Source organism: Chaetodon trifascialis, chromosome 1, assembly GCF_039877785.1.
Source record: "Chaetodon trifascialis isolate fChaTrf1 chromosome 1, fChaTrf1.hap1, whole genome shotgun sequence".
Classification (NCBI taxonomy): Eukaryota; Metazoa; Chordata; class Actinopteri; order Chaetodontiformes; family Chaetodontidae; genus Chaetodon; species Chaetodon trifascialis.
The window spans coordinates 23013131-23085219 of NC_092056.1; the positions used below are offsets into that span (position 1 = coordinate 23013131).

At 40.3% G+C, this 72089-nt stretch overlaps 3 protein-coding genes across 6 annotated transcripts in view; all 3 read right to left on the bottom strand.

Moving 5' to 3' along the window:
* Positions 1 to 22875: 22875 nt before the first annotated feature.
* slc6a2 (solute carrier family 6 member 2) lies at positions 22876 to 48379 on the bottom strand. Of its 4 annotated transcripts, none has more exons than XM_070967566.1 (15): positions 48330 to 48379; positions 47429 to 47898; positions 45586 to 45717; positions 41283 to 41520; positions 33892 to 34030; positions 33142 to 33276; positions 32382 to 32485; positions 30568 to 30692; positions 30250 to 30362; positions 28825 to 28953; positions 27996 to 28095; positions 27315 to 27415; positions 26086 to 26253; positions 24873 to 24944; positions 22876 to 24621 (listed from the first exon to the last, which is right to left on the bottom strand). In XM_070967566.1, the coding sequence occupies exons 2-15, from the start codon at positions 47718 to 47720 to the stop codon at positions 24598 to 24600; spliced, it is 1872 nt and encodes a 623-aa protein (XP_070823667.1). In that variant the 5' UTR covers positions 47721 to 47898; positions 48330 to 48379; the 3' UTR covers positions 22876 to 24597. The 4 variants fall into 4 exon arrangements, with proteins under 4 accessions (XP_070823667.1, XP_070823659.1, XP_070823685.1 ...); XM_070967558.1 differs by having other exon boundaries at positions 48286 to 48373; XM_070967584.1 differs by having other exon boundaries at positions 48299 to 48359.
* Positions 48380 to 53419: 5040 nt separating this feature from the next.
* On the bottom strand, positions 53420 to 62636 carry lpcat2 (lysophosphatidylcholine acyltransferase 2). Its single transcript, XM_070967710.1, has 14 exons — positions 62013 to 62636; positions 61298 to 61440; positions 59757 to 59974; positions 59235 to 59347; positions 58872 to 58932; positions 58377 to 58435; positions 57997 to 58031; positions 57745 to 57799; positions 57284 to 57366; positions 56660 to 56785; positions 56426 to 56579; positions 55710 to 55808; positions 54804 to 54945; positions 53420 to 54703 (listed from the first exon to the last, which is right to left on the bottom strand). Exons 1-14 carry the CDS (start codon positions 62121 to 62123, stop codon positions 54525 to 54527), a joined length of 1578 nt encoding a protein of 525 aa, XP_070823811.1. The 5' UTR covers positions 62124 to 62636; the 3' UTR covers positions 53420 to 54524.
* A 1164-nt stretch (positions 62637 to 63800) lies between these two features.
* Positions 63801 to 72089, bottom strand: part of mmp2 (matrix metallopeptidase 2) — a 14941-nt gene continuing 6652 nt past the window's right edge. The window contains exons 9-13 of the mRNA XM_070966799.1: positions 71773 to 71899; positions 67654 to 67790; positions 66861 to 67020; positions 66396 to 66505; positions 63801 to 64561 (exon numbers count right to left, since the gene is read on the bottom strand). Coding sequence (XP_070822900.1) covers positions 64458 to 64561; positions 66396 to 66505; positions 66861 to 67020; positions 67654 to 67790; positions 71773 to 71899 — 638 coding nt within the window. The 3' untranslated portion in view covers positions 63801 to 64457. The remainder of the gene's footprint in view (positions 64562 to 66395; positions 66506 to 66860; positions 67021 to 67653; positions 67791 to 71772; positions 71900 to 72089) is intronic.

Genomic DNA, 72089 nt, shown 5'->3' on the forward strand with positions numbered 1-72089 from the left:
TTTCGGACACTCTTAAAATTTTACACAATCTCAAATATTATTATGAAATATTTGTGGAAAAATCTTTTTTGTGTTTTTGTATTTCAAAAGGTGTGGCTGAATTAGACAGAAACGAACAAATAAAAATGAAATTTTTTTTGTTTATTGTTTACAAGAAAAACTAACAAAACTAAATTCTTGACAGTTTCAATATGTCAGTTCTCAACATTGTCGGTATCAAAGTCAACAAATAACAGAGAATGTGTTCAAAACAGAACGAAAAAATAAATAAACCATCACATTGTCAAATTAATATTTAGTAGTCTTGCCATTAGCAGTCGAGCTCTAATCCTGGCTGGCATGTTCCCCACGAGCCTTTCACACTGTTCAGGGGTAATCTTGTCCCATTCTTCTTGAATTACTGCTTTTAATTCTTCTTAATTCATTGGTTTACGCTTTGAAACAGACCTTTTGATAATCCACCACAGATTTTCAATGGGGCTCATGTCCGGGGATTGAGCTGGCCACTCTAAGACCTGGACACTGTGCTCCTGCAGCCAAGTTCAACTGGCCCTGGATGTGTGACAAGGGGCATTATCTTGTTGAAACATCCAGTTTTGACCTTGACAGAACAGTGCAAGTGCAGAAGGGAGCATGTGGGTTTCGAGAATGGCACAATACTTGGCAGAGTTTAATGTGCCATCACAGACAGTGAGATGACCAACACCAGTAGCACTCATGCATCCCCAAACCATGATACTGCCTCCACCATGCTTGACAGTAGGTACTGTACATGCTGGAGATAATGCTTTGCCTGGCCTTCTGTGTATCCTCACATTAGCAGGAGGAAGATAAAGCTGGAAACTGGACACATCTGACCACAGAATCTTCTTCCAGTTCCTGACTGTCCACTTCTTGTGTGCTTGGGCCCAACGATCAGGGGCTTCTTGACAGCCTTGTAGGATCTTGGTTTACCTTCCAAGCTGTTGGTTTATCTGTATTTGGAGTGTATCCAACTGCTGAAGGACTGCATCTGCACTTCCTGGCTATCTGGCGGCAGCTTTACGCTTCCTCGCTGAGAATCTGTATCTTCAGGCGTGTTTCCTGCGTTAGGTTCCTTGTTTTAGAAATTTTTGCTGGCTTTATATAGACATGAAGCACGGCAACAAAAATTGTGTCTTTTAAAAAAAAACACGACCTTCATTAGTGGATCACTGGTACCAAAATGACCTAATACTCAAAATTTCTTTTGTATTTTGATGGAACCAATCAATTTTTAGTTTTTAATGGCTTTGTTTGTATGGATTTGTTTAGTATTTTGGCTGTGACTACTAAAAGAAATTGCACTTGAAGACCTAAGAGTGATTCTCAATGCAATATTTCACAAATGCATGGGGTGTCCGAAAACTTTTTTCCACCACTGTACTTGCTCCCCCCTACTCCCTCCTGGAATATCATAACATCTCTTACCATGCTTATGCAGATGACACACAACTGGATGTGCTAGCCTAGACTGTAGACAGGTATTTTGCAAACACTGTAAACACACACATTATACACACACACACACACACACACACACACACACACACACACTGATATATGATAAAGAAGCAGATAGTAGCAGTAAAGTCAACTATTTTAATAATTTGAAGGGACAATATATAATTAGGTTAGAAATATTTACATATATAAACAAAATACTGACTAATGAACACATATTTCTATATAAAACATAACAATAGATAGAAGTTATATATCAGAGAAAATGAAAATATATATAAATCATATATATAGTATCAATATCATTCATGTATACATACATATATAATGGATACGTTATATGTCAGATATAGTTATATATCAGAGAAAATGAATATATAAATCATATATAGAGTATTGTCCATATCATTCACAGTCTAGGCTACATCAGAATATTCTATTACTGTTAATCCCACATGAATATTAAAATACGCCAAACCATTTGTCCTGTATCATAGCTACATGTATGATGTTTGCAGCAAAAAAAAAAAAAAACAGTCCAAGATGACGGCCCCATGGCTCATCAGCGCCAATAGGCAGTAGCGGTCGATGCAGTGTCTATGTCTATGGTCTGGTCCTACAGGAACGGTCCATCCCTCAGGTCGAGTCCCCCTAGTGGCCTGGCGCACTTCCGTTTCGTGGAGTGAATTTGCAGCGTTTGTCTCTTGCAGTTGTTTTGGGGTTGTGTGTGTTTTGATATTTGCAGCATTTTTCTTTCGCATTTGTTTTGTGTGTTTGTAAGTTTTTGCTTCTGCTTTGTTTCTGTGATTGCAGCATTTTTCTCTTGCAGCGTTTTTCTGTTGCATTTGTTTTATGTGTGTGTTTTTGGCTTTGCATCATTCCTGTGTTTGCAGCCTTTTGCCATTTGTGGCCTGTTTGCCCTTGTTGGCCACCATAGGTCCAAAACAAGAAAGATTAAAAGTCAGCACTCACCTGACTAAAATCTACAAATGAAGCCAGAAATCCTGGTGTAGTTGTGGACTCGGACCTAAATTTCAACAGCTAAATAAAGACAAAATCAACCTACTATCACCTTCAAAATTATGAGAATTAAAGCGTTTCTGTCTAAATAAGTTGAATAAAATTTTGTTCCAAAAAAATCAGTCAGAGCAGCAGCTTGAATGTAATGCTGCTGCCAGAATCCCCTCTCACACCACAAAAGTGGAGCACACTTAACTGTTCCTTAAATCACTGCACTGGCTTCCAGTGTGTCAAAGGATAGATTTTAAAATGCTATTACTTGTCTATAAAGCACCAAATGGTCTCAGGCTTAAATGTGTCTGTGATTTACTTGTATGTTATCCAGCAAGCATCCAGAGCTCTCAGGTCATCCGGGACAGGTTTATGCTGTGTTCCCAGAATCAAAACCAAGTAAGGAGGAGAAGCTTTTAGTTTCTATGCTCCCTACCAGTGAAAGAAACTTCCTGAGTAAAGCTGTCAGCTTATTTAAATCAGGGCTCAAACATTATTTTTATTTACTGTGGCTTCCAAATAAATAAGACACATAACTTCTTCTTTATATGTGCTTGCTTTTGTTTTGCCTTTTAATCTTTCACTTCATTTGCTTGCTTTTGCTTTTTATTTTTGTCGGCTTTTAAATGTAATTTTAATGTTTTCTTAATGTCTTATATTTATGTATTTCTAAAGCACTTTTAATTGCCTTGTGTCTGAATGGTGCTTGCCTTGCCTTGTAAATTTGATGGGTAAGGGCCTTTATGTTAGGATGTGTCTTTTCCCAGTGTTTCTTCCCTTCCTTTTTCCCGTAGTGTTATTTGTCTGTTAGTCTGTCTCCCCTGTCTGTCTGAGAATGGGCGGTCCTTTCCCCATGCACCGTGGTGACCTAATTACCTGCACACCTGAGGCGTGTTGGAGCTGATTGCTGGCTGCATTTAAGGGAGGCTCTCTGGTCTTGTGGTTGCCTGTTCGTCCTGATCTCAACCGTGTGTACGTTCTGTTTCAGTGAGTAACCTCTAAGTAAAGCCCTTTTGTCAGTTCTGCCCTGGTGTTTTGTCTTGGAACTTATCCAGTGGATTTTTATGTTGCCCTTTTTGGACTTATGCTTTGTTCTGCTCTTTTCTTTCAGTGTGCTCAGTCCCGCTCAGTGTCCCTATCAGCCTCAGTTCCAGCGTGGTGTTTTTGGTTATTCCCACTCAGTTTGAGTGTGCCTTTTGTTCCTCCTTTTGTAAGTAAATCTAGTTTGTGTTTTGTGACATCATTTCAGTTTTTGCTCCGCACCTTGAGTCCTGAAATACTATTTTACCGAGGACAAATCCTCACACTTTAACCTGATTGTTGTGATGGAGTAGATGTTTTTCACAGCATTTTCCAGTAATGTGCAGTTATATTTCTATGTCCTCAAAACTGAAATACAGATGACTGCACTCATGTGATAGGAAAGGACAGTTTTAGAAGCAACTTCTCACATGTTTTGTATCATATACAGTGTTACCTGGAGGTTAGAGAGATACAAGACTGGTTTCTTTTTCCATTTTTTTTCTCATTTATTTATTTTACGAAGTACACATGCCAGCAGCTAATCGCTAATTAATGTGTAAGTGCATGTAACTTAATGTTTTACCATAGAAAATGTGTTTGCTCTGATAACATACCTGGATAAACAATGAAGCACATGTTGGTGAAAAGACTGCAACACTGCAAAACTTTATTTTAAATAGTGTATTGACACAGACAGACTGATTCTGTGGACTTTGTGTTTCTCAGCTGCCAACCACATTCATGTGACAAAGATAGACCAGCCATCAGACTTTTCAGCAGTGGCGTTTACTTCCAGAGGGCAAAGTCAGACAGGCTTCTCGTGTTATTAATGATGCTGTCGTCCTAATTTTAAAAATGCTTGGTCATATAGCTTTTATTGTATTTGAATCCTGCTGTCACGAATCATTTCCACAATAACATTTCCCCTCTCAGTTTTCAGATCTTCAAAGACTGAAACTGCTTTCTCCATTCAGGCCTGCATTGGAGATATACAAAAGATAAAGAGATAAAGTAGTGAAGATTTATTTTTGAAGGATTTTTTTTTTGGCTGGCAGAAGTACCATCTGGTTCTGAGGTAGCTGCTGGTGGCAAAAATGGCAACCCTGGCTGTTGTGGAGGAAAAGGCAGAGAAGATGGTATGAGAGATGGCAGAGTGGGCCCTGCTGTGGTTGCTAATTTGATGGTAATGTCAATGCTTGCTCCCATTCCATTCCTGGAATCTATTAAACAGTTAGCTGTACCTGTGGTGTTTGTGGTGTGCCTGCATCTGCTGAGTAACCATCCTCATTATGTGAGCTTTACTTGTTGGTAATGCTTTCTTATTAGGGATGGGGCACAATTTTCTTTTCTTTTTTTTTTTTTTTTTTTTAATAGGCATTAAATTACAAAAAATCTCATTTATGAGATTATTGTCTTGTCTTAAAAAATAATTTCCCCTGTTTTTAACCTGTGTGGGCATGACACAGTTCATTTGGTGTTGTGGGAAGTAAATCCCTCCTGTGAGGGTGATGAGTAACTGCAGGTTATTGCAGCCACCTTCAAGTACATACAACAAGAAGTGAGTTATATTAGTCAGTGTGCAAAAATCCAGATGAGCTCAGGTTGCAGCCTGACACTGTGAGAAAGTCGCGTTAGCTTGCTAGCTAGACACAGGCTGAAGTGAAGCATCGTAATTAACAAAACATGCAAATCTCTCGGGAGGTTGATGTCGCCCACGTTGTTACACACAACTCAAAACCATTCTAGCAGATGGTGTCCTTGGACAGTATAATCTGAAACAGAGCCAATTCCATCAGACTTTCATCCAACAACAAAAACACAATAGTCTATACAATAATGCTGCAAGACATGGGGCCCGGCCCTAACGCTGGGTCTGTCTGAACCTGTGACTGATTACAGGATCACTCGACCACATCGCCATCCCAGCACTATTTGTGTCGCAGAGCCCAGTCAAAGAATACCTACTTACTGAGCAGTGGAATACAGCTCACTTAGGGATTCAATGTCCACTGTGTAAACACGATACAAACAAAGGCTGCTAGAACTACTTCCCAGATCACTCAAAACCAAATCAGAAGACTGGTGGCTTAATGTTTTCATTCATAAATCGGAAGAGGACTGGGGACCAGATGTGCAGGCTGAATAAGTTATTTGGCGACGCTTTAAACTCCAGTGGTTTCCTGGTTTTGTAACGTTTGTTCATTCTGGCAAACTGACCACAGCAATAGCAGATAACCAAGGTTTTGGATCTTTGCCACAACAAAATGGACATTATTGTCTTTCCAAACACATGCAGTGCCAGTCAAGAGTTTGAAAACACCTTCAAAGTAATTGCTTTTCTTTTTTGTCTACATTTTGGTTCAGTGCTGAAGACATCAAATCTATGAGCTAACGCCTGTGATTCTTCTTCGCAGTAGCCGCATTTTGCCTTGAAGAAAGCTTAGCACACTGTTGGTATTCTTTCAACCGGCTTCAAGAGGTCGTCGCCTGAAATGCATTTTCAATTGCCTTGTTAAAAGTTCATTAGTGGAGAGACCATCACTCCATATTCCAGGATGACCAACCCAACTAAATAAAAAGAGAAAAGAGCTCTTTTTCTTATCACAGAGATATGGTGACAAAGCAGGATAACTCACTGCGGTGTGGAACACACAGCATGTTTAATTGCACATACAAAGGACATATGATATCATATAAAATATATTCCAAAAGTACAGTCATATTGACTTATTAGCTTTTTTTGTGAGACATTCTTTATTTTGTTGTCTACAAGGGAGTTTATCATTCCACTCTTATTCCACGGTTTCTTCTTTCTGCAGCAAAATTTGTAGTCAACATGATAAATTGCATGCTTTATTAAAGTAGTGCCATTCAAAATCTGCGACAACTGCCTTTCTTCTTCAGTGCATCACACAAAAACTCAGTTTAGTATCTCACACACACACACACACACACACACACACACACACACACACACACACACACAGATACCATCCTCTCGGGAAATCTACTGCTGATGGACATGATAACATCAGGACCATTCTCCTTCTTTGACAGATTGCAGACTAGGAACCAGCTCAAACTGGATTACAAACGAGAGTAAAAGAGATACAGGGAGAGGGGGAAGTTAAAACCAGAGAAAATGAGAGCATGCAAGAGAGAGGAAGAAAACTGAGAGGGAACCAAGGACCAGACATGCAAAGAGGTAGAGACGTCCACCCAGGGCTGGGTGAAAACAAACATTCCCCCCTCACTCATCACAGGACGGGTTTGTTTTCCCCATCCTGCTCTGCTTTGTAGATAGCCATTGCATGTCATAACCTCTGCACTTTTCAACATTGCATAATGTTAAACAAAAACCTTGGCCAATGCCATGTAGCTATAAACACGAAGCTTCAGTTGTAGGTTGTAGGTTCCACGTTTTTCTCTTTGAACTTATAGCAACTAACTGGCTTTGACCTCTGTTTTTGTTTGCCTCCAAAGTTTAGCAGTGATGTTGATTAGAGGTTTGAATTCAGTGAAAATGTTGGAGCTGACCATTATTACTTTGTTACGATCCTGCAGACCTGTCTGTGTGCCTTGCCTCAGAAACCTGTTTCATCGGAGCTCCCTTTGTTTCTTTCCATTCACTTTTTGAGTGCGCTTTTCGCTGTTCGTTTCCACTCTTTATGAGTGTGTTTTTTGTTGCACATTCCTTGTTTAAAATGAATAATTCTTGTTTGATAATTCCCTCTCTGGTCTGCCTAACATACTTGGTTAATCATCAACTAGGTAGCATATGCAGTAGTAATTAGGTTTATTTGTGTAAACCTCAATTAAGCATAGATTCAAATTTGCACTGCTTATTCTTGACTAGAACAAATCAGCGTACTGTAAAAGAAAACTTCAACTAGATGGAATCCCCTCCTTCGGGCTTCTAACTGTGAATATAGTACTTTACTTTTCCAAACACTCCCCATGGCGATGCATGAAAAGTGCAACATAAATTTAAGCAGCAGACATGCAGTAATGTGGCATTTATACGGCATCCATCATGCTTTGTTCTGGTTCTGGTTCATAGTTGAACTTATTGGCAAATTACATAACAGTTTACCACTAGCTTAGAAGTGGCATCGCCTATCATTACCAAAGAGGTCCCCCCAACATTTTGTTTACAGTAATACGTATTAAACAAATTTTCACCACTAGAAGGTAAAATTGCTTAAAAACAAATACAACCATGATACATCAATAACTTATCAAGTTACAGTTATGGCCATTGCCATGGTGTGGAAAATCTCCAAAAATTGTCTGTAAGGTGCCTGTGTAGTTTTCTTGTAAACAAACAAAAGTTATGTTTCCATACTGAATGTATGCTTGACAAAGTAATGTGATGAATACATTTCCTTCCTCATAAAACACATGTAGAGCCGTTTTCTCTCATGGTTTTGAACCTTGGCTCATTACTGCCACCTGTAGATCAATGGAATAACATGAAAGTGTTGGCAGCATCACCCATAAGCATACAAGTGTGCAAGTGCATGAGAACAAAGGGAGCCACTCAGAAAATCTCTAGTCGAGTCCAAAAACCAAAACTGGCAATTATTTCATCTTGATGACCGAGAGAGACAAACTCAATAAACTGCTAAACTCTCTTCATATAGTGCGGCACGGTGGCGCAAGCAGGTAGTGCACGTGCCTCAAGGCAGGGCCTCTCTGTGTGAAGCTTGCATGTTCTTCCCATGCATGTGTGGGTTCTCTCCGGGCACTCCGGCTTCTTCCCACAGACCAAAAACATGCTCATTAGGATGACTGGTGACTCTAAAATTGTCCTTAGGTATGAGTGTGAGCATGAATGGTTGTATGTCTGTGTATGTTGCCCTGTGATCGGCTGGCGACATACACAATTTTCCTTTAAATGTTTTTTATTTTATTTTTATTTTTTCTATTCTCTTCTAATTTCTTCCCTTCTTTCCCTCATTCTTTGAAATGTATGATTTTAATGTATTTTTATGCTTCTGTAAAGCACTATGAATTGCCTAGCGTATGAATTGTGCTATACAAATAAATTTGCCTTGCCTTGCCTTGCCTTATCGATGGAAAAATGTCTTGCTTTGCCTGAGTGCTGAAATGTGCCATTAATATAGTTATATTGCTAGAAATTGTGTAGTGCAGCAAGAGCAGTCCCCAACCACAAGATGCATCCAGGCACAGTATTGCTGTGCAGGTCACCCACATTTTGGCATCGCTCAGAATCCAAGAGACAATCACTGTAGTAATGGACCTACAGTAAAATGGATGCCAGGGGGTTGTCAGTCCTTGGGAGAGACCTCATTTAGAATAGCTAGAGGGTGGGGGCCTTTCCTGGGCCTCTCAGTGCTGGCTTGGTGTATCTGGTACCTTCATCCTGACGGCGGCAGGAAGAAAGGTCTGTTGGGGATGGTTCTCCTAGCCTTCTTATTGCAGCCTCCCATCCACAGAGCTTCTTCAGTACTTAACTGACTGCTGCAGTCCCGGTATTTACTCTCTCCCGGTATTTGGGTCATCTTTTGAATAGTCATCAGTTTAGAAAAATGTAATACTTGGTGCGACGCTTGTCTTGAAAACAATATTTTCCCTTGTTTGTAGCGTGTGTGGGTATAGTTCATCGGATATTGTGGGAAGTTCCTGATTACCAACACCACTATGTCTCACTACCATTGTTCATCAGCAGAGTCCGGTCCAGTCTGCTCTGGTCCACTAGTTACTAGCTAGGAACCCAGCTAAAGAAACCTGTTCTCTCTCAACTCTGGTAAGACAGCACACAGTCAGCCCATTGATACCATCTGGTCCTGCTGCTTTCTTGATGTTCACACGCTTGAAAGCCCTCCTGACGTTATGCTCAGAAAGGGTCATAGGTGTGAGAAGTGCACCCACCCATCCATTAACTCTTTCATATATCTGACTGTGGCGCCTATATGCAGAAATGATGAAGAACAGCAAAAGACACACAATATGAAGAGCAGAAAAGAGGTAAAACAAGACAACCCCCCCCCCCCCCACACACACACAAAACTGAGGCACACAAGTCAAATAACTTAAATAAGCACTGTCCAGAGGAGATAAAATTCAGTGCTTGTGCTGTGCTGCAAAAATAACATCGTGCACACAACATCGTTTTCAAAAATGTTGTTGTTTACATGAACCTGGATAAATACGGAGTCGAGAGCATCATAACTATGCCAAACCAATGGGCGCGAGTGTAAACATGAGTCGCTCACATGACGTTAAGTATTTTAAGTCGCATGTTGTGACGTTTCGGAACCTAAAACGCATTTACACGGCAAAACATAACCGGCGTTTTCAGAAAGGAGTTTTTAAAAATGATCGTTTTCCGTGAAAAAAAACTCTCTTTGCATGTGAACAAGAGGCCAAACCGCATGAAAACATATGCATTTTCCCTAAGTGTAAACGTAGCCTAACATTCTGTCCCATTCATAGAGGGTGGATGCTCCTTTTAGACCCAATCATGTTACTCACCTGTTGCCAGTTAATCTCATTCATTGTGAGATGTCCCACCAGGTGTTTTCTTTTAGCTTTTCACAACTTTTCTGGTCTTTTGTGACCACTTTCACAACAATTTTGAATGAATCCCATCTAATCAGGGTGTATCACTTTGACCATGTGGAGACTCAGTCTTGTAGCTAAAGACTTGGCAAAGATCTTCTGATCAGTGCTCAATAGTGACACTGCTCTGTATGAACCTACCGAGTCCCTCCCTTTCTTAAGAATAAGTATTATTGGCTAGTGTAGGCAGTTTATATGTGTGTGAGAACTGTTTCATACCCTCAGTTGGTGCATGGCCTTGAATGCCAAAATGTATTGTTGATATCCTGAAGTGAGGTAACAGGAGTGCCAACAGATTTAACGATGTGAATGGTTCTATCATTTTCCTTTTTCTGCAACTGCCTTGCTAAGACTTTGTGTGATTTCTAACCCGATAGGTCTGTTCAGTAAATAAGAAATATCTTAAGATTTTTTCCAGAAAGTAATTGATTGAGTTCATATTTGAGAACAGAAATTGTATTATGTATCTCAATGGATGTGATCGTAATCATTCTAACCTCCTGCGTTCCTTTTGTGCAGATTGGACAAAAGATGACGCATCAATATGAGCTGAAAGTCTCCTATAACAAGATCGGTGATACATCATCTTTATCATTCATCTCAAAAACAACATCCGAGGCTCTTAGTACTCACAGAAATTCTTCTTTATAAGCAGTTAGGGACCAAACCTCAAGGATCTATATGCTTCTGGCGCCTCAAACAGCCTCAGTGAAACAGAAACAGGACAATGCTCAGAAATGATAACATCACATCATCATTTAGTGTTATGAACTCCTGGTACAAATTTACTGTCCACTATACTGAAACAAGTACTCTTTACCTGCTGCGTTTAAGATTCTCCACACATCTAATAAGTTTTTACATTTAATATACTAATTCAGTGCTATTCTGTAATTGCAGCCTTGTGTAAAAATAGAATATTTCTGAAAATCGTTCTAAGCTACTCCCCAAGGCTTTGTAGAAAACCTGGAATGGTACACTTATCCATTTTACCATGTGCTTCGTGTCCCTTGTAGAAAGTCACATCCTCTCGCAGCTTTCTCAGACAAGACTTTGCCCTCTTTTACTGACTTGTTAATTCCGTGAGCAAAAAGTTAAGCTTCCTCCCACTCCTACATCTCCTTCTATATTACCTGCCACTGTAGCTGTAGAAACAGATCACTATCATGCCATGTCTCCTGATGCCTTGTCCTTAATCATTAAGAAATATACTCTAGGCAGCGCTTCTCCCCACCTTCCCCTTTTCTAAGGCAAGGCAAGGCAAATTTATTTGTATAGCATAATTCATACACTAGGCAGGTAAAGTGCTTTACAGAAGCATAAAAATACATTAAAATCATACATTTCAAAGAAAGAAAGAAAGAAAGAAAGAAAGAAAGAAAGAAAGAAAGAAAGAAAGAAAGAGATTAGAAGAGAATATAAAAAAAAAAAAAAATACAGTTAAAGGAAAATAAAAAACAGAAGCCAGTAAAAGACAATAATTTAGCATTTAGAATGATTAAAATGATTGAGCAAATATATTTACTTTAAGTAAAAGCTGTAGCAAATAATAATGTTTTCAACCCTGATTTAAATGAGCTGACAGTTGGTGCAGACCTCAGATGTGCAGGGAGAATGTTCCACAGGTGAGAAGCATAATAACTGAAAGCTGCTTCACTTTGTTTGGTTCTGATTCTGGGAACACACAGTAGACCTGTCCCTGATGACCTGAGAGGTCTGGATACTTCATATGGAGTTAATAAATCTAGAATATATTTTGGTCCAAGAACATTTAATGCTTTGTAGAGCAACAGTAAGATTTTAAAGTCTATTATTTGACTCACAGCCAATGTAGTGATCTGAGGACTGGTGTGATATGGTCCATTTTTCTGGTGTTTGTAAGGACTCGTGCAGCAGCATTTTGAATCAGCTGTAGTTGCCTAATTGATTTTTTGTTTAGGCCAGTAAAGACTCCATTGCAATTGTCCAACCTACTAAAAATGAATGCATGAACAAGTTTTTCCATGTCTTCTTTTTACAGACATCCATTAATTCTGGTTATATTTTTCAGGTGGTAGTAGGCTGATTTGGTAATCAGCTTTAAATGGTTGTTAAAATTTAGGTCAGAATCATTAATTACACCAAGATTTCTGGCTTTATCTGTTGTTGTCAGTGACATGGAGTTAAGGTGAGCACTGATCTTTGACCTTTCATTTTTGGGGCCAAAAACAATCACTTCTGTCTTATCTGCATTAAACTGAAGAAAATTCTGGCACATCCACTCAGTGATTTCATGAATACACTCAGTGAAAGTAAGGGACTGTAGTCATGTGATGACACAGAAATATAAAGTTGTGTATCACCTGCATAAGTATGATAAGAAATATTATGATGCACCATAATCTGAGCAAGGGGCAACATGTAGATATTGAAAAGAAGTGGTCTGAGAATGGACCCTTGTGGCACCCCACACATCATCTTTTTTCCTTCAGACACATGCTCACCAATTGACACAAAGTAGTCTCTATCTTGTAAATAGGATTTGAACCAGTGTAGTACAGTGCCAATAAGTCCCACCCACTTTTCCAGCCTGTCAAGAAGTATGTCATGATCAACCGTATCAAAGGCAGCACTGAGATCTAATAATGCTAAGACTGAGGTTTTGGAAGCATCTTTATTTAGATGTATGTCATTTGAATCTTGGATAAGTATTCTCAGTCTCAGTGCTGTGGTGTAGACGAAATCCAGACTGAAATGCATTCAAAAGACTGTTTTGCATCATGAAAGCATGCGTTTGTTGAAAAACAACCCTTTCAATAATTTTTCCTAGAAAAGGAAGATTTGATATTGGCCTGTAGTTACTTATTACTGAAGCATCCAGATTAGTCTTTTTTAGGAGAGGTTTTATTACTGCAGTTTTCGAGGCCTGGGGAAACTGACCAGACTGAAGAGAATTATTTATTATCTGCAACACATCTTGAGCTATGCAATTAAAAACATTTTTAAAAAAGTTTGTTGGCAGAGTATCAAGGCAGCATGTTGTGGATTTTAACTGTGATACAGTTTCTGTCAGCCTTGTATGATCTAGAAGGTTAAAATGTGCTAGATTAACTGGAGAACAAGAAGGCACAGATGGACTTATCATTTTGCCTGAGCTGGAGCTGCACACTGTTTGTCTTATCCTTGAAATTTTATCTCTAAAAAAGGCTGCAAAATCATTGCATGACTTGTTGGATAGCAGTTCAGGAGGGACTGATGCTGTGGGATTTGTCAGTCTATCCACAACAGAAAACAAAGTGCGGGCATTATTACAGTTTCTGTTGATAATCTCTGAGAAGAATGCTTGCCTTGCCTTCTTCAGTTCATGGTTATAGGTGTGGAGACTGTTTTTGTAAATCTCATAATGAACCTGGAGTTTGGTTTTTCGTCACCTGCGCTCTGCCTGTCTGCAGACTCTTTTCTGGACTTTAACTAGTGTGGTGTTTCTCCAAGGTGCATTTTCCTTCCTGACAAAACTTTGGTCTTAATTGGGGCGATGGAGTCAATAATAGTCATAACTTTGGAACTGAAACTATTTACAAGATCATCAGTTGAAGCTGAGGGCAGTGTTGGTGATGGTGTAAAAGACTGAGTGAAGACTGCACAGGTGTTATCATTAATATAATGCTTTTTGATTATCTCTGTTCCACTTTTGTTAAGAATAGCAGGTGTGGCCATTTTAAATGACACACAGTAATGATCAGAAAGAGCAACATCCGTCACCACAACCTCAGAGATATTAAGCGCTTTGGAAATAACCAAATCTAATATATGCCCTTTGTTATGTGTTGAATGTGTTACGTGCTGAGATAGGCCAAAATGATCCAGGATGTTTAAAAGTTCTTTAGTACATCCATCTTTGAGATTATCAACATGAATGTTGAAGTCACCCACTAACACAACACAGTCAAAATCAATACAAACAACAGACAGTAGATTGGCAAACTCATCAGAAAACTTTGCATTGTATTTTGGGGGCTTGTAGATGGTTACAAAGACTGATCAACAGGGAAACTTTGATTGAATGGCAACATATTCAAAAGATTCAAACTGACCATAAGAGACTCTATTGAATTGAATGCTATCATAAAACAAAATGGCGACTCCGCCTCCTCTCTTATGCACTCTTACTTCACTTATGAAACTGAAATTCGGAGGGGCTGACTCATTGAGAACTGTTGTGCTGTTATCTTGTCCTAACCAAGTTTCAGTTAAAAACATAAAATCAAGCTTGTACTTGATGATAAACTCATTGATTAAGAATGATTTGCCTGCCAAAGACATAACATTTAAAAGAGCTAAGTTACATGTGCTAAAAAGTCCAACATCCCCATGTTTTAGAACTTACTGTGGCTGACATGGAATACATCTTAAATTCGGTGATGTGATGCTTCTGAAGAGATGGACCAATCTTCTCCTCCTTCCTATTGAGACATGAATCAATGAACAATGGACCCTGGCTTTTCCTTGGAAAAGTCAGGCATAGCATTTGCCGTAAAAGCTGGACCCAGAACACATCAGTTACCAACACAGGTGGCTGTGCTGGGCTGTTACAAAGTGACTGGAGTAGGTTCAGATCAAGCCGTGGAGGTGGTTCACGTCGGCGCTGTGGTGGTGGAGGGGGACAGGGTGGTTGTAGGGGGTGGGATGGAATTTGGGGGGACAGGATCCCAGATGGGCGAGGAGTAATCCCTGATACCAGTGCTGACAAGTTTGTTCATTTGGTCAGTAAACTCCAGCAGGGGGGAGGAGGGTGATGGGATACCCAGTGAAGATGATGAGCTACATGGAGTTCGGGCAGTTGGAGATGGTGACCTAGGTGGAGTTTTAGCGGTTGGAGTCGGTGAATCCTCACGAGCAGTGGCCTCTGGAGTCATCCCCTTTTTTGCTCTGGCATCTTGTCTCTTGTCCTTGGGAGTGGGACCAGTGTGACGCAGGAAGAAAGATGGGTTGGAGGCAAAAAGTTTTACTCCTGACTTGTTGACTTGTTTAGGGAAAGTCCGTCTCCTTTGAAAAAATGTCTGCGGTCCCAGAAAAAGTTGAAATTGTCAATAAAATGCACTGAGTGGACATCACATGCAGTTGAAAGCCATCTGTTTACTGTTAACAATCTGCTGAATCTCTCTCCTCCTCCTCTGACTGGTGGTAAAGGCCCACTGAAGAAGACTTCAGCATTCAGACAGCTCACTGCATTTAGCAGTTTACCTAAATCTTGTTTGAGCTCTTCAGATTGTCGTTTCACAATATCATTTGCCCCTGTGTGCAGTACAAGGTATTTCAGAGTTGAAATTTCTGCAACAATACTGAGGATTTTGTCGGTCATGTTGGAGACTGTATCACCAGGAAAGCACAACACTTTTGTGTTTCTGCTGTACATTCTTCCCACATCTTTAATAGCAGAATCACCAACAACCAGAGTCTCAGGACCAGTCAGTAGCTTTCCTTGTAGCTTTCAAGATTCTGACTTTCTGTCAGGCCTTACCCTTCTCTGTGAGTCCGAGAAGTTATCCAGGTTTTCAGTTGGAAATCCAGGGTCCTGCAATAGTGGAGCAAACCAATTTTGTAACTGCACACTAGCTGGTTTGGGAGCTTTGTTGCTCATCTTCCCTTTAGCTTTTATCCACGGCTGTGTCTTACTGTGCACAGGTGTTGAGGAGGATGATAACACAGGCCAGCCTGTCGCATCACAGATCTCTGGGCGCTGGGTTCTACCTGTTGGATGTCTCCCCATATCAGCTGATTTACTCTTGGGCTTTGCCCAGAGAGCATTCAAGGGAGGACTAATACTGTCAGATTTATTACCCGGTACACAGCCCTTTAGCTTCGAGGGAGCTGTATCAGAGCTAATTAGCTGGATGTTAGCATTCTCTGGTCTGCTGTTTGAACTTTAGTTTCCAACACTGCAACCTGCTGCAGAAGTTTGTTGAGGTCATCTGTGGAGAAAGGAGGCATCTTGGTGCTTGTTAGCCTTAGCTGCCAGCAGGCTTTTTCTGTCAGTAGGCCAGTGCAGAGTGTATCCGTGAAATATCAGAGGTCGCAAAGGTCATCCACAACTTTTAAATATTTGTCCATAAAATATGTCTTTAGATGTCCAATTCAGCCAAAAATTGGAATAAACAAGAAATAAACAAGGACTACAAAGATTAATTGATTATTTGTCATCTATTGTTTTGATCATTAATTAATTGGCTTGGGTTAGTGGCGGTTCTAGGGGCGGGGCCACAGGGGCATTGGCCTCATCTGAAATCTAATTGGCCCCCTGAAGTGCCCTGTCCTGTCACTCATCTGTCGTTTTGCTAGACAATTGACTGAATGAATGAATCAGATTATAGGTGAATGCAATTCCATGCCCAACCGTTGGTGACAGTAGTGCGCCAAATAGGCAGGTCCACCCTCAATAAAGCTGACAGAAGAAGACTGTCATCTGAATGAACACAACAACGATCATCCATGACAACGATACCACAGGCGAGCTGGAGACGACACGGAGAACCGCTCGATGGCAGCCAATGTTTTATAGAGAATGTTGTTGAAAAAAGTGGGATGCAGAAGTTCACTACATTTCTTGAGTTTGTAGTATTCCTAGAACATTTCAATGAGGTGTTTCATGAGTTGATTAGGCTAGGAAGGATTGCCATTGTTATACCTGTGAGCAGTGCCTCATGTGAGCGGAGCTTTTCAGCCCTAAGTTTAATTAAGAATAAACTTAGAACAACAATGGCAGATGTCATTTGAATCACCTTGGGGTCCTGAGCATTGAGTCCCGACGGGCAAAGTCTTTAGATATGACTGAATTTGTGAGACGTTTCAGTTGCCGTCACAAAAACCGCAGAACTATGCTTTTTTGAGATGAGCCAAATGTACAGTAGTTACTTGTATAGTCAGTTTACAGCAGTATTGTCTGGATCTTGCCTCTCTGCCTTAAGTCGCTCACATGGTACTGTGTGTGAGAGAGATGTTCTCAAACTGACAGTGTTGGTGATTTCTCTGATCAACAAAAAGTAAGAACAGGTTAAGTAAGATAAAAAGTGTATATTTTTTAATACTAAATTGTGAAACATGTTTTTGGTATCCACCGGATACCCTTGGACCTAAGCACACACCTGTTCCCCCTTCCCTCGTCTGCTCTACACACCTCCTCACCTGCACCTCATTCCATCATCAGCTACTCGCCACATGGTCTACTTCCTTTCCTTTGGCGTTTTCAGACATCTCCACTTTGAAGAGTTTTTAAAAAAGATCGTTTTCCGTGGAAAAAAAAAACAAAACTCTGTTTGCATGTAAACGAGAGGCCAAACCGCATAAACATATGCGTTTTATAAGTGTAAACGTAGCCTATGTCTTCACTCTTTGCCTCAGGTCTTATATGTTGTTGATCTCTTACCTAGTTACATGTATCTGCAACCAGCTTTTCCCTGCCTGTCTTCAGTGTTTGTTCTTTTGTCCATTTATTGGACTTTGATTTCCTGCCTGCTCTATTTGGTTTTTTTTTTAGCTCTGTTAGACTGCTTTTTGGTTTTGACCCTTGCCTGCCTTGTGGCACTCATTTAATTCCACATGCTGCTTTCATCTGCATTTAGGTCTATCCCTATTGCACCCACCACCCTGGCACATACATACTTGCGTGCTTAAATGAATACCTGTGTGCACACTCCTGGTGCACAAGGCAGTAATGTTGCACTGTGAGTCCCTGATCAGACTTTGTATACCATAGGAGACAAAATTCCTACCTTGATATAAAGTTTTTTATTTTCACATCAACACGTTCAAATAATTAGAAAGTCACTGGCATTTTATTTTTAAATATGCTTCCTCCCTCCACTTTGTTTTCCAACTGGGTCGGATTGGATTCATTTTCATTTCTATGTCAAGGCAAAACAGCACTGTTCCTGTTGTTGTTACTGATGTTTCAGAGATCCGGTAAGCATGGATGTGAACTGAAATTTGGGGTCAGCATAACTCAGTCTCACTGATCTGTTCTTGTTTTTATTTAATCGCTTAATGATTGAATGAACACAAATGTCCTCAGTGTCTATAGTAAACATTTTATTCAACCTGAGATATACATCATATGTAACTGGAGGCTGCAAATATAAACTTGTAGGTCTTATCACAACACAACTGTGAACATTTGGAGTCACACAGAAGTCTGTTTAGTAATGACATAATAGATTATAGTGGCTGCACCATGAGAGGAAAAACAAGAACAAAGCAAGAACAAAAGGTTAACATTCAAATCATTAAATCAAGGTTAGATTACGTCAATGATATCACCCTTGGACTCTCATCACATAGTGTTACATAGACATAGACACAGTATGATAATGAAAAGGCAGAATTGTTTACTGTTGATGAATGCAGACATGTGCCTCTGTTTAAGTGATTTTCCAGTTGATGTTGTTAACACTTTAAGAGTGGCACTGTGTCTAATTTTAAATGTGAACCTCATTGTAGCGCTCCCTGAGGGATTTCTAACTGATTTTTGTGGTCTGCAATGGAAGTATGTGCGTGACATGTGTATGTGTACAAAGTATGTTGTGTGTGGGCCTGTGTGTGTGTGTGTGTGTTTTTTTTTAACTATGCATATGCACAGATGTATGTCGTAATGTGTGTTTATGGGCATTTCACACCATATTTGGTAGCAGTGTTACAAAGGGTAATGAAACTGCTGAACTGAAGCAATATTGTGGAGGTAAAACAGTGTGACTCAAATGGTATTTTAATATGGAGTTTAGCTTATGTGTGACTAACAAAACAATACTTCCATTAAGTGTGGGAAGACCTCAGTCATAAATAATAAAAAACATTTTGAATTTCTTTAACCCTCCATGTGATTTATCATGCAGTGGAAAGGGGGGCTCAGATAATGGCTTAAACAGCTTATACAGCATATTCCTCTATAATATTATTTTGGTACAAGTTACATGTTTTGTGTTTCCTAGACATGGATTCATTATGTGTCAAGTGTCCAGGTTGAATGACCTGAGGTCAGAAGTGCTTACCAGGAGTTCTGAGAAGCTGTGGCCATATGTAACTATATCTTCTGTGGCAATCAGACTTTGGCGTTTATTAGATTCATGTCTGGTTTTGCTTGGGAGACAGGAAACAGGCACTTATTTTATGGAAACCCTTGCTACTATAGCTAAATAAAGATGGACTGAAACCACAAATGTGGAGGAAAGGGTCACATAGTCTTTAAAGTTCTTTGATTCTTGCAAAGACTATTTGGAATTAGTCCAGGTTCTTTGTGGTATTCACAGTTGTAGGGGTGGCCCAAGAAATAAACAGGAAATACATCATCCACAGAGTGTGCCCATGGGAGGAGAGGAGTTTCCTGCCTGTGTGGAATGCTGACCATCATGCCATGCCCACAGCTGCTCTATGGTTGCACAGTGTCCAGGTTGGCTACCACCACATTTGGAAAAGACTGGGGTCCTTAACCTATAACTGTAAAAGATTAATACTATTACAGTGTACTGTAATAGAGGTGCTATATAGAACAAAAATCAAAGCAGAATCAAATGAATTTAACAATTACATTTGGCATTCAGACATGGAAAACAGCTAATGGGGCATTCCATCCATCACAGAAGAACGCTCACATGCACAAGTACAATCAGATATTTTTGTTAAACCTCAACCATTTGAAGACTGTTATTGTCACAGCTGGACATTACAGTGGAAAAGCGTATTGCTAAATGGATTGACATTTCCAAGAATAACAAATCAGTATTTTCTGGACAAAACAGAGGTACCCTCCACAAGCTTTGGATTTAAACCTCACAGTAACCCCTACCCTGACACCATCAACCAGTGATGAATCAGCAACCTGTGACGTTTACTTCAGGTTGTATACATCACAGAAGAACTGGTGAACAAAGGAGAGCCTTCATGTAGAGCACTGTGGAGCAGACAAATCTCATGATCCACAGTCAGAGAGCTGCCACTAATAAATGAATGAATGAAATAAATCTAAAATACTGTTGTGTCTGTAATAGTTGAATGTGATAAGACTTTTGTAAACATCTGATAAAATGGGCCTCTTTCACTGTAGCTACAGGTAGCAAAACTCCAGGTATAATCCTCCTCCCACACAATACCTACTAACTAATATTTCCATAACAGCACCTTCAGTGCTCTCCTTGTGTCAGGATTGTCTTCATGAAGTGTTCCTGCCAACCACAAAAGGTTTTACTGCACAGTCACATGGATTATTCCCTGGCAATTGGATTATGAGTATAGAACAAGTCCTCAGTCTAAAGAGGCACATTGGAAAATGGCTCTCCTTTGCCCCAATCGCATTAGTGCTGCACAGAGCTGCCAATTAACAAGAAGTCAATGGTGGTCCGGCATGACTTTTATTGGTTAAACAAATTTGATGAAAGTTTGTGGTTTTGACCTTTTTTCTGCATTGAGAAGCAGAGATGAGATGGAAAAGGCAGATTATTCAAGTCTTACTTTAAAACAACAGATCAGAGGTGCGATTATCTGCAATGAAAATGTTCTTTATCTAATTAGGTGACTCTAGATAAGAAAGCAATATCATCTTACCAAGTGAGATTATGTTTTTTCTGGTTTGAAAATATCTTGTCCCAGGTCTCTATCTATCTATCTATCTATCTATCTATCTATCTATCTATCTATCTATCTATCTATCTATCTATCTATCTATCTATCTATCTATCTATCTATCTATCTATCTATCTCTTGCTAAAAATGCTGCAGCAGAGCCAGTGTGGACATTTTCACTCTGTGGAGCCTGAATCTCATGCAACAAGAGGTCCTAACTTAATAATCACACTATTGTGATGTTGTGAAACTGTTGTGGTCTAGACATAAGCCTTGTCTTACATCTAGTAAATTCAAGATTCCTCACTACATTGCTGGTTATGCTAAACATCTTGACATGAAAACACAAACTGCTGAAATTTGGATTCATTAACGTTTTATAGAGCAATCAGACACCCCCTTAAGTTCTTGTTTTTGTTGACCTTCGTCGGCTTAAATCCTCATCTTGCTGCAGTGATGTGGAAATCTCTCAAGCAAGCAGCCTTAATAGGTGGTTTCATCAGACTATGTTTACGCTATGCATTGTCAATGATGAATGCTTGCAGTGTGACCAACCACAATATTAATTCATGATCACAATAACATTGTCATCAGCTAGAATTCATTTCAAGACATTTTCAATGCCATCATTAATTACTTATTAGTTTGACCAGATTCACATATCAGACATCTGCGAGTCAACAGAAAGTAATTCTCCAAGGCCTCCCTGGACTACTTCTATGCCTGAGTTTTTGTAATGGTGACTATGGTTTGCCTGGTCGTTGGTGATCTGAGATCACATCTGTCAAAAGGTTGGGTCAACAGTGTCAGGGCTCACATATACAGTATACAGACAACCACAGCCCTGGTTCGACCCTGGACCTTCTTGCTGTGAGGCGACACCACCACCCTGTCCTACCTTATGTACAGGAAACGGAGTGCTCGTTGGGTTGGTAACGGTTAGAGTGGCATCTGCACAGGCATTCCAAAGGCTAAGCATAAATTTGGGTTATCTCTGGTCTGTTCCTTGTCTTTTGGGTAATATCCAGGTTATTTTACTCCCCTTTCATTCCTCTTGTCCCAGCTTGACACAGAGATCAAAGCCAGGTCATGTTCGTCCAATAAGTTGCTCTGACTTATAGCTTACAAGTTGCCTGGTCAGTATATTGCATGTACCAACAATATTTCTTTTGCAAAAATTATGTTTTGGAGCAGTTTTACATAAAGACACTTTGTTCACCCCTGCTGAGCTCACTCATGACAGTGAGTGAACTTTCTGAGTGATTACTTTTACTACTTTTACTTTCCACACAAGTGTTATCAAAACGCACAATTGCAAATGTAAAAAAAAGTTGTGTTTTCATAAATCCTCAGTTTCTTCTTATCTTGTACTGTTTAGCTGAAAAGGCTGTATCAGTGTTAATCACTTTATGGCTTCAAAGTATTTGTTTCTGCAGTTAATAGCTTACCTAATTTCCTGTTTATTGTAAATGAGACGTGCAAGCCAGACCAATGCTGTATTTTTAGTAGTGTGTCCACAGTCAAAAGGGACAAAAATAACTAATACAAGATGTCAAGATTCCTGCTAATTCACTCGATTTTATCACCATACATTGCAATGCACAACAAAGCAGGACAACAAAGGAGCTATTCACAGCTAAACAAACTAAAAAAGATAGTGGTCAATGCAGCTCAGAGAGCATCTTGAAGAACAAAAAAGCAAAGTATTAAATCTTTGGTACAGCATTTTCTCTTCAAGGTCAAAAGGCACACCTCAAAAGTGCCCAACTTTTATTGTTTACTGAAAATGGGAAGTGTACATTTAGGACACAGCTAATCAGATATGCATCACTTTTGGTATGACCTACTAAGAATCAGTGTTTTACACACAGTTTTATGTCAAAAGGTGATCATTATTATTGCTATAATAATGTACTTAATTAATAATGTAATTATTTCTTCAAGAAAAATTGCTAAACATGGTAAACTGGCATGTGTGCATCAGAGGACTATGAACAATAGTAGCTTAGCCAGCAAAGGTGCAAAGAATGGGCAGTGAAGGCCTGTATGCCAGTGGTACAACAAGCTAACAAAGACACAGAAAGGCACAGTCAGCCACTATGAGAAGCACTTAAACTAAAGACTGAGTCAAGACGGTCCGTCACGTGAAAGTCTCTGAAAACTGACATCAAATCAGAGCACGTGGTCTTCAAGTGTGTCTACAAGAAATTCTTTATTATCATAGTGTATATACTTCAGACTTCTTCATAGATAGTTGTCACTAACATTCAACAGGACATTGGTATTGTACACAGTATTTCTGTAAACATAGTCCAGGAAAGCCAGGGTGTACTTGTTCACATTCATTCGCGACAAAGTAGCCCAGGGTTACACTGAAGAATATTTTCTCTAAATATCATCTTAGCTATACATCAAACACCATCATGACTGTGGACTGTTACATTTAAAATACTTTACATTCACGTTTTGTTATAAACAATTTGATAAATACAAGATTAGATATAACAAAAGAATATATTTATATATTTTTATATCTTCTTATATATTCCACATATATTTGATTTTTTTCTTTGTGGCTTTATTCCTTTCAGCAAGGGTCTGTTTCAACGATTCAAGGTTAAAATTCAACTGCATTCCATAAATAAAAAGGAGAAACAGAATAAGATCATCAAAAATATTCCTAAAGGAGCATATCGGCACTTCTATGGTGATGATAAAGTGGAGCGTCATAAGATATGTTTCAAATGAAAATATAAGGGTTGTTTTCTTGCAGTTAATATACTAGTGGATACACAGTGCAGTGAAAGAGGCATTTGACAGCTGTCACTCTGTGTGCTGCACACACACACACACACACACACACACACACACACACACACACACACACACACTTTCTCTATCTCTACTGTATCTCTCTCTTGCTCTTTCTCTCACTGTCTCTTTGGGGGAAAAGCCACAGATATTCCTTAGAAGCACTGAACCGGCAAAAAATTTGGAAAGTAAAAGTCACACAAACATAATAGAAAGCAGTTTGGAACAGATATTAACAGCCATTTGTTTTGCTGAATTTTTCAGTAAGCGGCCAGGCACTGAGCAGCCTTAGTCTTTGCGTTCTTTTAAAGCTTTAGGGTTTTGCATGCATTATTCCCTTTTTCTGTAACAGAATGTGACACAAAAGCATTATATCAGGCCTGTTTTCTCTTTGCTAACAAGCTTGACCTTGATGACCTCCAGCTCTTTGACTTGAACAACAAAGGACTGGGTCAAATCGAGAGACTGCCATCCACAAACTGTGGTTTGATTTAGTCAGTTCCTGAGTCAACACAGTTTTTTTTTCTTCCTGTACGGACTGTAAGAAACGCGGAGTCTCGCTTGATAAGGCACTGACACAGATAAGCAACTCTGCCAACAGAACAGCAAGAACAGCTTCTTCCAATATCACTACAACAATAATCATCGGCTTAAAAAAGTTTAACAAATGAAATATTTGGGTCCCCTGTACAGCAACACACAGGGAGATATGATTTTTTTGGTTTAAATTTTAGTTTCTGTCCCTTCTAGGAGATAAAAGCCACATCACAAATTATACAAAATCATAACTAGAGTTATGATGAATTCAAACAGTATATAAAAATCATAATGACGCCTATGGGTGAGTAATGGTACATTTTACCCATCAGATGTCCCTCCCTTATGAGCTGTAGAATGGTATTGAAATGTTAAAAGGCATACTTCAGAAACTACTACTGAAAACAAAGGCCTTGGCTAGTAAATGCACAGGGAGAAGAGAACAGAGGCTGCCCAGAGAGGCTGGAGCCCGGTGCGCTCCTTGTCTGTCCGACCACTGGTGGCACACAGGAACCCCAAACACCAGATGTGAGGATGGATGAGGGCATTCTGGGTATATCATCAGATGGCCAACCAATGTCTGAGCTGGAAAACAAAAGAAAGTCTGGGTGTGTTTTGTGATTTAAATCTCAAGTATTTTATTCCATTTTAACAGCCTTGTTTGACATTTCCTCTCTTTCTTACTCGCTGATGTTTTGTTCCTGTAGTTAAAAATGCCATTTACAGTATTTGTTATATCCTCACCTGTTGTTTTCGTAAGTCATTCTTTAATATTCTGATATATTAGCAATAGTCAGTGCACAAGGCAATTCACTAAAAAAATGATTTGCTCTTACTTTGAACTGCCGCACATTTCCTTCAGCCACCAAATGATGTTCATGTTCTGGAGTAATGCAATAGCCTATCCTCTGCAAAATAAGGGATTACAACACATTATTCCAACAAACACATTATCTTCAAGGCATGCTTATGGTAAATCACACTTGCCCTTTAGTACTGTATATGTCAATAATTCTTCAGACTTTTCTTAGAAGAGCCAAAGACTTGAGATGTAAGAGGGAATGCAATCAAATCTACGAGACATTAGTGAAACAATTATGGACTTTATCTCTGACAAAATATGCAATGCTTTTGGGGACTGGTGAGGAATCCTTATCAAGAAATTCAGAGATTTCTAGTGTGGTTATTATGTGGAGGAGACGGCCAAAACTTGATAGGCGGTGACAGGAGTTTTCAGGAGGAATGCGTGTCTTGAGAACTTGAGAAGAATCTTCAACCTTGAGCACAATGGGAAATGCCAATGGGATGAGGGAATTGTTACAGGAGAGTGAAGCTGACACTGGCTGACTGCTGAGGGATGAAAATAGCTCTGTGATGCTTTTGATGATTACGATCGCAAACTCTAAATGCTTTGAAGAAATCATTTCATCTGAAAGTGTTCTCACAGTGCCAGTGTCATTGAGTTGAGAGGAGAGTTCGCTCATAAAGATTGCTTTTTCGAGTTGTTTAAAAGAGAAACATGCAATTTTCCATTTAGTCACAATTCTACTACCAGTGCTTTCATGTGACTAATCTTCATAAACAGATATCTGCATATGAATGTAGAATGTTTATAGACTGAGCAGTATTGACCAATCACATATGGATGGGCTTGTTTGCATGCAGGTACTCATCATCTGTCACCTGAATTGTTTAGTTGAAATGTTTTTGTCACATTCCAAATGCTCATCAGACTGTAAATAATGACATGGACACGGAAGAGGAATTTTTGGCCCGGATATCCTGGTATGAAACATTGGCCATTGCCCCCATAGGCTAAAATGTTGTTAGGTGATGAGTTTTCCGATTCTGACATTTGGCCAGTGTCATGCAATGTCAGTTTGCACTGTGTGTAAGCTCATATTTATTTGTATCATACATCTCAGCACAGTCTGTTGCCACTGAGCACTTATTTTTGCCATAGTTCATCCTCTTTAGTGGTCATCACATATCTATCTATCTTATAATGACTGTTCTTACCCTGTACGACAAATATGTTTTGATACCAACCTCTTTGAATGTTCCCGGTACACTGAAGAATTTATACAAGGCGTAGACAGGGACAAACATCATGGAGGACATGGCGATACACCAGCCAACCACGTTAGACCAGTTAGGGAAGACGTACTCATCATACTTCAGACCTGACGATGTCACAGTGCTAGCCACCACCACAAACTGTGATAGAGAGAAAGAGGATCCCACACTTAAGGAGTGTTACATCTATTTGTATTGGTGCTGCTTCGTATGTTTGAAGTCTCTTAATAAATACAAGTGCAGTTATTCTGCAAGTTCTCGCCCCTGCCCTTCTCTTACCGTAACCAAACAACGAACACTAGCCAGAGGAGTATTAGATATTTCTTGGACTATTATCAGGGTTTAAGAGTAATGGGCCGTGAACATGCATGGACATTACGAGAAAAAAGTTGGATGAAGTTGATTATAATTGCTAGGAGTGGTGTTGTATCATAATTTTTTTTTTTTTTTTTTCAAATTACATGCCACATCTCCTATGTTACTCGCACAATGGTGCATGATGGAAAAAGCTCACATAACAGAGAGGACAAATGTAATTGCTGCACTCCAATAAGTTGGTAATTTTTGATCTCTGCACAAAGGCTCGTCATTGGGGCGGTACCCTATATGGCAAAACATATCTGTAATGGTAATTTATTTTTAATCTTTCCCAAAATGTAGAATGACCAGTTCTTCTGCATTGTAGTCCTTGTTAACTGCTAACTGCAACTGTTGTCAAGGGTAGAGTGGAAACAACAATTTGTATTAGAGGAAGCACATGGCTGTCTACACCCACTCCTGGACAGCAATGGACGCAGCCATGTGCTTCCTCCGCACAGGGAGGCGCATGCTACTTATTATACGCACTTGTTTCATTTTTCAGTGAGAAGGTGCACTGAAGCAGAAGCTTGACAGGTGCGTTTTTTTTATTTAATCTGTGTGATTTCTGTTCTACGTTAAATCTTACAACTGAACTGGCAAGTACTGACACAAGTAACATATTTGCTTCCTGCTGGAATGAATAATACCTTCATACATCTTAACAGCGCTTGTGAATGACAATTACCGGAAGACGTCAACCATTAAACCAGTTTAACTGTTGATTCTTAAAAGATTTTCGGTTGATTTATCCTAAATTTGTTTTGGTTTAGGATCAGCTGTTATCTCAGTCCAGTGGAACCATCCCAATGTAACAGCTTCAGTGTTTTTTAAAATCCTCTCACCAGCAGGAAAGCAGGGCTGACAAACTTCCAGCACAGCCTCCAGTAGATTCCTGGCTTGAAGCCCATCATTCGCTCGATATCTTCACTAAAGCGGTCAACACCTGGAGTGGGCATTAAAAGTTAAACAGCAATGGTTACTCTGAAGGTTTATATTGCACACATTGAACATTTCATCACTGTAGGCAGACAGTCCTTTGTGCGAAGTATGGAGTCTCATTGGACAGTTGGAGGAAATGCAGCACATGATGCACTGCACCTTCGTAGTCCACTAATATATTTTTTCCTGATCTTACCTTGAGCCGACATAACTCATCATGTGTCTTTGACTTATTTGTTTCATTATTTCATGAAGATGCTGCCATGCTGTTATCTATATTTAATGCTTTGTTTTTTGCTTCAGTTTTGCAGTTTGCCTGCTATGAGATCCCTTATGAGATGGGCCCCTGTAGATTTTTGTTTCTACATTATTTTCCTGTAATTTTACCTTCCTTTTCAACAGATAGTGATGAGATAGACCAGGCTTGATAGGTCAGATAAGCCTGGTATGTCTTCTGGCATGCAATCTTATGACTGGGTGAGTGAATGAGATGTTTCACTTTTATCGTACTAACTTCTTGTGAGTATAAATTTGTAGTGAAATAAGAAAAAAGTGCTCGCAATGTAAATGTAGTAATTTCATACCGTAAAACCACGACACTCCAATGGCTTCAATCAACACACCGAATAGAATAGAAGTCCCTGCTGCATACTTGTCCAGCAGGGTCAGGACGTAGATACCACCCTACAGAGAGGGAGAGAGACAGAGAAGATTTAATGTGTGTGCATGTGTGTGGCCTATATTTCATCATCATAGAGATAAGTGGACCCTTGTGTGCAGTCGGTGAGCAATGGTCTCTGAGCAGAAACAAGCATTTCATGGATGATGAGGAGATTCTGTGTGAATTAGCAGTTTTGTACAATAAAACTTATCACAGAGATCTAGCATAGGAAAGGTATCATTCACTTTCTCAATAACTTTTATGTTTTGATAAAGGGAAAAACCCACATGAATCACTAATATAGTAGTTTATGTCTCCAGTGTCTCCTTGTTGCTGAGACCATGTGAATGAACAGGGACTACAGAGAAGATTTCCTTCCTGGATACAGCTCATTCACTTCATTTCTAATTTGGTGAATGCAATAACATGTCTGATCATTTCTTGAAGAGTTCCGTGACATTTCTCAGCCGAGTTTTTGAGATATCATGAGCGCTTCCTTTCAGACTGCGGGGACATGCAGTTTAAAGCTGTCATTTATCAGGCCATTCCTATGTAGATATACCACCAAATTGGAAACATTTAAAACAAATTTCTTGACAATTTTGTAATGTAGGCTGTCACTCAAAATAACACACAGCTACATTTTTCCAAATAATTACCTCAGCAAACATTACATTGAAAGTCGGACTTTGACAAGTACTTAATTCAAATACTGAGCGTGAATTTATAGCACTTTGAAAGCTGATACTGACATTAGTAACGCAGAGCAGGGCAATCAGGAAAGTTCCAAAGGCTGTGACGAAGGTGAAGAGCTTCCTGTTTCTCTTGAGGATCTTAAAGTCATCTGTCAGGCCTGTGATGACTGCCTCCATGCCACCCATCTGTTGGACACAGAGAGAGATGTGACACTCTGAAATCTCTACCTGCTGAAAGTGTGTAAATGAGTTTATTCGCCAAGACTTTGGCTTCAGTCAGTTTTTTATGCTGACAGCGGTTGAACCGGGTGAGATCTCCTCAGACTTTCAAGATGCCAAACGTTTTTCAGATAATTTCTAATAATTTCAGATATTTTTTCAGTGATTGCAAAAGTGTTGTACAGTTTTGATGTACAATGTTGTATTTTGATGTACAATCCTTGAAAATGTACCATAATGTATTTTAACTCAGACTGGCATGAGTAAATGTGACTTATTAAATAGCAATATAACAAACTTAAATTTGATTGGGTCAAGTGTAAAATACTGACATGGTTGTCTGATCTACTTAATAAATGACTAAAGGATTACTTGAGGACATTGGCTGATAGATAGGAGATGATTTACTATCCCTTTATTTATTTAGTGCCTGAGTGAGTCATTGGTCAAATGTTTTGTTAAATTATTGCTGACTTCTGAAATGTATTTTGTTGCAGCAGACTGAATCAGACTGGCTGCACTGAATCTACTTTACTTTGCTCTCATTAGTTAAATTCTCACCCACACCTTCAGTCAACAAGAATCATGTTGGTTTGGAGTTTTACTGGCCGGACAAGGATATCCACTCTTATCCCCTTTATTATTTTCGGCAGTAGCCATCTAAAGTAGCAGTCAATAATAATATTATAATAATAATATACTGACAACAACTTAGTCAGCAATCGAGTCTTATTTTTTGTTAAAAATGTTCAAACCACTCAGAACCTCAGCTGTAATTATAAATGTTGCTACTGGGGGGAAAAACCAAAAACATTGGGAATAATCTTAACATTTATTAATTGACTACATGTCCACAAGATAAGTCATCTTAATCTCACATCATTTAAAGCAAACTGGTGCTTGGAGGTGTAAATAAACTGGAATTTCTCAGAGGCGAACTTGCACAGGGAGTACAGGTATACAATGATCATTATTTCCCAATAAATGTCCGGTTTAATGGGCACCTCAGCTCAGCTACCTAACATCATACATAGATATCACTACTAGCCTGAGGAGGTCTCCATGTCTGCTCTGTTCTTTACATGCACAGAAAAAGTAGCGCTGAGTCAAATATGGGGAAAACTATTCCTCATTTAAGAGGAAGAACTTTGTTCCTAAGACATTTTATCAGTGTGTATGTAACAGAGCTGTCTCTGTCCATCCCATCCTGCTGCAGAGATTTCTACCTCTGGAAATAAGAATATGATTGAGTTTGGGACTCACCGCACTGTCAATGCCCAGAGTCAGCAACATGATGAAGAACACAATGGCCCAAAATGTTGAGCCAGGCAGTGTAGAAATTGCCTCAGGGTAAATGATAAACACCAATCCTGCCCCTGCAGATACACACATAGAAACATGCACACAAAGCGCAAATTTGTGTTCGAGCTGGGTGATAGGAAGAAGATACGGGCTGTCGGTGATTGAGTCCAGTGCTGATTTTTGTGGTTTTGTGATATAACATATTGCCCAACCCTAATTTGTATGTGTAATTTCATAGCTATTAAGGAAAAAAAAATATTCTGGAACATCATCACTTACCCTCTGTTGCCACATCCTCTATTCTCACCCCATGTTTGTAAGCCATGTAACCAAGCACAGAGAAGATGGCAAACCCTGAGAAGAAACTGGTGACGCAGTTCACAGTGCTGGTCAGCAGAGCATCCCTAGAGAGAAAATACACATACCAACAAACAGTTTTTCCATTTCTAAACTGCTCAGCTGTCCAATCCTAAAGGTCGACATTTGTGCTTTTGGTTGTAGCTGGCTAAAGATTCACCAACTTTGTTTGGTAACAGGGACAAGTACCATTCTTTAGACATGAACATGTGAAGTCACCATGTGTTAGTTGATCTTCAGCCAAACACTGTGTTTCAGAGAGGATATTCGGGCTGATAAGAAGCTTTTGTTCTCTGCTCCTGGTTCATGGTTTTATCGATAATTAGTGTGCAGTTCTGTGGCCACTAATCTGCAGTTGTCTGACAAGCTGAACAAGTTCAAGTTGACCTTGGCTGCCTCCTGGGCTGAGGGGGCAGAAATCTCTCAATTAAGAATTTTCTTTCCACTGACTTTCTCCACAATTTTCTTTTCTTTTGAGTGCAGGCGCTGATAGAACTTTTTCAATTATTATTCAGCCCTACTCTTCAGTCTGGTCTCAGAGGTCATTACACTCTCAAGCTGCTGCTGCACATCACAAACGCCTCACTGTAAACCATCAATATGACCGACTAATATATTAACTCTAGGCAGAGAGTTTGTTAACAACATATTGTCTACGCAAGCATAATTAGCACAAATTATAACTGAGGCAAAGTAGTAAAGGAAAGAGGAATCTGTGTCTATATCACAACAGAAAGCTGCCCCGTTTGAGTACAAAGCTCTGGCAATATAATTTAAAAGAAATCCAATAATCTTCTAATACTATACAGATGAAGTATGATTTATTGATCAATTTAAATTGTAGTTCCTATTTTTCCTGACTTATTTCAATAAGCTTTTATTTTAGTTAACAGTTTAGCTCAATTTGGAAAAATATTCATCATAATCTAGAATCCATCTGTGCGAGTGTTCAAGCACTAGCCTGTGTTCAGTGCTTGTTTTCCTCACATCACCAGCTCTGCTGCCTTTCACCTACTTCAGATGTTTGTCACTAAGGGCGTAATGTAAATCCCACCTGCCAATGGGGCATGAAAGACGAGGAAGGCATGAGGCCCTGTTTGAGGAAGATGTAGGAAGTGAGAGAGGACAGAGCAGGAGTGGGTCCATAATTCTTAAAACATATGATATTCCACTGATTTTGCATGGAAGCCTCTATGATGACACTTTGCATTATAAGTCATCTGTTGTGAGATCATTTATTTGATAAGAACTTTTTGAATTTTTGAATGTTATGGTACTGTCGCTGCGACATCATTTCAGCTGTCACTGTCGTAGGGATTTTGTGGAGCTCCAGCAAAATATGTTTTGTTTACTGGGAGTAGTACATTTATGACAACGATAGATTAAACTGCTATTTTACCAACAACGTCTGTCTCCAACAGCAGCACTGCAACCTATTAATGTGGAAAAAGATTAGACAAGCTCACAACCTCATGCCTGCTTTTTCTGAAAGAGAGCAGCACTGTGACAAACCAGCCAACATACAGCCTTTGGCTATTATCTGGCAACCCTTCCTGGCCTGTACTTTATCTGTCCTGCTCACACCTGGCTATTGGGGTCAGCTGAACAGATTAGCATCACCTCTGCTGCTTCGTGATCCAGTTACATGCTGGAGAAGGCCAGCTGCTCAAAAACAGGATGTTATGTTGCTGTGGGCTTGTTTTGGCCTATCGGAAAGCACAAGTGCAGGCTCTTACCTGTAGCAGTTATTGTCAAATTTGTTATAGCTGGCAAATGCAATGAGCACCCCAAATCCTGCCCCTAGTGAGTAGAATATCTGCGTAGCAGCATCAATCCACACCTACAGCAAAAATAAGATAAGCAAGTAAGCAAAGATAAACATATAGACAGACACTGGCTTGAATGTAAATACTGATTTCCATTATTTAGGCCAAGCTGTGTAGCTTTTATTGGAAATCACATATATCTACCTGTATACTTTTTATCAGTCAGGAACGTCTGGCTCCAGTTTGCAAAACATGTGAGTAAGGTCTATACATAAGTGCTACAAATGTTCTGCAAAACAACTCAACTTTTTCTCAACTCTTACACAAATACATCAGCTCAGCTAGTGAAAGATCGCACAGTATCTGAAATATGCATGCATAGAGTATTCACTTATTCATAAATACACATTCAGTATGGGAGACACCAGTGGGAATCTAGCCTTTAACCCTTTGGGCATAAACTGCTCCACCCAATGAATTATGGAACAGTAATGCAGAAACAAGGCTCTGTAAATCTACCTAGACTCTGAGTCTAAGAAGATAAATCTGAAAGTCCCATGGGTAAAACCAGATGTCAAACAGCAACATAAACTAAGGGTGTGTCCACCATTAAACTATGGGACTTCATACTCAAAGCAAGAATCATTCCTTTTTTTCAATAGTGATCCCATCTCAAAAATCTCCCCAGCACCCATGGATAGGTTTGGGACCCATATGCACCATCTCTAACCTCTAGATTGTTGAGCCGCTTGAAGTCGATGTGGAGGTAGGCCCTGATGCCGTCCATCGACCCCGGCAGAGTTATGCCCCGGATCAGCAAAACAAAAAGGACCACATACGGCATGGTAGCTGTGATGTACACCACCTGGAATACACACACAGCCAAAACAACACAACAAATGGGTGAAAGGGGAAAAGTATATCATAAGGCCCCTTTTCTCATTGAACAATTCTATCGATGAAACAAGCACCGAATGGGTCCGACAGTATATTTTACAATGAGGAAATTTCATTTTGTGTTGATTTTGACCCTTGATTTAATTTGCTCATAGATGGACGCAAGCGTATAACTAACAGATTTGGCGGCTTGGTAATTGTAATTTTGTTGAGAAAGCTAAAGTTATCAACACTCTCCATATTGCGTACCTGTCTGGGTGGAGGAGAGCCAATTCAGGATCAATTTTGAATCCTTTCAAATCCCACAGTTGTCTCCATCTGTTGAATGACCGACCAAGGTTGACTTTTATTTTTGCCCATGCTCTCTCGCTGTCCTTCTTAGTTTTTTTTTTTATTTGTCCTTCAGTCAGTTCTTTTCTTTTCTCTTTTCTCCTGTCCCGGTATCAGCCATAACCACAGAATATAACATCAAAAGTAAAATTCTCTTAAAAAAAGTCTCTTCCTGCTTCCTCTCAATTCGCTAACGAATTAAAAAGTGAGAAAGCAGCAATTGTTGCTGTTGTTTGAGTGTCCAGTTCTGTACCTTTCCTGAGGACTTGACACCTTTCCACAGGCTGAAGTAGAGGATTATGACCACCACGACCAGGCACAAGGTCAGCTCCCAGCGAGGCAGGCCCAGGTCATGGATACCCCTACTCTGATGGAGATGTAACACACCCCGTCTGCAGAAGGACACACACACACACACACACACACACACACACACACACACACACACACACACACAAAATATTTCATGCGAAATATTCTTTTTATCCGATCTACAACATACCTTATTTCCTGGAACGGTAATTTTTCTGTGGCATGGCATGTTGTTGTTTTGTGGCTACAACAACAGTTAGAGGCCAACCCAGATTCTCCAGGAGCGGGGGGAGTCTAAACAAAACGGCCCACACTGTAAGCGCCTGAAGGGAGGGTGGGAGATGAAGGACGGAACAGGGGCTCTCTTACAGCACTTACTGTGCACCTTCAGCCAGCATTTTCGACACTGTCGCCCTATGTCAGTGTTGGCCAGAGCATACAGCAAATGAACTCACATTTTTTCAACACCAATGTAAATTACATCACACAGCTGTCAGTTGACTGGCTTTTAACATGAATTCATCTCTTTCTCTCTGCACTACACACAAAATGCTTTGAAACTGTCAGTAATTTAATATACTGTCGTGTTTAAAGTAATTGTTTGATGATTATTGGCCATTCTCCTCGAGTAAAACGCTTACTGTCAGATCAAGGTGAGCGTTTAGAGGTTTGACTGTTTTATCATGACATAATGAAACAAAGGGAGAATAAGTGTGTCTCTTCCATCCCTACCTAAATTAAGTTTCCAGCTGCAAGCTCATTCTTTGAATGTGCATTCAGAGCAGTGCGAAGGAAGTGCACAACTTCAGTTTACAACAGCGCAGTTGAAACAAAGTTAATGTGATGCATTACATACAATTGTTGTGGCTGTTTTAGTGAGAAGCTGCTGTCAATATATTGTCCTGACATCTGCTGACAGTATTCTACAGAAAATGGCCTTCAAACATGAGACTATGCAGAATACTTGGGAAGTATGCTTGTTTGTTTTCTTTCAGATATCGAGATAAGAGTGATATCTATCTCATTTCTGTGCATACCAGAGGAGGTGTTTAGTTAATTGTAACATAAAGACTGGAAGCACCCTAACCCCCCTAACCCTAACCCCAGCCTTGCTCTGTCCAAAGTGACAAAGGCACACATACTCACAACTCATGCTGGAACTATTTCTTGGTGAACAGCAGTGCAGATGGAGCACAGTATCTCCAAACAAAGTGTTTGTTGGATGGTCAAACAACATTTCAAACCCCCCATTAAACTGCTGTTTGTAGATAACTGACATGTTTACACTTGTGTTCATGCTGAGTTAAACAAGGAAGACCCATTGCATCAAAACTATGAAAAACTATGACTAAATGCTTTTTTTTTCCTCATTTTTTTCTTAGACAGAGCCAGTAGTTTTCCTGTCTTTATGCTAACAAGCGAGGTTAAAAGCATCCTAACTGTAGTACCATACATAACGCACAGACATAAAAGTGATCTCTTCACCTCACTCTCTGCCTCATAGGTCCAGAAAGTCCCAGGAACCAAACTGAAGAACTCAACAAAGTTACTCCTGTACATTTGTGTGTCCACTGCATCTAAACAATCCTTAATTAGATCATGAGCACCAATAAAAAACAGCAGCTTTGTTTGGGGGAGGACAGAAATTACACCAAAGGAAAAGACCCTGCAGTCAAGTGCCTGTGTTGCTGGAAAAGTCCCCATGGTCAAAAAGTACCATATGATCACACAAGACACATTGCTCATTTGTTTTGAGCAAAAGTGGCAAACACTGGCCATCACTGGTCATGGTCAGCAGTTTGTGTAAATTGATGTCACAGTTTAAATCTTATCTTTATCTTTGTGTGATTACACTTTGTAAGGCTGCTCCAAGGCGTAAAACTAAACGCTTTGTCCCCTACAGTGGCAGTAATGGACTAGACCATCTTGGACCTAGTCTGCACGGCCACGATCAGGCCAGTTGGATCCACAGCTTTGAGCTGATGATGAGCTGAGTAGCAGCTCTTTTGTACATGGACATACTGTTTGTAAGTGTTCCTAAAACTGTTTCACTGTCATTTTTGTTAATGGGGTTAAATGGTTGTATGGTCAAACATGGCAATTATTGCTAACATACTTGATAAGGTTAATCTAGCTAACAGTTCGTAATATTTCAAGCTAGCACTGGAGACCATGAGGCAGCGCAAGGCACAATGCATTTGTCTGTGTGTGGTTGCTGCTGGTTTACTAATACACCTTCCTAAACACTGGACCAATTTGTGTTAACCTTCAGCATTCCTAGTTCATATCTAGGCTATTACTTGTTAATGGTTGACTTTTGCATCAAATTGTAATTATTGCACCAGTATTTTGTCATTGTGCCACTTTTATCCTGCACCAATACATAGCCAATAGAGGGCAGCATAAGCCAGCTAATGCTACATTTATTCACCAGCGTACCCAGTCACAGTAAGCTGATGTCTAAAGACCAGAACTGTTTTAATATTCCTTTATTACATAACTGTATTTATTATTTGTTTATATCCAATTCCACATGTTCATTGCACATGTTCTGCTGTGTTGTTGGAAAAGTCTGTGGAGAATCTACATTATAGTTTCTGCCTGCACTTTCTGACAGGAATATAAACCAGTTATAGAGCCTGCACACAACATCCATTACAACCAGGAGCAGGTTGTATTTTATGTGGGTATCAATATTCTACAATAAAACATTTGAAAGCACTTCCGTTCTCTTCACAATTCTACTAAAACTTTCCACAAGAAAGATTCAATTAAGTTAGCATGTGATGTTATGGGTTTATAAACAGCGGAACTGGATTTGGATCTGATACTCAGTTGCTTACACTACAGCTTGACACAAGAAAAACATGCAAAGAAGTATGTTCAGACATACAATCCGAAGGGACCGAAGGATCTGTGAAACTCCTCTTTAGCGCTTGCTTATCTTTGACTGATAATAAATTCAAAGCTATACGGTCTTTGGGGGAGCAGATAGCGTGAAGACATCAGTTTATTTGGGGAGGAAAATTTAGAATCTATGCTCTGAACTAGAGACTTTGTGTTGGTGTTCTGTTTTAATGCCCCAAGGCCTCCTTGTTCATCTGATAGCATTGATAGTACACTGCCAGTAAATGCACAGTGTAACATCAATCCAGGTCCCTTTGGCCCAGTTACTCTAAACACATTTACTCTTATCGTCACTCAGTGGGCTGGTTATGCTGCTATCCTAACACTCAGTGTTGCCATTAGCAGGCCTCTGTATACTTGAGGCTGGCACAGCATTGCATGCGTCCTGGTCTTAATGTTGGTTGCATTATGAGGAAGAGGGAATGTGAAAAATACATAAATAAAAGGGACTACAGATCTGAGTATGAAAAACAGCTGAAGGGTTCTATCTCATTTGTGATCCTGTTTGTGTTATTTTAACAGTAACTCTTTCAACAAATATGTTAAATTGCAGATGAGATCGAAGTGAAAGTAATCTTCTCAAGTGTGAATGTAATTAGATCTTTTTGTTTACATGAGGGCTATTTATCAAGTCTAGTTATCCTTGATGTGACCTTAAATACATTTGCCGCAGGCTTGATGAAAAGAAAAAGGATATGGGTGCATGCAAATGAACCGATTTGGTGTTGTCATCATGTACTGTATTGTATTTTCTGAATTTTCATTGATGGTCTGCATGCTCATCCACAGTTTGAGATTTCTTTCCAAACTTTATACTTTGGGTCAAAAAACAACTTTAAATATATAAAATGAAACACTCTGGAGGTCAAGCTTAAATAAAGACAGTTTTTTTTTTTTTTTTCTACTCTCAAGTTAAAATGTCTATACCTGCCAGCAGAGAGCTCAGTGTTTGTCGGAAGATGTAACACTTTCCTTTGCATTTTGGTACAAGAGCATCCATGAACACCACGCTCAAAACTCAAGCAGATCAAATATTCATATGAAATATTCATATGCATGGAAAATTTGTGTTCACTTTATGACACACGCTATATACTTTAAGCCCAGATATTGTGTAATTGGGACTTTTTAGGTTTTAGCCTTTTAGCCTTTTTAGCTTTTCCCCTTGAGATTAAGGGCCAGGGTATGCTCTAAAGAACTAGCTTGGACATGCTGTTCAACCAAGTTGGAAGGCAAAAGTGTTTGTAGCTGTTTTGAATGGCCACACTTGGGGCAGGGTGAAAAACTGACTGATAGAGATGGGTGAGATGTGATAATGGTTTGAATATGGGACAATGGGTGCACACTTTCGGACAGTCTCTGGAGGACATGGTGTTGCACCCAGTTGTACAAACCACAAGAGACAGAAATAGAAATTCAAACCCATGCTTACGTCAATGTCAAGACGTTGGTTTTCGGAAAGTTAAGGAAATTATTCAACATGACCCTCCTTATTCTGACGTGAGAAAGGTGTGGAGGGAGGGGAGGGTTTCAGTGCTGTTTGACCCTCTGACAAGCATCAGAGAAAAGCATAAGAAAAGCATAAGCTAAGCTAAGCATAAGCTTAAGAACTATGTGAAAGCCTATCCACTCATGATGAGTGACGAGACAGCTTTATGCGATAATGGATGTGATTCTGGGATTGGGGTGTTAAACATCTGGGAGGTGCCTTTAAGCACTGAGGCCACACAAGTTGTTAAATTAATCACAGGGAAATGCACGGATCCCTTGTTTGCAGGTCAGTCTTTTGGCAGAAGTCATGTTTTGGGCTGTCTTTGCAGGGCTTCATCTACACCTCATCTTCCAAATAAGCCCTGCCATTATGATTTAAAATGTACTTTCATATCACCCACACTGAGTGAAGTCATAAGGAGGTTCACAATGTATTAATATCACATCAATGTATCATGGCGCCTGTCAACAAAACATAAGCAGACGCTTACACTTTGTTGAGTTAAAAGGCAAACCAGTGTGCCTAAGTTAGTTTGTGAGAACACGTTCAGAGATGAAGAAGGGTAATTACAGCTACAAACATGCTAACCTGGATGAGCTAGTTACAAGGACAAATGCGCTTGGGTAAGGTTAACACTGATCTGTGGAGTTTGAGTGGTCAACAGGCAGCTTTCAGCAGATCACATTTTGATAAGTTTTGTGGTGAACGAGCTAATATCTAAGTAAAACTGTTGCAAAGTGTCAGTTTGTCTGGAAGAATTCATCGAGATGAAGGAAAACTTGACATGGAAACTCAGTGATGCCAGGTGTGTGTGTGTGTGTGATTCAGTCTTCATGGTGGACATTACCAAGAATCTCTCAGAGCTGAACCTCAAACTCCAGCCAGCTTCTCAGCTCTCTGCTTTCAAATGTGAAATCATTAGAAGCGAAATTAAAATCGAGGAAAGTGCGGCTGGAAAGAGGAAACACTGTGAATTTTCCTGCTCTGCAAAAATAATATTTAATCATTGAGCTGCAAAGCAGCGACCTGCTACTGTGAGCAGCTGTTTTCTAAACTTCCTCCTCCTCATCTCCCTCGATCGCATATGCATAATATATAATACAATGAGCTTCTCAGGTGCTGCCTCATCACCAGTGACAGCCCTATGAAAAGTTTCTGGGGGTGGCACTGAGAACGGTCCTTGATAGGAAAAAGGTTCCCCACCCCTGAAACAGCTGGTGAAAATAGTGGAGCATGTAGCAGCTAAAGAGCAAGACATTTCTCTCAGAGGCTGAAAACAGAGCTAAAAGGCAACTTATGTTCATCAGTTGTCCAGAAACATGATTCAGTGCTAATGTCGCTGTGTCTACTTGATGTGTCTGTGGGCACCTGTTTGTCTTCCTGCTCAGTGCCATTATCTGCACTGCTAGCAAATCAATGATACTGCATGTACTTTAAATGAACTAAATGACATACACTTCATGATCAGTACTGTTGTGTGCGATCATGAATAACCAGCTATATTGTAAGTCTTAGGAAATGAATCAGCTAAAATATGAACTTAACATTAATACTATCCTCCATGAAGCACTAGCTAGCAAAGCACACCAGTGAGGTGCAAACTAAAGTAAGCCCAAATGTTCCATTTTACAGTGGGTTTTATTGTCCTTTTGATTCTTGCCGCAGTCTACACTCACGATAACTGAGGATAATAGGCTCAAGAGGGGTTGTGGATGTAGAAGATTGTAAGAGGTGAAGCTAGAGTTGGCCTCACTCTCTCATGCTGTGCTTTGGCATTGCTCCTGTGCTCAAAGCTAGCTGTAAGCAGGAGGATTTATTGTCCCCTACAGAGCCTGACCCCTTCTAAGATCGCTGTTGAAGTACCTATTGTGGCCAGTCTGTCTGTGCACATCTATAATTTTTTTCCTATGTTTGAAGTGTAATATTCCACCTGGGATATATTGTGTACTATCTGTTTTTATGGAAAATGTCTACTCATTGAGCAATATTGCATCACTTTTAATTTACATGCCTGGAGCTTTTATGTGAACACTGATCTCGTCATATTAAGTAAACATACTACTAACAATATATCAGCTGTGAGAATTGGTGGAAGTTGAAAAATATCATCTGATCAGGCTGAATGAAGCAGGAGTGGAACTTTTGCTGCTCAAATATTTACTGAGATGCATGCTCCATGTATTCTGTGCGTCATGCTTAGCATGTGTCCCATGTTGTGTCCAAGTCACTTCACAGACTTCCTCTGGGCTGCACAGTCAGTCTTCACAGAAGCTGGGGAAGAACTGGCTGTCTTTGAAGTATAAACAGATGGAGCCTTTTTTTGCACTTCAAAGGTTGCATTTGAACTTTTTATGTGTACACTTTTTGTAGTATAAACAGTTAAGACTGTAAGTCCTCGACTCACGTTTCAGTGACTGGTCCCTCTCTTCACATGGACAGTGGTCCACTTGTTTCATGGGGATGCACATGCAGTTCAGGTATTTAGATAACACTCCCAAACAAGACAGCATCACTTGCACATGATGCTGTTTGTTGTTGAATGGACTGTAGTTAATACTGACTAACAGACAATGAACAACACAGCAAACAGAGATGGTCTTTTGAGGACAGTGACAACATGCAGGCCAAAGCTTTGATGTTTTTCGTGAAAATACTGTAAACGAACTAGTAGCATCTACCCATGTAACAGTGGATAAGACCACTGCATTTAATATTTACTGTGGGTTATTTGATCCATCTTTTGTTGCTTTTGGATGCTTGAGTAGTTGTGATATACAGGGTATCATGATCCCGTTAAAACTTTAAAGAGTCAGGTTACCATAAAGTGGTTCTGTTACATTGTTTTCTAAAGTTGCATGTAATGTAAATCATGCCATTATCTACACATGTTAATGTTAATGTTAATTAACATTAACACTTCAGAAATGACTCACTCATAGTACTCTGCTGCCGGGGTGATCTTGTACTTGGCGTAAGACGTTCCATTGCCAAGGACAGATCCATTAATGGCTTTGGGGTCGGTGCAGTTTGGACTGTTCCAGCTGTTGTCACATCTGAGCCAGGGCAGCTCGCTGGTCATGGAGGAGAACAGGTAGTAGATGGACCAGGCAATGATGACATTGTAGTAGAAGCCAACATACAGGGCTATGATGATCACTGTGTAGCCCACACCTGAGGAACACAGGTGAACAAACCCATGAAGTCATTGTTGATCAGACAGTTTTGTATGTTACATCCCAACATTATCTGTTCAACACCAGTTTCGTTTCAGTGCTGTCGAGGAACATCAGCCCAGTGCAGACGTCCTTACTACACACTCTATTTAGAGATGACCATTCATTTTCTGTTGTTCATATAGGTTTCATAAGGTGTATTGCTTCAAAATAATTTGTATCAATACATGCTACATCCCAATATTACTGATCCATGCATGTATAATTGTTATATGTGATAACACTGAATAGTGTATTTGTTTTAGGAGCTGTCATAATCCAAAGATAAATAAATCATGGACAGCAAATACAGACTGCAAAGTTCAGTCACAAATCTGAAATATTGTTCACACCCATCTACTCTGTTTCTGCTTACTTTTAATCATGTTGCACTTTTTTGGAGGGGTACGCTTTGGAATGAGTTATTTTGTTTCCATTGGAATGTCATAAACCCATCACCCACTCATCCTAGGCAGGAAAAAAAAACAGGCCCTCCTCAGCGCTGACGCCAACAAAAGCAAGGACTGGTGCTGATTCAGTAGTGGAGACAGAGGTACATGTCTGACAGCATTTGAAATATCCAGCATAAAACAATAATCTGTTGAATAAGAGTCATCAAAGTCAGATGAAGTCAGGTCTCATGTGCAGCTACAGTTCCAGATACATGGCTTTAGTTTACGGCCCACAGCCTGCAATGTAATTCTTCCCAATTTACAGTGTTTTGTGAACTAAATGGTGTACTAGTACAGCATGTACTCATACATACATGTTGGGAATAGAGTCTTGATAACTATATTGTTTTTCAATGTGATCAGCCTACTGAGGGAGGTTGCATTGCCATTTTTGTGGGAAGCTATTTATCTGCATCTGTCCATACATCTGTATCCAAGCTGAAGTGTTTTGAATTCTTGGCTGTAAGTGTTCATCAGGGGAAAAATCTACAGGGTACTAGTTACTGGGCTTTACTGTTCACCTTTGACACTTGTGGGTGTGATAGATGGTTCATTTGTCTTTATATCCAGCTGTGATAGTAAAGAACTTCTTAGCCTGGGTGATATGGACATTAAGTGGTTTAACTGAAGCTTCTGATATTTAGAAATTCTCTGCAATTAAATCCATCTCACTTATCTCCTCCCCTACTGGACCAGATCCAAAGAATACAGGAAAGGCCAAACCTTTGTATTTGTATATTATCTTTACCTCAACCAACAGACAACAGCATTATAAAACTAGTGCTCTTTTCCCTCTTGACTTCAGCGACCACTGCCCAATAGCATATGTCTGTTAGATGAAATTACAAAGCATGAAAAACGAAATCACCGCTGATTAGCAGTATTTTGTCAACAGTGTAATAAGTGTCTCACTGTTATTGAAAATGATCTTTTGATGATCATTATGGAAAACTGTTAAAACATCATCACATAATTCTATTTCATCCTTACCAGGTGAAATTTTTTAAGGTTATACCACTGTCTCAACTGGAAAGAGTATGTGATGCATTCAAGGAACACTTTATTTGATCAGGTTATATGCTTGGAAATGTCGGACCTCCTCCCACTTTCTCAGATCATAGTGCACCTTGCTGGAAAAACAAAGCTGGCATTCAGATCTATTCACTGAAGCATGTTACGAATCTTGAAGTGTTTAATGGTGTCCAGTTCCATTGATCCAAAAAAATCCACAGTGGTTCATCAGTTTAACAGAAAGCCTTGACTTGTGGAAGGCAGCCCACGTCCCACCTTTGCATAAAGGTGGTCAGTCAAATGAGCATTTTGATTGACCACCATCTCAACACCCCGTTTCAAAATCTTGTCAGTCAGGTTTCGGACCAGAACATAGTTATGTGACTGTGATGCAGCATTGAAAGTTTTGAATGGTGTTGTGAGTGCATTAGATAATAAGCAGGATTGTGTTCTTTTTATTGACGTATCTAAGGCTTTTGATACTTACTCATATGACTCTACTCTCAATGGCCCATCCCTGACTTAAGTAAAGGAAATGATGATTTGAGAAGAATTTTAAAATAAGCACTGTGCACTTATGCCTTTAAATATGACTGTCCTTTAGAGCCACACAGAGGTCACAAGTGAAAGCAGCAGAGACTGTCCTCCATGGAGCTGTTGTCAAGGGACGCTATAGAAATGTTTTGTATGGTGCCTGTGGTTTTGGCATTAGGTCTGCTCAGGCCTACATGTAATATGAAAGAGCTTGATGTGCTCAGTTTTGAACCATAGCTTGTTTATCATGTTTTGATTTTCATATTGTTAATGACTCTCAATAAAGTTTTTCAGTGACTGCAGTGAGCCTGTCCTTTACTGTTCATGACAGTTACGCTGTAACAGGACATAAAACAGATTATCTTCTATAAATGCAGCATCATAAAAAAGTTTTTCTGCTTCATGTATGCCAAGGGTGGGGATGGGTCATATATGGCCCATGAGACCATTTGATCTGGTTAGACAGATGGTTCATATGCCTTTACTTGGCAGTTGATATCAACAAAATGTAAGTATAATATAGCACTTTCTACCAGAAATGGACAAACTTTTTTTTTTTTTTTAAGTAAAAGGCAAACCAGTGTGCCTAAGTTAGTTTGTGTGGACACATTCATAATGAATGAAAAAACTGATCTTGAGCATCATTACAGCTTGAAAACACGCTAAACCGGATGAGCTAGCACTTGGATTAAGTTACCGCTCTTCTGTGAGTTTGCGTGGCCAACAAGCAACTTTCAGCAGACAACACTGTGCCAGAGACGGTGTTATGAAGGAAAGTTTTGTGGTGAGCGAGCTAATAGCTCAGAAGCTGTAACCATTGTGAAGGAGTGCCTTGCTGCTGCTGTGGAGCTGCTAGCAGTCAAAGTAAAACTGTTCCTGACAGACCACAACATGAAATTATCCAAAAAAAACAAAAATTGTCCATTTCTCTTGGAAAGACTGACACTTCGCTTATACTTATGTTTCATTGACGGCACCATGATGCATTGACATGATGTCAACTGCGACATGTGTTGTGCTCACGGACCCCTCTGAAAAACATGTTTTCTTTGTTCATGTTTGTCTTTGTTGTTTTCTTTATCACTGAAACAAATAACTGCTTTTTTTTTTTTTTTGCATTTATGAATTGCCTCATGGGCAATGACAAATGCACATTGTATGTACGTATTTAGGAACTACGTAGTGTGCCGATCCCCCCCCCCCCCGTATGTGAGTAGTGTGTAGTATTTTAAATTAAATGCTACATAGAAATCATTACCCCATCTTCCCCCAAACTGCTCAGTGATGATCATACTGTACCCTGTAATAACAGAATAATAATACCTAGAGAAGTCCCTAAATTGTTGCCCCCTTAATTCCAAACAATTTAAAGTGTTACTGATGCATGTTGTTTGAGCGCCTTTTCCGCTGATCTACACAAGCAAGCTAATGCTGGTCATGACAGTTTAATAGCTTTCTGAAGGTTTGACGATACAGTAAAGTCCATGGCACAGTTGTAAATCCCGAGTTCCACCAAACTATACAAGCTTCAGTTTAAAGTTTACACTACATAAATCTTCGTTAGTCAGTTTTTTATAATGTGTTCACTCTCTATAATGATAGCGCATAATAGATGCTGTTTGATTTTAGATTTTTTATTATTTTTCTAACTGACTTTGCGTTCCTCAGCATGCCATGGACGCCAGCCTGGTTTGATTTTGCTTCACTCATTTGAAATCGACATTTGTAAAAACACAGGCAGGGGTTCAAGGTTGCAAGTACAAGCGGGGAGAGATCAAAAACTACAAAGAGGTGAAACAGAGAAAGAGGTGCTGTGACAGAGAGATTAGTTACAAGTGACACTTATGGGCCTTTGAGGGGGAAAGGACAAGAACAAAGGGATGAAATGAAAGGGCAAGACACTGAAGAGAAGCAAAAAAGAGCATGACTGAGCTTTAAGTAGCAAGAGGTTAGAGAGAGGCTGAAGTAAACAGACATGTGTGTGTTCCTGTGCAAATGTGCATCTGTGTGTTAGCATTAAAGCTCACCTTTAAAGACAGGGCATATTTTCCAAACTGTAGCTGCCCCTTCCCTGTTGTACTGGCCCAAGGCAAGCTCCATGTAGAACAATGGCATCCCCGCAATGACCAAGAAAAGAATGTAGGGGATCAAAAAAGCACCTGGAAAAAAGAAACAATTACATTTCATGCTAATCATCTTAAAGGTAATCCCCTGCTGGCATGAGTTGCATTTTGCTTGTAGTAAAAAGATATTGCAGGATATGTGGTCATTGTGGAAATAAGTGCAAGACAAAACAAAATTCCGAAAAGGAAGAAAAAAGTGGCAGTTGGGGGCGGGGGAGGTCTTGATATTGTTGGAAAAACAACACACCACAACACACGAGCAGGAAGGCTCACAGCTATTTTCATTCTGTGCCTGATTTGCACATCCACCAACAAGGAAACAACCTCCCGTCATTTAATTGTTTTTGACACCGTCCATCACAAATGACACATTATCTACAGTGATGAATACATTTTGCTGAGGGCCAATGTGATTGACAGCTGTCAATGGTGGAGGTGACCCTTTAGGACACTGAGCACAACATGTTGATTTTCATCACGTGAATGACATGGAGGCAAACAGAGGACAGTGCACACCTTCTGGCGAGCACTCTGTTGTCATGAGCGTCGAAGATAAAACAGCACTGTGTTGACAACAGTCCTTTGTTGATTGGACTAAACACACTGTACTTTTCTGCCTCTCACTACAGCGCAGCTTCCCTGTTCAATAGTTTTGAAAACAGTTGGCAATCCGTCACTCCCTTTTTCAGACTTATGCGGTTCAACTGAGCTCATACACTTGTTTTCAAAGTTGCTATAGCAAGCAAATAAATCTTAGGGGATATATTAAAATGGATGAAGCAAATATTCATATAATTTGCAAGTATGCCAAACATTTCATAAGTCATTTCACAATATAAAACATTAGGGGTCAGGTTTAGAACTACAGTGGCTTTCCACGTGTGCATGCTGTTATCAAAGGAGACACTTTATTCCTCATGTAACCGATAACGCTTTCTAGTATTAATGGTTTCAAAGAACTGAGAGCACAACATTGCAGCAATTTAGACTGAGAGAGATTACAGATTACAGAGATAAAAATGTCATTTGTTTGCCCAATTTTTGGAAACATTTGAAAGGAAAACACTGAAGGAAAGACACTGTCTAAAGCGACATGTCAGTGATTCATCTGCATAAGATCTGCTTTTTAAACCTCACCCTCAGTTTTCCCAGTAGTTGAAATGGTGGTGCATCCACCAACCACTTGCGGAGCCTGCACACTTGTATATATCCAGATAAATCTTACTGGATATTGACACTATATATTCAACAGCTTCTAATCAAATGAATCATGAATCTGAGCCATGAATGGCAGGGGATATTGTCACAGTTTCACAAGATACAGTGAAGTAATAGATGTTTTACAAAGTATCCCTTTCCATGTGCATGCCTTGATGAAATGAGGTATTTCCTTCAGCATGAGAGTTAAATGCACTTCCCCAAAAATACATCTGGGACTATTATTACTGACAAAGACTCAGTTAAAGAGATTAAAGGAACAACAACATAGCAGAATAACTCAAGTCTAATCTAAAGTAACAGCGCTGCACAAGTTGCCTTGCACATTTTTGAAAGTAAAAATAGTAATGCTTTGGCACCTGACTCCAAATAAAGGAAGACACAAAACATCAATAAATATTTGTATTGTGTCTTACGTTTAGGATTTATTTGCTGAACCTGGCGGCGCGCCACAAGTTTGTGACCGCTTCTAAATTTTTAATCATCTGTGAACGCACATTAATCCATCAGACATACATGGTTTACTCACCTCCTCCATTTTTGTAGCACAAGTAAGGAAATCTCCAAACATTTGCCAGGTCCACCGCGAAGCCAATTACCGACAGGAGAAAGTCTATTTTCTTGCCCCAAGTTTCTCGGTTGTCCTCGGATCCGGGAAGACCTCCGCGGTGCCCGGGGGTGTGAATGATGGAGGAACTGGTGTACTGGACACCATTCTGGTCCTTCACCAATATCAGTTCTACCTCTTTTTTCTCCACATTGCACGGTTTCAGCGGGGCCACCGATGAGAGCTTGTGTTCTGGCAGAACCTGGATATTCATCTTCTCTGGTGCGTACGATGCCTAAGCTGGCCCGGTGCTCTCACGGCCCCCTGCGGGTTCTGGCGGAGCAGATGGTCTGAGTCGGTGCGCTTGGATAAGGACGGCAATCCCGCTGACAAAAAACAGATAAGGGAGTGCTCTCCGCCGAAACTACAGCTGATACACCCGCACACATGGGCTGGAGAGCAGGGAAGAAAAACAAAGAGTTTGGAGAGGTTTGGTGTTTGTGCGTAAAGTTTCAGTACAATTACGCACAGCGAGAAATACAGGTTACGACTTCCAGACATCAATAGGTGACATTACTCTAAGAAAACAGACCCAATGTCCGTGTCCTACTAATACCAGTATAGCATTAACATTAAACATTTTGTCTGTTGTCTGATGCAGAGCAATAGCAGGCGTCAAGTGAAAAATACTACATACACAGCCAATTCCTCCCTACGTCACGGCGCGCAACGAGCGTATTATGCGCAAAACAGTCTACTCAATCAAACTCTTACCTAAAAACATTACTCATAAGGATAATTGAGAAAGATAGATGGTTATTAGAATATGTCACCCTTACTGAAGGAATTTACAGGTCTGTAAGTGAAAGGCTTTCCTCCCTACTTGGTAAAGCTAGGGACACTTCTCCATGACCCGATGCTGCTGATGTCCAGATGCATCTGACGAAAGACTGCCCATTCTGAAGGAACTATAAGACTCGCCTTCTCCAGCAGAGACGATATAAAATGCGAGCTTTAAATCGGTCTCCTCTCTCTCTTCCACGTGATATTTTATAATTGAACACTTTCTTTCCAGTTTTATGTCGACTTGGCTTGATCGTCTTTTGACGGAACTGAAGTTCCCATAAACTTGTGCTTCTGCTTCTGGCTTGTCAGTGCAACAATCATTCGGGATGAGAGTGGTTTCAAGATTAATCCATGTTTCGCGGAGCATAATATGACAGACTACCTTTTCTATAAATCAAATATTCAGTTCAGCAAACCATTTTTAGCTTTATAAGTATGGACGTATTTATTTATGTGATTGTCATTTCAAGAGCGGGTTCTAAAGATAGTTCATGTCTTTTCTTGGATTTAACATTTTACAAGAGACACAATATTGCTTTACCTTCAGCTTCATATTAGTACTTACATTTCAAATACAACAAAACTTTTAATGTTTTAATTTGGACTTTATCTGTTTCTTCTCTGTACCAGCAGATTGAATTACAGTTTTCTAAGAAGCCGTAAAAGCATTGTGTTCCATGAGTAATTCAATTCTACAGCAGCTTTTGCCAGTGGCAATGATTTCTATTAGATATGGTTGATCAGTTCATCCCATTAAAGTCAATGAATGTCCCCTTTGCTCTCCAGTGCTTGTTTTATAAAACCCTAATAGGGCTGGTTTTGGGCGTGTTTTTTTTTTTTTTTTTTTTTTTTGGTCAAGATTGAATAACTGGAGTGATGGTGAAGCAAAGGAGCAGGTAACAAGAAAGTATAATGTGTTGTTACTGTTGTTTTCTCCTGAATTAGTTCTATTCTTTTGCACTTCATTTTGTATTGACAGGTATCTCTATGATAGTGTATGATAAGGAGTGTTGTGTCTAAATATGCGGTTGTGTGATGTACAGTCAGCAACTGGGTTTCTTAACAAAACAAGGCAAAATGTTGAAGTAATGTACAGTTACATAGTCTGAAACTCCACCTCAGAAGTGACTCATAAAGCAGGTGTATTCTGCAGGTGACATACTGAGAATAGACAAGGACAAGTAGGAACTGAACCTGCAACCTTGACCGTCCTGTTGAGCCCATAAAGGTGTACAGAACTGCTCAAGGCAAAGTTATATCCATCACCTTTTGCCTGGTCATCCTGGAGCCCTGCTTCTGGCTGTGCACAATTCTTGAGACCTCCCATCTCGTTCTTAAGGGTCAGGCTCTCCCATGCTGACCTGAGGATGAGAAGCTAATGTAACAAGACACAGCCTCTCAGCAATCGCAGTTTGACCCTCTAGATTTAATCATGCATTTGGTTTGGGTCACAGCAAACATCACTACTTCTGCTCCGTTCTGTTCTTTTACCTCTGTACTTACTGAGTGCAAGCATGCATTTTTGCTTGTTTACATCACCTCATAAACTAGAGCCATCCCCCCAAATGCACACATGCATACACACCACACCCCATCATGACCTTTCACCCACCTTTTTCTGAGTAATTAGGTGACCTCACAGTTTCAGTCTTTATTAATGCCTGCTAACTCTGCCAATCATGTCAACTCTACATAATAAAAGGTGTCTTAACTCAAATAAGAATTAATAAGACTCTGCTGTGTATGTGTGAACCAGTACAATGTGAAAAATGACATTCTGACATTGAGGACCATTTCTTGTTTGGTCATTCCATAGACTTAAGTTACCAGGTAATTACCACATGGTAATCAGGTCATGGTATTAGCACTGAGTGGGGTTTGTTTTGTTCTGGACTACATTAAAACTCTGCAGTTTAAATCTTTCCAGGCCTTACAAAAGAAGTGTCATTAAGCTTCTTTCTCTGGACTTTAATAGTATCTACAAAGATTTAAGCACCACAGCAATGTTAAGTCTTATTCCCTACATGCTGAATACATTCAGTTTGAGTCAGTTGTCCAGTCACAGAGAACAACATTTCCCAGCAGCACACAACACATCTGGAAAATGTGATTCATGTTTACCATCAAAAGGTGCAGGCAAGTAAAATGAGCTCCTTAGCAGCAGCTCATGTCGCTCTTCAACCAACACCTGTGCTCCAAAATCAGTCTGTCAGAACGTGGTGCCACTGTCCTCGAAATGCTTTAAACAATAACCAGATTTTTGGTTAGTCTCCTTCATCTATATATATCAAAGAGTTTTACCATTCAGTGGGTCACACCCCATCAATCCCCAAGCGACTGGTGAATGGAGAACACAATAGGGGGCGACGCACAAGTTGTGTTTGAATGGTGGGTAGTAATTAGGGGGCACAGAAAGGGAGGCTTGACAGCAGGAGGATTGGCATGATTGCTGTTTAAACTGTGAGAGTGCTTGGAAAAAAAAAAGAAAAAAAGGCTGTGATTGACTGACAAGTCTCACAGCAAGATTCAGACTAAAGATGAGATTCAGATGAAGATTCGATGAACTTACATCTCCCATAAGAGACACATTTTTAAAGTCTACACTGATGCTGAAGAAATTCTCTTATGTAACTGTTGCATAAGACATCTTGTTGCACAGTCATAAACATTTTAACACATCATATTCGGTTCTGACAGTAGAAATAAAAAGAGAAACACTGCTGACAGTGATTGAACATGTTTCTTTACTTGTCTCGCAGAGCGTAGAGGGATGAGTTTGAGTTTGTTTGGAAAATATAAACACTTCCACACCTTATTTGGCCAGTCTCACTGACAAAAGACAAATGTCTTTTCCACAACCTTCGGCTGACCCATTCTCTGGTGTTACACAGGAAAAGTTGTTGCCTGTCATCCAAAAAAACGTTTGGAAAAGAATCAAACACAGAGATGTGAAACACCCAAAACATTGAGCAAGAAAACAAACCATGGCCTGCAGATACCGGCGATGGACCACTGATGTTCCTCAAACCTTGCCCTCACCAGGGACCTGCACTGTTCCTATAAACCATCACACAGGACATGAGGAACAATCGCTTTCCTGAGAGAATAATAGGAGAGAGAAAGTCAACAAGGTGTCATCTGGTGGGATAAGGAAATGTAACAATGAGGTTTGGAGGAACTCCCTGAAGAGCTGAAGGAGCCGGCTTGCCAGGTTCAAGCCTGAAGGAGTCAAGGTTGGCGCAAGATGTGTGTGTGTGTGAGTGTGTGGGTGTGTGTGTGTGTGTGCATGCCTTGTATCAAAAATGCGTAAAGATCCACGTCATGACAGTGTCTATAGAGGTTAACACCCATCAGAGTTAAATGAACTCTTTGCCTGGAGCTGGATGGAAGCCATGACACAGCAGTGGGTCCACCATGATAAAAGGATGTCAAGCTGTCAAGAATTATTCAAATTTTATTGTAATTGATGCAACTCGAAGTTTGCCAAAACACCCAAAATGTCACCTAGAATATTTCCACTGGATGAGGTATTGGAGTGAAAATTGAAAATTTACCCTCTTTAAGTTAAACCCATTGACATTATACAATAGTAAAATACCCCCAGAGTTTTTCAGATAAGTGGCTGACCGGGTCTTAACTTGTGGAGTGGAACTCAGCCCGGACTCATCCTTATTTTGCCTGAGACAGCCGAGCTACCTGGTGAGACACACAGTAGTGTCACATCAATTTAACAGCGAGCCCTGTCGGTTCTGACCTTTCTTTCCAGCCTGGCACAGAGAGTGCCTCATCCATATGAGGCCCGTGTCCAGCGTGGGTCCACAAACAGAGGCTGCTCACTCACTCAGGTCCAGAGGAGACCAAATTGGATTACCAACGCATATCTCCCACAATCTACTGCGACAGGATCACCCCCCAGGCGGAGCTGAAATGGATACAGCAATATACAACAGCCATGCAGAGGAAAGAGGGAGGATGGAAGGGTGTGGGACCAAAGAGGAGAGCGGGAGCTGTGGGTAGGTAAGGAGTCACACTGTTGTAAGCACGGCAACAATGTGACTTAATTGATTCCATGCCATCTCATCAATTTTGATTAAAATGAAATGAGCCTCTGTACGTTTGAAAAGGTTAAAACAAATTGAAGGTGGAAATCACAGCTGGTAATCACAGTTTGTCTGACAGCGGGCTTTTAATGAAGTGACCCGCTCTCCATCATTCATCTCAGCCTCCTGTGTGTATATGGAGCAAGACTGTGCATTTTTGTGTTTGTGTGTGTGAGCACATATGGCGTGAATTGTATTGGGAACGGCATATATTAGGTTTGCATTAGCATCATGGCCTCCTTTGCACCAATTCTCTGCGCCAGAGGTCGTATTGTCAGAATGTGCAGGCACATATGATGTATAAGAAAAACAAACATTCACATGGCGAGTAATCCTTCAGGATCTATGCCCATGCTATGTTGTTTCTTTAATGATAAAATGGTCCATTAGCACACACATACTGTATCTGTTCATGATCCTGCCTTCTTCCCACCTCATAAGGAAAGCAAGTCAGTTCACAGAAAGGCCCAAGCCAAGCAGGTATAGCACATGAGTCGTATCATGTCTTCTATTTTAGTGACAGAGTTAACTCATGATTAAACATAACTTACAACAAGTCAAATATTTGCTTTGCAAAATTAATAATTCAGTTCAAATAATGTCATGTTTGACACAAGGTCTTAAGTCAAGGCCTAAAAGAAAACAGAAAAAGTCAATATAGTCAGAATACCAAATATCCAATGTTTTAAAAAATGACATGCTTTTGAGGGTTAAGTGCGACACACATGCACACATACTGTGAATTATCTTACACATACCAATACACGCCATACCTTTAATCTAATTCTAACTTACATTTCATTCATGTCGAGGCCAAACATTAATAAAGGATGTACATCTCGAACTGGAACCCACACCCAGAGCAAAAACGAACTCAGTGAAGTAGTAATAGATAACTGCTGCCACCTCGTGGTGCTTTAGAGAACCAAGTGCGCAGCTGTGGTCCCTTCAGTGTGCCTTTGCTTCATCATAAACATGAAAGTCATTACAAGTTCCCTCAGTGGTGAAGATAAATACACAGGCAGAGTTAAAATTGTATTCTTGTTTTATTTTAAAAAGCAAACTTTGCAGTGTTAACAAAAAAAAAATCACATAATTGCACTGCACCTTGCTAAATAAATAACAGTGCTGCTAGTTAATCAGAAAGCATACCCCGCTGGAATATGCTGTTGTGAAGAAGCACTGTTGGCTTTTTGCTCACAAATTGCCCTATTTTCAGTGGCTGATTTGCTTTAGTAAAGTTAAAGCTGCGTAGACTCGCTGCTGTCTCAGCAACAACAATCTTCAGTAGAAATGCAAATGGATACACATGCAAAGCAAACCTCTGGCTAATTATACAGCCGTCTTACAAGGTCTGTGTCCCTGAGCACCGGAAAAAAGTGTAATGCACAGCATGTATGCTCTTCGTACACAAAGCTTTAATACAGAACATCTGTGGGTTGCCAGATTAGAAAGATCTTAATTAAGCGTACTGTACACTAATTATGCTGCAACACAGAAGCATGAGAACCCTTTGCTTATATTGAAAAACGTGTTGGATTTGCAGTTTTTTCACTCATTTACAGAGGACCACACAGACAAAGGAGAAGGTACACCAAGCTATGCTCATCTAAGTCCACGCACGAGTAAACTCAGGCTACTGAGAATGATGTATACAAGTCAAGAGGCAGATAAGGAAAAAAATATTCAGCTACATAATAAAACACTGTCACTAACATCAGAACTCCAACAACTGCAGGGACTGGACAGTTAAAACACTGACACGAGATTTCTGACATATTTTCATCCTATGACTAACTTTTCTTTTTTTTTTTTTTCCCAATGGACACATAACCAAAATACACATAAAACCTTAGGGATGAAAAGAAGACATTTCTTGTGCGGTGGCTTGGGGAAGTGGTTCTTTAAAATCTCTATAAGGCACTAAAATTGAAAATAGAAGCACTCTAAACACCATCTATAAAAAGGCAAGCACATAATCTATGATATGGCTCTGCTGTGGTGAATGACTTGAATTTGCTGAACGCTGTTGGGAGTGCAGACGACCCTTTTGAATCTCCCCTCTCAGTGCAGTGGATACAGCGTTCTGTCTCTCGGTGCAGTGAAGGAGAGTTCATGGTCATTCTCAGGCCTCAGTCGTCTTTTTTGTCCGAGGCGCTGTCTTCCTGTTTTTCCCCTGAACTGGTAGGACTGGACAATTCCAGATCACCTGGTGTTGCCTCCTGGATTGCTTGGTATCTCTGAAGTTCCAGGTAGGTGGTGAAGAGCTTGGCGTACTCTGGATGGGTCATGGCAAAGGCCTGAAATTCATCTGAAAAGCATGTCCATAGAGAAAAGTATTAGGATACACTGTCACTTGGGAAAGTGGAATGTAGCTTGGCGTTAATGCTCTCAAGGCAGAGTCTACTCACTGAATGTAATGAAACCAGAGCCGTCAGCATCAATCTCCTTGAAGAGCTTGACCATGTTTAGATCTGACACACCCAGAGCTGAGCGCAGCAGAGCAGCAAACTCCTCCCGGGTGATCCTCTCATCCTCATCTGTATCAAACAACTGCATGAGAGAGGACAGAAACAAGAGGAAAATGTATTTCTCAGTCCAATTTCTGAAGGCTTAGAAAAAACAAATGTTATTTATGCTGTGAAAACGGGCGGATCGGTTAGGAAAAGCATACATACAGCCTTTGTTAAATTAGGTGGACTAAAATAATATTTTGTTCATATTACATAAACACCAGACCTGTTAGTTCAAAACCACATTTGACTTTATAGCCAGCAAAATGACTGCATGTTGTCCACAACAGACACACATTGTTAACTTGACATTATCCAAGCCTCTCTGAATGCTGCCTGTTCTTCCTGCAGTACTGCAGCAGCGCTCTAATATCAACCACTGCAAAGGCAGGGCTGGGTGATTTCACTTAAAATTATGGCTTTTTTTGCTTTCTGCTTTCATTTTTTAACGTAATTTTAGATATTTCCTTTTTACATTTAGTGTAAAAAGTAAATAATGCACATGCTGCAGATGGATACGGATCATTTGCCACAGGTTGTAGTTACAGCATCTGATAAAATCCAATCCAAAAAAAACATTCAGTGTTCAAAAGATATCTGCAGAAAATGTACTGTATGATGTGCTCGAATCAGCATGAGCGATGTGTGAAGAATTCAGGCTGTTCTCACGCACAAAAGAAGCTTTCGGTAACCAAGTGGATACAACCATACATTTCCTCCATATTTCTGTGTTTCTGTATTCAGTACTGCTTCTTCTTCAGGCCCTAGCAGGAGCACAACAGTGTCAGGACATTTTTGTCGTACCTGAAAAGCCAGCCGAAGAACGTCTTCAGTATTAGCTGGTCGACACAAGATGGTCACACCAATGACATATTCTCTGAAGTCTATAGTGGCATCTCCGTTCTGGACAGGGTCAGAGAGACAGCCATGAAAACACTTGTGACAGTCAATGCACAGATTATTATGATGGATTACTACTTTACCATTTAGGGTCTAAAAATACAGTTTTTTGTCTGGTATCGGCAGTTTTGAATGTAGAGGCAGTATGAGGCCTTTAGAGGGTGATGTGTAATTAGACTGCAAAATCATATATTTTCTGAGGAAAATGGATCCTCTGGATGTTTGAAAATGCTTTTGTGCTTTCAGTGCTCTCGTCCCACTCAAACCTCTGGTAGGTACAGTATATGCTGGAAGGAGGCCAAACTACTTTGAAACTGTCCTCTTCCAGGCTGTGTAACTCCTGAACCCACACCATGATGACCCAATCTTACTTTTGTATTTGTTGGGGTACATGATATGCAGTGATGTGCTTGTACATGATTCTCTAACATGAATATTAAGATCATTGCACTTTATGTTTTCACCCATTATGCTTAAGGTGTGTTTCCTGCAGGGCGTGTCAGGGCCAGTTTTTTTACTGTACTAAGGACAATTCCAACATCATGACTGTATGTCAACAAAAGGAGGTTGAGTATTTAAATGGCATTCATAATCGTGCTATTCATATACACGTCTCTCACTCTGTCAAACAGTGCAAACAGCTCTTGAAGGGGTGGGCTGACAGGTAGCTTCAAGAATCTGGCAAACTCCTCGATGGTGATCCGTCCTCCTTTGCAAGAGCTGGCCATGGCTGCAAAGCTCTCCAGCTCCTTCCTCACATTGTCCCACTTCAGACTGAGGGAGCAGCCATATGAGTCATTGTTAATGTTCCTGCCAGGTCACACCAACAGTGTACTTAAGTGAAATGTTCTTACTTGAGTTTCCGGCTAATTTTGGTGAACTCGACCAGGCCTGCTTCCATGGGCAGCGTTAGCTCGCCAGCTGAGATCATCAGGCGGCAGTCTTCATATGTGTGGTCTGTCACTGGAACTCCCAAAGCCCTGAAAGCAGACAGTTAACATCAACAGTGTTCAGCTCAAATGCTTGTGATGTTTGTGAAGAGTTGGACGCAGCAGGACAGGAAGGTCGGACAGGTCAGAAAATAATACGACAACACTGATGTAATACTGTCAGTAGAAACACAGAATTATTGGCTGAATTGAAATAATGGCCTTCATATTAAACAGCATACTCTTCACCACTCACCATGTATTTCCTTTCCTAATCAACTCAAAGGTACAATGTGTAAGAACTGGCCACCTGTCGAAGGCTGCTCCAAACTAACAGGGGGCAGCATATTACCAGTGTAACTGCTAACTGCTGTACTCTTTGCTGTAGCTATCTTTGTCTGTAGTTAGCTCAGTCAGCTGTGCAACTGGTGGCCCTGTTAGCTGACTGGAGTCTATCCCAGCCAAAGCATTTGCTTCTCATTGCACAATATTGCACTCTGCTCAAGCTATAGGCTGCAGAATGTGCATTTAAGGTCAATGAACTCTTACTGGGCCATAGTGTCTCGCACTCTGCTGGCAAACAGAGCTGGGATTTTCTTCTCTTCCTCTGTGGGGATATGTGGTGGCAGGAACTGAAAAACAGAGCAAACAGATGACCAAAATGGTCACAAGGAAGATCAGGCAGAAAGTAAACTATTAAACCTTTGCATGCATGGAAACCAAATCCACTACTGCAGGAGACACATCTGGTGCTTAGGTTGATTTTACAACCTTGGAGTAAAGCATAAAATCCAAAGACGATAATTCAGCAAATTAAGGTTACATACAGAGCTTTCTTTAGTTACACTCCATAGATGAAAGTAGCACTGATACTACCAGCAAAGATTAAATTACTTTTAAAAAGCCATCACATGCTGTGTACTGGCATTCACATCAATTTTCAGGAACAATAACAGTTTGTGGTTTGTAGCCGGTGTATTAGGATGGAAACTTTGGGAAATGCCTCCTACCTCTATCTCTACTGTGGTGTACAGCTGGCTCAGAGTCAGGAGCAGCAGCGTCTTCCTGCACATGACACAAGCAGGACAGTCGGTTACACGTCTCGATTCAATAGTACCAACAGTTGCTGTAATACAAGGCCATAATGTTGTTGCTATTGTGTTAGAATTGTGTTTCCTGTCAAGGAAAATTAGCAACAGACACCACCTTCACCACACTGTATACCCTATCTCAAGATGCACAAGTGTGGAAAGCATACGTACGAGCTGAACCCCTGCCAAGTCCAAGAGACTGTGTCCTGGAGGAAAAGGTAGAGGGGAATGCATAAAGCTTCATAAAACATTAACTGCAGTGTTATACAGCTGAGCTGCAAGTGTTGCTATCTGAAGAAGTCTGAAATGGCCAACAACATGATGTGCAGATTGAGTTTACTGAAAAATCCATAACTTCTTGCTTTTTGAAATAAACAGATTGCTAATACTGTAAGTGCATGTGCTGTGAGCCAGCAGGATGCACATCATCTTTGGCTCTGCCTCTAGATCTTTATCTTCTGTGCAAATTAGCAGCAGTTTGGCTTCTGTGAAGTCTGCTCTCCACATGAGGTGAAGTACATTCATGCCGTATTACAGTCGTAACTACTCACCAGTTTGTTGGGATATCTCATAAGCACAGGCTGCACAGGCACCCCGGGGATAAAGGCACCTAGTGGATAGGGAACACACAGCATGTATATTATTTATTTCTCGTTATGAATGAATGAAAGCTGAATGGGTGTGTCTTGTATGACTAAGCAAAACTAATTTTTCCACTTCCATCAAAACCAGTTTTGTTTTCTTCATTTGACAACGAGTCAATGCACAAACCACATCACATAATTGAATGAAAGGAGCAGTGCGGCATCATGAGCTGTTTCTGCTGTGTCGCCTTTCCGCTCAGTGGATCACATTTAACTGAGAATGATGGATGTGCTATAAGCAGCAGATGGAGCTGTCAGTAATTAGCTGATTGCTGTTCGTATTTTTTTCTTTGGTTTATTATTTTACTTTGATAAGTTTTGTAGCAAAGGAAAAAAATTAACATTCATGAAATCTTTTGCAATGTTTTTGTAATTTGAGCAAATTTACATTTTTTCTCTTACCTTGTTTGAACGTGATAAGACATGAGCGATTTGTACACGTTCCCTCTGGAAATATCAGAACCTGAGGAACAAGGAAAAGACTACTGCCGCTTACAACAGACAGAGTATGCTTTTGAAATAACGGCACCTGTATTTGAGTCATTGTGAGTGCTTTAATTCTCTGAAAGCGTTAGGAAAAAAACACAATTGTACAACATGGTCTTTGAAAACTGAGAAAGGAAACTGTGAAACCAAACCAACATCCTGAGTTACAGCTCTTGCTGACTAACTTGAAGTCTTCTCTGCAGTTATAATCCATGCCAATACCAATTTGACATTAGGGCTGCTTTTTGCTCCAGGAGTGTTTTTTGTGTTGTGACAGACCTGTGGCCAGTGACCTCCTGACTTGGCTCTGCTGTCAATCTCCTGGATCGTATTCTTCCTGGAGTCTGGGTCCTTTCTGGACACCAGCACTGGCTGAAGACAGCGCACGAACCCTGCAGAGAGAGCAGCACACATTCACATACAAACTAACGTACAGGCCTTAATTGCATGGCTTCATGAGCATTAAACAGAACACTTCCCGATGATATCACCACATGTAACTTATATTCATCAAGTCCACAGCACACTCTGTCTAACATGTTCAGAGTCTGCATCAACAGAATAGGCAGGATAATGTCTCTGCATTGCATAGCTTCCAAGCCCTCTGTCATTTAGAACAGTCTATGCAGAAGATATTAAACTGTACAGTCAAATTAAGATAAACAGAAATGACACACACATTTCACACTTACATTTCACATTTGACACACACATTTTTGAGGTTGAGAGGACCAGAAAGCCCCCACAAACACATACGCCCCTACTTTCCTGTACGACAGCAACAAAGCAAAAGTGTCTCACTGCCAAAGATGGGCGTAGCCAGGTTCTCCACACGGGAGACGGTGGAGGGCAAGCCTGCAACAATGCACACAATCCCATCGAAAAAGGTGGAGTGGGGGGCCACAGCCAGGATGGGGGCCTCACTGCTGCTGACCTGCTTGCCCTTGACCACCACTCTGAAGCCCATGCAGAAGAAGTACGTCCTCCCCAAGGCAGCCATCACTCTCCGACACATGAACCTGAGCATGTTAGAGTACAAAGCATTTCCCATGAAACATTAGATTACATGGAACGTGGACGCATCCAGCACTATTATGTGGCGGGGGAGCAATATGTCACAGTTTTTTTTTTTAACAAATACACTGAATGGAAGTGTTTGAGCAACAGGAAGAGTTGCGCCATTTTGTACTTTACTGTAACATGCCTGTTAGTTCCTCATAATGTAGAGAAAGGGTTAGAAATCATAACATAGACTGAGACGTTGTGACAAAATGATCAATGGTGACGTAGAATTTTTGAAACTTCAGTGGCCAATTTTACTGAACAAATACTATTTAAAATTATGTGCTTTCATAGTAAAACCACAGCTTCTGTGCTTTTACCACCCTGAGAGTGTCTGCAATAAATAAGTGACAAGATAAGCTATGACCATGTTTGGTCATAATCATATAAAAAGCTGTGGTCGAAAGTCACTAGAGAGTTCCTGTTCGCAGTAGAACTGCACCTACTATCTGCACAACTAAACAGTTTAACATTCTGCACCCTGTTTGGCACTCAGAGGTGAAATACTACAATTCAGCCACTAAATATTGTATATTTAATGTCAATATACAATTTATCACATGGTAAGTACCTGAGAATGATTTTTACATACTGTATTCATAATGTGTAGATATGCACTGTCCAACTGGACGGCCCAATTAATTCATTATCATAATCGTTTGATGTCGGTCTGAAAGCTGGTCTGAATATTTAGAAAGAGACAAATTGCTTTTTCACTTTATCAAGCCCCACTAATACCACTCTTTCCTCTCTGAGAGCTGAGGGGAACTGAGCTTGTGTAATGCTTATTCTGCTGATATGATCTAGAAGAGCATGATTCAGCAGGGCAAAAAGCAGCTGCACATTCTTCAAGTCATGTCAGGAACTATTATTTTGAGAATATGCTGCCTTCGCTGTGTTTTACTGCTCAGCTTATGAACCAAGGAAACACAATGCTTCTGCTACTTCTTGCTTCAGTTCATTGAAATTCAATATATTTTTGTTAAATCTCAGCACACCCCTTCACCAAAATCTGTGTTTACATGCACCGAGTGGGATGGAGTTTAATGCGTGGTGACAAAAATGGTAGTCAAAATGTTCGTCTACAGAGTTGCTTTGCAACCAAATCTGCACTGATAAAAAAAAAAAAAGTTAAGAAAACAGAATTTTCTATGTAAGTAAACAAAACTGACATCAGTAAAGCAGATGTACTGTGCAGTTATTAACTTTCCTAAATGAAGTGGTTTTGAGGGGTCAGCAGGAGACGTGTTTTGTAGTGGGAGGGGTTGGATCCTGTTTACCGTCTCCAGCCTGTCATTGGTTCCACGGCTCCTTTCAGAGGATGCTTGAAGGTTATGATGACAGCCACTGGCCATGTCACCATGAGAACCAGGGTGATGAGGATGGCCCGGATTGGCACCAGGAAGATTCCCAGGAGGACACACTGCATGAAGAGGGGCACGTGCACACACACGCACACGCACGCACACACACACACACACACACACACACACACACACACACACGCACACACACACACACACACACACACACACGCACACACACACACACACACACACACACACACACACACACACACACACACACACACACACACACACACCGTGGGTTACAGGCCTCTGCCATACAGGCAGGGCTGTCGGCATTGACATTCCTCATAGCAGAAACATGCACGAGTGTGGAAATCCACATCACTGGGCAGCTTTTCTAGAAAGCACACAACGGCTGTCATTGTTAGTGCAGCACATAACAAGGCTTTGCAAGCCGATTGTCAAAGGCTCGATGGGGAAGATTATGGGCCCCGGTTACACAGGCCTGTGTGTGTGTGTGTGTGTGTGTGTGTGTGTGTGTGTGTGTGTGTGTGTGTGTGTGTGTGTGTGTGTGTAATCTCACACATCGGATGAAACACTGTGTGAGCCGCGCTGCCCAAAGCGACGCCTATACTCTTCAAAGGCTTGCATTTACATGAGCACTGACCTTAAACGCCATACTCACTTTAAGTATAGCAGCTTTGCTTAGTTTGGTGTCTTGAACGAAGGGGTTGATGATCGCCGGCAGGAGCAGGGATTGCTGCCTCGGCAGGGCGAACACTCGTTGTGGCGGCATCGCAGTCCAGTGAGCGAAGAAACAGGCAGATGTTTATTGGTTTTTATCTGTCGAGGCGCTGTTATGTGATCATCTCACTTCCTCAGCGGGGACGCTACTCTCTCTTCGCCCCGTATCAGACGATCACTCGGGCGAGCGCAGACAGGAGCAACCGAGAGCAGACCCGGACTGCGCTTCAAAGCAGGCTCCACCTCCAGCGAGGTCGCTGCAGGGTTCGAGTCCGGTCACTGCTTTCAAGAGGCGGATTTGCATCATTTTCCGCTCTCTATCTGTGAATGTTTGCAGGATGCAATCACTCCATTTGACGTATTTCGTACAAATATTACAAAACAGGTGGAAAAGAGGCTGAAAATGTGCTGACAATGATCATCCTTTGAGGAAAAAAAAAAAACACTAATTGAGAATTCAGGCGTCACTTTATCAATATGTGCAGAGCTCGAATCCAAAGATAATAGAAGTGATGCACAAGCAGCGATTGTGCAACGATTTATATCAAGGTTAACGTGTTTGTTTACCAGCTCTCAAAAATGTCCACAAGATGGCGCAGTTTCATAACAAATTTTTATTTGTCCTGCATCCTTTCCAGTCCATAATTATTTAGCAGTGGTGGAAAGTCAATCTTTGCTCAAGTACAAATTTGAGGTAATGTTTTCATTTTTGTGCTACTTCATACCTCTATATTCACTTCGTACCTCTATATTACCTACATTTCATCGATTAATTATTGCACTTTACTCCACTGCAAGTACTTTATAGCTGTACTAGTAACTCAATCAGATATTCCCTAAAAACATATGAGCTGATGAAATATAACGCATTGTTTAGATCTAGGAAGCAATCTATAAAGTAGATAAAACTTGCTCCACCTCTGCCAGCTACAACACTGAAGTGATGTTTACATGTCATATTATCAGGCTTCACCATCAAAGAAATCTAATAAATAAATAAATATCATGTAAGAAATATAAACAATAACAGGGAGTATTCTGTCTGCAACAGGAGTATTTTTTTTTTTTTTTTTTTACATATTTAAGTACATTGTGCTGATAATTTTCACAGAATGTATCTTTAAATGGGTAATACTTTGAATGCTTGAGTTATGCTTTTATTTTGACATTGTGGTATTTAATTTTTCCACCGCTGATGTTTGGTTGCTGAATTCACAGGTCTGATGGTGAAAGTGCATACCTACAGTACGTCAATCACCCACAGGAATGCTTTTTGCAAGTATTTATCACTGATCCACATTATGTTGACCATCTTTATTGATGACAGTAACAAAGTGCACAAGCATTAAAAACAACACAAAACACAATGACTGTATTGTTAAAACCCAAGAGAGAAAAGAGACTATAAAAAAAGGTTATTAAACAATACTACTGTGGTACTCTTGTCATGATTCCATCATGCAGCAAACTGATACAGCCTCTAGAGGCAACCTGTGCCTTTAATCTTTCTGTACCATTAGTGAAGGGAAATGCAACATGGAGTTGCCATGGAAGTAATTTGGTCTCCTTATTGAGCAGTTCCCCTGTATAGTTCTATACAAAGTGCTAACCAAATGAAGAATAATGTGTGCCTGCAACTACTTTCTGACATCCAGAAGATACGAATATATATATATATATATATATATATATATATATATATATATATATATATATATATATATATATATATATATATATATATATATATAGGACTATATGCAAAAAGCGATCTCTAAAGCACCATTTTCGGTCAAACATGTGCAAATCCATTTTTTCAAATGTATTGCACAACAATGAGAAAATTACTTAGTCAAAGTGATACATTTATAAAACTGCACTTAGTACACTGGACATAGAAGTGATTCTAAGCCAACACGAATTCCTCATATGGTCTAAAAAAGCCTTTCAGAATTAAATTTGCATAAAACGGCAATATCTCACAGCACAGTATAGCACTGCGTTCAATGCAGTGTGGACATACCTGATGTCTGAGTTTTTAAAAAAACAAACTATAAAACAATAAAACAGGGGGTACAAATTGTAATAAATCTGCATCAGCATAACAAATGAAATGTCAATATCACACAGTAATATAGCAAATATCCAGTTGCCTATGTTCAGCCTGTGTATAAGGTCCCGAGGCGCCCTTTCTACAAAGCTGGAGGCTGGTTATACAGGCTGGAAGGAACATGTCTCCCACAGAAACGTGCAGAGTTGCCAGGACAAAAACTTACAACAGTGTGCACTGCGGCGACCGCAAGTTGTGTGCGATACTACAGCAATGTCCTCATGAGGCCAGATGTCAATACAGGAATTAGCCAGTTGTGAGACATTGTGGAAATGCTCAGCAACCGAGCCAGTCCTTTGTGATCTCACCCAACTTGACAATCTTCAAGCTGCTGTCTTCCAGTTTGAAATAGTGGTTACCTTTGAAGAAGTAGCTGTAATCTGTGAAAGACAAGCACAAACACACTGTTCGCTGTAATAACAGTAAAATATTCAGGCTTCTCTAAAAGCATAGAGACTAACATGATAATTGGATGGAAGCATCCAATCAGGCTCTGTGGAAGCTGGTGTTAGGCTTCTCTCTCTGATCAAGAAGCGTACAGAGGCACCTCTGTAGAGGGGCACAGACGTTCTTTATATACCGCAAATATTTTTGTTCACTATGTGAGGAAGGGGCTATGTGATGCTTACAGTAATGCGTGTCTGCTGGGAGAGCAGTAATGGAAAAATCCCCGGTTACTTGCCATAGACAGAAACTTGCATGCCCCCTCTAACCTCAAGGATACATGGCTGACGGTGACAGTCTCAGCGGAAGTTTACCCGTGGTGTCATGCCAAAAATTCTCCACCAAGTATTTCTTGCACTCTAGTTGCAATGCCCTGCTCACTAATGCGTAAAGCCATGAGGGATGTTAATCCTGTCCCTCTGCCTGTCTTCTATAAACATCAGACCACAGATGACTCCCTAACTTCAGAACTACTCCCTTTGACTTGTTTTACTTGCTCATTTTCTCTGAACACTCAGTTCCTCTAAACTGTTCATTTCTGGGTTATGACACTACATGGCGTCATTGCTTGCTGGATTGTGGGATGTGAGGAGTTTTATTGACAGAGGCACAGTGCCAGACTAGACTTGCCTGCAGTGTCACCAGATGGAACACCAGTCTGAAGACTACCACAGAGCACCAGCTCTGATCCAGCTTCAATCAAAGCATCACCCCCACCACAAAATCCTCTTTCCCTGAAAGTCTCTATTCTAAACGTGAACATAGTTGTAGACTGAGGATACAGTTATTACTTGGTCTGTATTCTTTGATTTTGAACCGGTACAGTGACCATTGCTGTTTTATGTAATCACATATATATCTTATATATCTTATAGCCCTATAGTGATTAGTACATTAGTGTAGAATTTATTTCATGTTGCAAAAGATTATTTTATGTTTGCAGTATTCACATCATGTCAAAAATTAATGTGGTCACTGGTTAATTTTTCGCCACTCTCGTCAGACGGATCTTGGGATAGCAATGTTCGGTCAGTCCACCAATTGGTCATGGCTGAAATATCTTATCTTATCTTATCTGAATATCTTCTAACTATTGAATGGATTTCCATGAGATGTTGTACAAACATTCATGGTCCCCAAAGGATTAAGACTAATGACTTTGATCATCCCCTGACTATTCATCTACGCCACCATGGGGTTACTGTTATTGTTTTTAGTGAGATGCCTCAACTACTATTGGATGAATTACTGTGGCATCTGTAACAGACATTCATGTCCTCCTCAGGGTGAACTGTAATTACTTCAGTGTTCCTCCGACTTTTATTCTAGTGTCCTTAATGAGGTTAAAATTTTAATTTGACCTATATTTTGGTTCGTCCTTGCAAAAGGAATTCCTATCATCCTCAGCTGTAGTTTAGTTAGTGCTAATTTGGAAATAAGAGCATGTTAACGTGCTAAGATGGTGACAATGCTTAGCATTATACTTGATATACAGTATATGCACATGTTGTCATTGTGAGCATGTTAGCATGTGGCTTACACAACCACGAGCACATAGACTCTCGATATACTGTATTTTCATTTTAAGTGTGCATAATTCGTAGTAAAAGACCATTCTGCAAAACCTCCGTTTTGCTCCTTTCTTTTTCAAAAGGTTTAAGTCATGCATTCAAAGCTTGTGCAAACTTCTCATCAAATGTTCATTCTTCAAATCATACAGAGCCTTAAAATTCACAAATTATATCAAAAGAAAGATTTTTTTTTTTTTACCAATGCCATTAAGACTGAAGGCAGAGTCAATGCCATCTGGGATGCCATTCCAGGAGTCAGCAATAAGTTTGGGGAAGCCAGAGTCCATTCTCTTATTTTCTTCATCGTATCTGTACACATAACGAAAGTGCATTTGTATAATTCTTTAATGCGTGCCTCACAGTTCCCTCACAAACACACACACACACACACACACACACACACACACACACACACACACACACACACACACACACACACACCAACAGTTACAGTTACAATTAGTCCCTTTACACCATGAACCATTACATACACCATTGTGCAAGGGCTAACAGAGCTGCCGTCGTTTACAGTGCAGATTAGGTCACACCAAACTCTAACTACATGCAGATGTGGCCTAGTGCTGCAATAAGTGGAGATGACATCACCAAAAAAAGCTTGGGTTTTGGGTTCTCAAATGGTTGCAATAACTCTGCTCCTCCTCACCTCCAGAATTTGTCCCCAGCAAACAGGTAGGTCTTCCTGTTCTTCCTAAAGTTGAAGGCAGCATCGATGTGCTGCAGGTCAGTGGGGAGGTCAAGGCTGGACAGCCTCTTGGGATAGCCTTTCTCCAACTCATCTGCTTTGTAGACCCATATCTCATTGCCTGGAAGAAAAGAATAAGTAGAATGAGTGGAACCAAGGCTAAAATAACACTGAAGACACATGTTTTATTGATGCAAGGTACTTATTTTCACACAGAACTGTCTGATCATGTGCTATCTCATATTCCTGCAAATCCATCAACCAACCATATCATATCATGTGAGCTCATCGACTAACCATTCAGGATAGTAAGTCTCCCCCATAGCCAAACCAGCTCTGCTGTTATTATCTTTAAAGCTGACAAAGATATTATGCAAATTTCATTAGTTATTCAGGAAGGTTGTCATATTAGTAAAATGCAAAGAATGTATCATAAACCACTAATAACTATGTTGGAATATCTCAAGTGTCTCAAGAGTGCAGACCGCACACAAGAGTGCTCAGCCAACATTCCTGCTTCTCCTAATGCTTCACTTCGTGGAAATGCCTGACCGTTAAGGGAAAGGCATCCAAATGGTAAAAGAGTGAAGACACCTCTTCATTACTCATGGAAGTGGAATTGTCTGTTTCTCTGATCACCACAGAAGTGCAGGGAGGATATGAACGGGGTGCACAGTTCATATAATATGACATCATCATTCAACAAGGTCTAAATCCACCATTCCATCACGTTTTCTTGTTTTCTCCAGCATACCTGCGAAGAAGACTGTTTTTTCCTCCACTGGGTTTTCATAGGCAGCATCTACCTTGGAGGGCAGGTCTGGCCAGTAGGTGGCCACTAACATGGGGCCGTTGGGCTTGCTTCTGAAGTTGACTGACCTGAACAGGAACCTGGCACAAAGAGAAGGAGTGGGTGAGTGATCGTAAGGTTGGTGAGCTGGGGACAAAATGAGAGTGAGAGCGAAAGAGGGGCAGAGGGGACTGATGAGGAGGCGGGGGAAGTGTGTGTGTGTGTGTGTGTGTGTGTGTGTGTGTGTGTGTGTGTGTGTGTGTGTGTGTGTGTGTGTGTGTGTGTGCGTGTAAGAGGAGGTTTTAGTGCAAGTGCTTCACTAGCCGAGCCAGCCACAATGGCCTGATTCATGAGCATCTGGTTCTCGTTAGGACTAAGGCTGCCGACGCCAGCGGAACAAGACCTATCTTGCCCGGATTTCCAATACACAGCTGCACAACAACGGCAGATTCCCAAACTCTTTTCCACTGACCTATTTTTTAAAAAGAAAAAGATCTGCAAATTGCAAGAATTAGTTGGAATCATGATAAAAAGGAGACAAGAATAAAACTTTGTTGACTTATCCCTGATGTTGTATACATTTGTCAGTATGAAAGGAGAAACATCTGAATCCGAACTAGCCATCTACAAATTATATTAGTGGATCGTTCTATTTGTTCAGTTAATGCGGTGTACCAACAATATCCAGAGGGCTTTTCTGTCTTTTATACCTGTTTCTATTCAATTAAAAACAAAAAATAAAGAAATTATCTGCCTAGGGGGTTAGTTAAGAGGACAGGAAGTAGACATTTTTCCAAACTATTGCTGAGACTTAAGACCTTCAAGTAGGTAATCCATTTATCCTGTATTTGTTGTTATCTAAGTAATGTTAAAACTGTGTGGTCATGCATGTTCATGTTCAAGGTCTGTAACGCATTATGACACAACAGTAATGTAACTATGTCAGCTCAGTTTAAAGGAAACCATTTAACTAATGTAAAGCATATGATTGACATATGCATAGCATATGATTGGGCGTAAATTGCTGAAAACATGCACTGTGGTAAGTTCAAAGACCCATCACAAACCCTTTGTGATGTATCAATCTTGCTATCAATCTGTCTCCAACAGATTCGGTGGAAATGCCATCTGGCAGTTAAAAGGGTACACTATGAACTAGCCTGCTTTAAAGTTAGAATCCTTAAGATGTTTGTGAACTCTAACTTTATTTTTGATACAATTTTTCTGCAATATCCATTCAATGTGTTTGCATTCAGTACTTATCTTTCGGTAGTCTTTATTGATATTCATATTGCCTTCCAAGCAGAAGGTATTCACAGGATGAGACTTGCATCTAATCCAGCACAATTATATCTCAGCAAGTTTTTTCATTAATTTTTTCGGGAGTAAATGAACCTGAAGAGGCAGCCGCAATGAGCTGTTGGGTGAAGAGCTGCAGGCGACAGGCTGCACACCAGCAGCTCCTCAGCAAGGTAACCAACCAACTCCACTCTGCCCTGCTGTTGTATAGAAAACTACTCACACATTGTGCACTGCAGCATTCAAAATCTCAGAATGGTTGCAATTATTCTTTGTATTAAACAAAGTGAGTTTGTTTGGCTGCACTGTAAACATATATACCAGCTGTTCTTCTGCTGTGTTTCTGACAAAATAGCTGCTCAATGTGTGTTCGCTGTGGTATTAAACCACACTTGATGCTGCCATGGTAATTACTGGTCCTTCACATAAATCAACCAGGACTGAATGTTAAGGATTACAACTTAAGAGAAATACTGCAAACATCCTCTGTTGGCTACATGCAAGGATACAAGCAGCACGCAAGCATAGGTTACTTACTGCAGGCCGAGTAAGGAGGATGGCCAAACTCTCTCTATGAGTAGGCTTTTTAACTGTCTTCTCTGTAATCCTCCAGACAGACAGAGTTTTATGCTGAGCTGAGAGAGTGCTACAAGCATTACTCATTGTATCATGTCAAGATTTGTCCTACATCAGAAATATACTGAGCCAGGACAAAAAACAGGATCCTACTTTTGTAATGGCAGAGTGAAGTGAGAATAAGCCTGTGGAACCAAGAGGGCAAACTCATTAAGCCTCTGCCATGTACAGAACAATGGGCTCTTACTGAAACTTTAATAATCTCAGACTTCAGAAAGATATACTGTGGTTACTCTGTCCTCCATTTCTCTCCCTTGCTTTCAGGTCATATCTCAGTCCTTTGGTTCTTGAGCATACTTTCTCATAGCAACTGAAATTCAAGGAATATCAGCCTCGAATTTCTTCCCTGTGGCTGTATGCCTCTGCAAACCAGTCAAGCTGCAGGTTACATCCATGTCTGTCCAGACTCATGTCATATATGCAGTGAAGACTCTGAAGGGATTTAGTAAGAAATACTGAGTGTACTTTCTAGTGAAACAAGTTATCATTATGTTGACGTGTATGATTCAAGAGAATAATTTCCACTGAGAAACATGCTGTATTCACTTAGAGATTATTTTTACAGGAGTACATGGAGCAACAACATAACATGGAAACATGGTTACACAAGAGAGCCAAGAAACACAGTGAGCTGCTGAATGTGAAGCAAGATAACCATTCAATATCAAGAACGTCTTAAATAACTCAGCTAATTTTCAGTTAAGTAAATGCAATATATCATGTTTCAGATATTGCACATGCAGATCAATGTACCTCTCCTCACAGGCTGAAAAAAACACTGCTCTGGATTATGGTGATTATAAGTGATGTTATGAATAATGAGTGAGTTATGATGATCAAAACAGTGGCGTAGCCCCTTGACTGAGAGAGAACATTATGAATGTTATAGCTATGAAGCTATATGCCATTTAGGCATCTGTGTGGTACAATTAATGATTATTGGACAGCAATGCTATGGAATTTTATGATTATCAGATACACTAGTGCAGACACTAGTTTTATAGTTCATAAGGCTGAATATACGGGGCCAATGTTGGTCTATGCTGCGAGAGCGAGGTAAAAAGTAATTTTGCATTAAAGCAGGGTTTGCGAGTTGGATTGTGGCTTGTTTCTCTCAGTTTCTAACTCAAGGCTCTCAGAGGAAAAACCAGGCTAACTGAAAGACTACACTCTTTGGTATGGAGGTATGCTGCTGGCCTGTTTGCTTTGGACACATTTCCAAAATGGCCATGACAGATATACAGCTCTGTTAACCTTCAAATTGCAAGAGCCAATGTTTCAGTGCAACTAGACGGGTTAGCACATCATAACAAACAAGGATGCTATTTGTCTCTTCTATCGGTTTCTTTTCTGCCACAATATTGGTTTTGTCCAACGTGACTCTTTCATTCAAAGTGGGGAATTTGTCCATAACTAACTTCAGCTGCTGCGATGAAAATGTTCACCTTCCTACGGGAAAATACACTGACTCACAAAGACTGTTGTCAAAACCACAGCACGTTATGAAACCCCTCTTCTACATAGGGTCAGCCAGTAGACACAGTAAGCTTAAGACTTTGGATCCACTGGCGCCGCTAAAGGAGAGGACTGTAGTCTGTGTTTAGGACTGATGACTGTTATGGTTGTCACTGCATAAGTGGACCAATAGTTTGTTTTTCCCTCTTCCTAATTGTCACATCATGAAACAAGCATCTAAGCCACAATGTTCAAGTGGCACAAGATTGCAATATGAGAAACGGTAATTAACAAGAAACCTCATGTCAAACTGCTCATGGTTTGGGGGGAAATGATTATGAAATCCAACTAGTGTATGCTGCCTTATATCAATTGTACAAGTCATAAAACCAGAAACAGGCTATTGGGTTTTGTTTGTCATTCTTCCCACCAGACTCTGGCAGTGCTCGCAAGTTTTTGAGAGAATCAAACATGGACCTCACGTTGCATTTATGACTCAGAGAATTAATGAAAACATTACAGGTAGTGTATCCAAACAGCATGGTCGAGAACATTGACTGTGGACGGATTTATTGTCCGCATTCATATTGTCCCCTCTGTGCCTCATGTCTTCCTGTGGCACGTGTGCATTTGCTGAAGTCTAGTTCAAGTCAAAAAAATATTTGGACTTTTTGTTTGATTTGATTTGATTACCTGTCCTTGAAGAAGAAGGTCTCTCCTCTGATCTGTGCTACAGCATCAAAGATAACTGGCTCTTTACAGATGTCCATTGGAGTGACTGGACCCTGGGTAGGAGGCAAAGGCTTGTCTGTCGGGACGCCTGTTTATAAGAGATTTAGCAGAATATTTCATCCTTGAGGGAGTAAATACACACTCAGTTCAATTAATCTTTCCTGACTTCTAATAAGAAACATGGTTTGATTGCAAATATTTTTTTTGTTTTTATTTCCGTTTTACACAGCACCACAACTTTTGTGGAATCAGGGTTGTGTTCAGCTTAATCCCTGTTG

Bases quoted from the DNA above. Each gene is read 5' to 3' on its own strand.
- slc6a2 (XM_070967566.1), bottom strand. From the start codon at position 47,720: ATGAATATCCAGGTTCTGCCAGAACACAAGCTCTCATCGGTGGCCCCG. The intron at 32,486-33,141 runs GTTAGAGATGGT...TTTTTGCTGTAG, and splicing joins AGCGGCTCAACAATCTAGAG to GTGTGGATTGATGCTGCTAC. The intron at 28,096-28,824 runs GTCAGTATCAGC...CCCTCTCTGTAG, and splicing joins CCCTGCTCTGCGTTACTAAT to GGTGGTATCTACGTCCTGAC.
- lpcat2 (XM_070967710.1), bottom strand. From the start codon at position 62,123: ATGCCGCCACAACGAGTGTTCGCCCTGCCGAGGCAGCAATCCCTGCTC. The intron at 58,933-59,234 runs GTCTGTCACAAC...CTTGTTCCTCAG, and splicing joins CAGGAGGTCACTGGCCACAG to GTTCTGATATTTCCAGAGGG. The intron at 56,580-56,659 runs GTAAGAACATTT...CTGCTCCCTCAG, and splicing joins AAAATTAGCCGGAAACTCAA to TCTGAAGTGGGACAATGTGA.